The sequence below is a fragment of the Dasypus novemcinctus genome, chromosome 25 (assembly GCF_030445035.2).
Source record: "Dasypus novemcinctus isolate mDasNov1 chromosome 25, mDasNov1.1.hap2, whole genome shotgun sequence".
Lineage (NCBI taxonomy): Eukaryota > Metazoa > Chordata > Mammalia > Cingulata > Dasypodidae > Dasypus > Dasypus novemcinctus.
This window is the reverse complement of record NC_080697.1, coordinates 57,138,124-57,210,212: the sequence shown is the minus strand read 5'-3', so window position 1 is coordinate 57,210,212 and position 72,089 is coordinate 57,138,124.

Below are 72,089 nucleotides of genomic sequence, written 5' to 3'. Positions count from 1 at the left end.
GTGGTTTTGCCATTTTACTGCTTTTTGGCTCCCAGCTCTGAATCCTTCAACTAATGCCCTATGGAACATTTCTAGTCAGTGGAGCCCAGTTGTGTGATTGGGATCCCATTGGGGGTCTTTGGGAACTGGGAGAGGGCATATTGGTCACTGTCCAAGGTTCCTTCAGATGGGTGCTCCTTGAGCCAGGTTAGAGCTCCCTGTGTGACTCACAGTCTTTCTTCAAAGTTTAGTAAAGTCATGATGAGTTGTTTACAATCAACCTAAGTGGGCTTGTGGGTTTGTGATGGCCTGGAAAATGTCCATCATGTCCTGAGGCTTCTGAGAGTATGGTGGGGTATGGCTTTTCCAGTTAAAGAGGTCTGTTGTAGTAAAGGGCTGGTAGACAAACATCCAGTTTCCCCCCTGAATCTGGCCATCTGCATCATAATATATTGGGGCCCAGTCTTCATCGAAAGGTAAGTGTAAGATTTTCCTTCTCTCTGTTTCCCCTGCCTCTAGGGCTCCCCATGATCTGAATTGCCATTTTTCATGTACTCCTTCCTGATGATGGTTGACAGTGCATTGCCAGTGGCAAAAGAGTGTGGAGGTGCCTGGGTTTCATTTCTTAGTGTGGATGGTGACAAAGACAGCTGTGGGATGGTGTAGGTGCATTCTCTGTTGCAGAAGGTGATAAAGGCAGCTGCAGGGATGGTGTGGGCATTGCATGGATGATGACAGATGATTGCTGTTTAGGGAATTTGGTGCATCATCATCTCTCAGCACTGCTACAGTAGGAGGGATCACTTAAGGTGCTGTGAATTCATTTTCATTTGGCCCTTCTAGAATGGGTGGGTAAGCACTGGATTTGGGGCTCACTTTCTCTGGACCCTTCACACGGTGCTTGTTGGGCCTTGTTCCTGGGACAGCATTCCTAGGTTTTTACATTAGGCAAATCCTGGCTTTTTTAGTCGTACACTTCCCTAACCAGAGTGGAATTTGATTCATAGCATCTTGCCAGGTATCAAAGTAGGGGAACTGGTCTGGGTGCCCTGGTTTTCCCATTACTATGTTGTGGAATTTATGGATGATCTGGGGGTCTAAACTGTCCTCCTTGGGCCAGCCCATGCTGAAAGTTGGCCATTCTAATTCAGAAAGAATTCTAAGTTTTTCCTGACTGGAACTTTATGTCATATTTGTCTCCATGGAATACACAGGGAAAGTTTTTCAGTATAAAACCTAATGGGGTCCTACTTTGTGTGTTTCCCATGTTTCCACCCTGTGAAGATGCTGGACAACACTCAGTCTTACACATCATCCATTTCTGGTCACTTCCTTCATGGGAACTTAAGGAGCCTCTTAGCCATAGTGAGTCAGCACAAATATCCAACTTGGAAGAGTGTCCCTTTGCAGAGAGGCCCCCCAGACCACCCTTGACCAGATGAGGTTGCCACAGAACCATAGATTGGGACTGCACATTCATCCCACAGAAATATATTTCTGCATCTCACTCAGTCTCTATAATCACATGCACACAACCACACCCTTTTTCTTTCTAGGTCCTAGAGAAGTTGGCTTCCTCCTCTTTCCTCAGAAGTAAAGGGGTCTTGCTCCTTTTGAGAGTTGATCAGTCTCCCCTCTAAATTTTTTCAGAGTTAAGCTTTTCCTGCACTATGCCCCCAGGGGGTCTTACCTATATGGTGTGCAGCACTCTTTGCTTTGTTCTCAGAGTGTCTTGTACTCTTCCGTGCCTCCACTTTCTCTGGGAGTGCTATGAGAGAGTCCACACCCTCTTTCTTGACTAAAGAGAAGTCCAGGGGCACCCAGGGCTGGGTTTCACTGAGGCCCTTCCAACCTCCTTGGAGACGTCCATGAGGGACAATCAACCATTGCCACCTCTGACCTTCTCAGCATATCTGGGATGAGCCCCTAGAGATGTTGTAGCAGAGAGAAGTTGAGTGTATGCAGTATCGAAGACCAGGACATGAGAATTCATAGAAGGAAAATTTATTTTGACTGGCCAACTCGGTGGGCAATTGCCCTGACCAAAACCAAACCCTGAATAGAATTTTTGGGTCCCCTTTATATAGAAGATGTAAAAGTGGATAGTCAAATGGTGCTTATATGCAAAAGGACTTTTTGTTAGTTTCCTCAAGTGTTTTGTCTGAGCATTAGATAGATTATTTCCCCCAGGTAAGCTTGAATTAACACATATACTCCACATTCCAGGTAAGCTTTTAACATGAACCCCCCACATTCCAGGCAAGCTTCACACATTTGTTTTGCATTCTTCCTGAATATCCAAATCTTATAGATTTTATACTTCTCAATTGGTTTTCTAGGCAATCTTAGATATAGATTGAGTTTGAATTTATGCACAGGCTATAGTATCCCTACATGGAGGGTCTAAAATACAGAGAAAGAAGAATTGGGAAGAGTTAGGGTCTCCAGTATCTGAAGGAAAAACGTGTTAATGCTGAGTTTGCAAAATGGCAAAGCCCAGGTTGGGAAATAGTGGATGCCAAGAACAGTCTCTGGAGAATGGAAGTATTTTATGTCCATGTTTATACTGTTCTGTTAGGAGAATTAGCCAACTTGTGGAGACAGAACACATGTGTAGAGTGTGGTGGGAAGAATGATTTATTTGTTGCCTTCAACGTCACTTTGATGCCTCTCCGGTCTAACAGCTCCATTTATCACACATCTCTATCTGTCTGATATCTGAAATTATTGTTGAGTTAGTGATGATAACAATAAGTGATGATAGCCCTTTGTTTGCTGCAATTATTTAAATTTCTGAGTCCTTGCACTATACCACCTTCCGTAAAGTGATGAAGCTCCAACACTTTGTTAGGGTCATAGAAAAGGGTGATACCCATGTTTTACAAGGTGATGGGGAGGGCATGCCCATCCTTGAGCATAGGACTCAGAACAATATCATTTTTATGCCTCAAATGAAATGAAGCACAGTCCAGAGTTAAAGAGGAATTAAGTGAAGGGAATATCACCCTGCAGTTGAGTAAAGACAAGGGAGTAAATATTTTATTATGATCTATTTAATTGACCTTCCCAAAATCCACTAAGCAAGCTATTTGATAGCTATTCTTCCTAGTTCTGGGAGTCCTCTGGAGCCTTTGATTCTCTGATCAGAGTCTTTTGTCACCATTTACCTCAGAATGCTGTGGCCCTACATCTCTTGGTACATTGCCTGCAATAGAGGCAGCCTTTTCCTAAGGGCAGACTGTTGGTTGGCTGGTTGGTTATATATGAGTTGACAAAACACAAAATATTGTTGGACAGTAGCAATTCTATCACATAGCACTGAGTTGAGTAAAAGAAATCATGTTTCAGGGTCTTTTGCCTCAATAAACCCAGAGAAGATTGTCATTTCTTTTGGAAGAGAAGCCTGAGGATGACAGCAGTAAGTGTTCAGGAAGGGCAGAAGATCAATTAGACCCAATATAGCCGAGAAGTTGAGAAATATGAATGTCGAGGACTAACATTAGAATTCAGTGGTAATGAGGTGTCGATTTGACCAGAGCTCTCTCAGGGCTTGGAGCAGACAGTAGCCTGAAAATAGTACATAGAGGGGAGAAGGAGCAGTGAGGTAGGGCATGGAGACAGGGCAATGTGTTTTTTTGTTTGGGAAGTTGTGCTGTTATTGTGGTTGCATGTAAGAGAGATAGTTGCATGTAAGAAGCCAATTACTAGAGCATATTTTGATGCTGGTAAGAGGGAGTAAGTGGAGAGGAAATTGATGGTGATAAAAAGGAAAGAATGATTGCAGGAACAAACTCCTGGACATATGAGAGTGGGCAAAATCCACAGCATAAATGGAGGGTGTGGCCTTTCAACAGCATCAAACCACTTTTGTGTATAAGTATACTGTAGACAATTTCCTTGGGATAAGCGTCATTGATTGTGTGTTCACAAATCAAAGTTTCACATATCACTACGCTCCCACAGTCCATGTGTATTCTCTCAGATTTCATAAGATTTATGGTTTCTTTACCTATATGCTCCCATTTTTAAAATCCAAACTGGAGGCTTATTTACCATTTTACTTGGGATGTTATTTGGAACTGTAGTATTTATTACTATTTTCATCCTTACTTTAACACTTCATGAAATACATATTTATATTCCAGTTTCTGGACCCTGAGGATATATCACAAAGAGAAGTAACCAAGAAACAAACTAATTCAACACATATATTCAGTATCTTCAAGGTGATTTGAAGATACATGAGAAATAATATCAACCACCCAGTGCCTCAATGCATGTGCAGACTTTCTGAATGCAGTGCTAGTGAAGAAAGTAGACAGGTATCTGAGGTGATCTAATTGGTCTGATATTTAAAAAATAATTGATAAAAGTTATTTCAACACAATTTCCTCTGAACCTGACCAAATCCTCAGCCCACTTGATCTCCTCACTCTGGACCCCCACATTCTCAGAAACCCTGGTGTTGTCTGAGGGCATGTATTTTGGAGACAGAGTGACCTGCCAGGAAGCCCTGGGTTTTCCAATCCTTAGCTGCCAGTTTCCTTATTGTAGATGATCCAGGATTGCAGCCCCAAAGAAACACATGGGTAGGAAATAAAGATCTGCTGTTCACTATCAGACACACAGTAATTATAGGCCAAGGGGCAGATGTCCCGATGTGAGGTCTTTCACCTTTTTCAAGGTTTTGAAATGGCTGTGTCATGGCAAGCATCACATTTTCCCACAACCACAAGCATGTATGTTACTTGGGCTTGTCTGCATTTCTATCATAGATGAAAGTCTTCTCCAAGTCACCCACCAGCAGACTTCTCTGCTCCAGTTGCATAGAAGTGGATCACAGACACATGCTCTTATTGTAAAGAAGGCCAGGAAAGCAGGGGTACAGCCCTGTGAGCCTCTATGTATGGGATGGAACAGCTATTGGCCAGCAAACAAGTGGCTTCCACAGGGACTCTGGTGAGAGCAATTACACAGGAGAGGTTGAGGTAGAAGCCACATTGTAGAGGGTCAGGGAGAAAATGGGAGTTAAAATGAAAAAGTGTATATAGGCAACTCTTCCAAGAAGTTTCCTTTATCTATGAAGAGAAAGAAAGACAGGGAGGTAGCTGCAGATGGTTAGAGATTAAAGAAAACACATATTGAAAAAAAGTTTTATGTATTTAAAAATAGTTATGAGAATAATACAAGGGGTTTGAAAATACCAGAGATAAATGATAATCAGTTGATTCCAGAGAATGCTAGAGTTGCATTAAGGGATGAGGCCTGAAGCCCATATGGGGGAGAGTGGTATCAGCCTTGGAGAACAGGAACATGACTTTCCAGGAAGGAACAAGGTGGCAAATAGGGATACATTTAATTGGTTTCCAGCCTGAATTCTGTGAAGTTCCCTTCTGATGACTTTTATTTTCTTTGTGCCTCATTTGGCAAGATCATCATTTGAAAGAGAGGGGAAGGTGTAGAAGTAGAATACAGAGGAGTAGATGTAGCTTAAGTGGTTGAGCACCTGCTTCCCATGTACAAGGTCCTGGGCTCAATTCCTAGTTCCTCCTAAAAATTTTTAAAAAAGCAATGTGCAAGAAGAAGAGAAATTTTGAAATGGTTTGGAGATCATGGTGGGTAGATCCTGAGACCATTGGCTGTGGAGGTAGATGGACCTAAGGGTGAAAGCCCAGATCTTACCCCATCTCCATCTTCTCATCTTCCAAATCCAGATCACCATTCTTCCTACCACATGGTGTGGTGTGATATGCAGCTATAAGACAGTGCGATGCCTGACATGACGTAGGTGATTAATGGATATTCGCTGTAACAGCGTATGCCCTTGATCCTAAAATGGTATGTTTTATGCAATTATAGAAGTTGAAAAAAATAAAGCAAAACCACTATTGCATTGCATTTGCTTGTAGACAGTAGACACATGTAAAATTTCAGAAACATTAATTTTGGTAAAAGGTGGTAAAGAATGGAAGAACTGGGACATGATGATAGCCTCTCTGAAGAATGTCAAAAAGGTCACTTAGGAACACTGGAACACTTAGAATATTGGAACATAAAGGCCGAGAAGCAATTTCCCAGCTTGGAAGGGAGCTGATCAAGGGGCTTCTGGTGGGAGCAGAAGGACCAGGCTGGAGTTCATTGTAGATTCTTTAACATCTTGGGTTTACGACAGTGCACAGTGAAGAAAACTAACCACTAAATATTGATACAAATTTGATATTTAAATTCTCTTAAGGGACTTACATTAGGTCATAAATTTAGTGTGTCTAAAAACTTAAATGGCGTATAAACATATTCAAGAATAATAACACCGTTATTAATTCCATTATATCAAAACTGAGCAAAAGTGAACTTAACTTTTTTCTCATTTGTCCTGATTTTAATCCTTTCTAGGTTTTGTAATCTTACCAGACCCAAGAGAAGACGAGATGAGTTTGCAGTTTTTGGTGTCAAATAACTGACTCTTTTACTTGGTTGTGTCTCTAAGATGATTCAAACTCCAAGGACAGATTATTATTTTCAATAACAAAAATGTTTTCTTAGTCATGTCATGGACTCTTTAAACAGCTGCCTTTTATTGAAATTTTAATACTGAAAATGTACCTTTCCCAGAAATAAGATGTTCTTTTAAGTTTTCCTTGGCATAGGCTTACAGGTAATTGTCTTGTCATTATGATATGCTTATTTCATTGGCATTATAAAGAGATGTATAATTCTTGCTAAAATTCATTAAAATTAGTATAGGCTATTATAATTAATATAATTAATACCTTTTAATGAGTTGTGTGTTGAGACCAGATCATATATAGTACAAGGACTCACTCATTTCCCTTGTGTCTTAGTGGGGACCCTCTCTTTCACTAGTTATTGGCATCACCACAATGACAGCTTCTATGCTCTCCTCTGCTTATTAATTGAAACCATTAGGCTGGTCAGTCTTTCCTACTTAGAACGCTTCTCATTTTTTCTTTGCCTATGATTCACTTAAGCTTTCATTTACTCTATGCCATTTATACAGGCTGAAAAAATTATATATATTGAACATATTTGTTTAAAATAAGAAAAATATACATATGAATCAATCCTTCCCACTGATTTAAAAAATAATGAAACAAGCAGTCTATTGTATCTACCTTCCCTTTGAATCAATAACCACCTTTTCATGAATTTTATACTGATGTCCCTCTTTTGAATAGCATTATGAACATGGAGAAGTCTTTTGATTCAAACTGACCAATGAACTCATTATTTTATTTTTGCTCTTTTTAAATTGATGTCTGATGCACAAATTGTGGATCATTGGGAAGCAAAGTCAGGTTCCTCTTAACATAAACCATTCAGGACAGAATTCACAATAAAATTTGACAGCACAAATAAGCCATATGCCAACTTACACACAAAAAAAGCAATGTCAAACACACTGAGGTCAATGCTTTAACTTTATTTTGGATAGAGGAAGTAAGAAAAAGCATAAAGAATACAGAGTAAAATTGCTCTTTGAAGATCTTCAGATTGGATTTTGCACTGTTTTTCATCTCAGTTGTCAGGGCTCAGCAGTAGCAAAACCTGAGACAGAAGCCATTGAGAGTACAGGTCCCCACCTGATAATCACCAATCCTGCAGAAACCATGTCTGCAAGAGCAGATGGCTCTCCACTGAAGGCCTGGGAAAAGAGGGGCATGTCAGGCACAGTGGGAAAGGAGGGAAGGGGGAGAGGCAGAGCAGACCAGGGGAGATGCTCTAAGAAGTGATGTGTCTGCCACTAATTAATCAATATACACCAATCATAAAAGGATGGAGAGAATTCACATTTGTCATAAAGCAGAAATAATCTTACTCTGAGTTGCTCATGAAGGACCTTATTCTTCAATCATTCTAGCCTATCATTTACAGGTTTACCACACCCCCTGTATACAGTTCCCAAATTTAGGATTACTCACCTCTCATTCCAATACATCCACACACACCAGCTTTTGAGCACCACCTGTAGGTGCTAAGGAGGTATTCGAAGAGGCTGGTCTAGTCTCTAACCCTGAAGCGGCTGAGTCTCCACTCAAACCTCCTGGAACCCAATCCTCTGGTGTTCCAAGAACCCTAGAAGAGTCTCTATCTTAAAGGACCTCACTTCCTAATGCTCTTGTGACTTGTTGGAGGCACTGCTGGGCTCTCACCTGCAGTCTATTGGGTGGCCCTTTCCTTCCCCGCTAAGGAAATGTCCATATCTGGTCCTGGGCCTCTGGCTGCTCGTGGGCTGGAAGTTCATCAGCAATTTCTCTGAGGAGCTAAGTGGGTCAGGAAGGCCAACAGGAGAACAACAGAGAGGACAGTGAGGGTCCCCATGGCTGAGTCACCTGGGGGTCAGACCAGGACAGGAGAGCAGGAGGCTGAGTGTGGTGGTGAGGGAAGATGTTCAGTCCTGCATTTATACATGTGTCAATACCTAAATGTGTCAATACCTGAGGCAGGGGTGGCCAGCCCAAAGTCCTCCTGTCACTTTAATGTTCCTGATCTGGGTTCCTGATCTGGGTTCTCTCTTCACTTAAAATATGCATCTATTTGCTCCATGTCCAGGTTTGTTTTTCAGAGATGATAATGCTTGTTAGGAATTTGATAAGTCTCCCTTGTTCTTGTCTGTTTGAATATTTATGAGTAAAATTATTTGAAGGTGGATGCCATAAAATGGTCTGGAAAAAGAGATATTGGCTACAAAGGGGCAATGCTTGAAGTGGCATTGGACATTTCCATCGTGACATTGGTGATTAGGTGGCAGTTTTACATTTTGGATGAAAAACAACTTGAATGAAGAATTCTATGCTGAGGCAATATATCATTCATATTTATGGGAGCAAGTGGTCTTTTTTTTTTTGGATGTTCACAATACAGGAAATGTACAGTACATGGATATTTTTGAAAGGAAATGATTTGAGGATATACTACAGTAAAATAAAGAAGAATCCAGGTAAGAGGAAGACATATGAATAGAAACAGAGAGTTGAAAAAAGACTCATTAAAACTGTTTATATTTGATTTAGATTATTTTTCCATTAATGGTTAATAATAAGGTGGACAATTTAATACTCTTTTTAAAAATATTAAACAATGTAGAGTGAAATAAAATGATATATGAATTGCCATGTGGAAATAAAATTCCCCAAAGTTCAACAAAGCATTGGAATTTATCAAGAAAGAAGAGAAAGTGTGGATTATGGATACTGATGAACTCAATATGAAGATGCTCAATTTAATATCTGTTAAAAGTTATAATGTTGATCAATGGAATTTGTATAACTAGGATATGTAATAAACAAACAGATGCAGTGGAAGGTAGAAAAGATAAGAATGAAGGAAAAAGGAAATCAATTCATTCTCCTTAACTAAGAAAGAAAAAATCAGGAATTATAATAGAAAATGCAAACAAAGTGCCAGGAAGTCCATTCACCCCACCAGCTACTTGTGCGATTCCCTTTCTCCTCATTCAATTGAAAGTTCCAGGAGGGCAGGGACCTGGTCTGCTGAGATCTTTGTGCCTGTCTGTGTGAGTTTGGGAAGGTACTGCTCTGCCCTCAGCTTTCTTTTTATTCTTATCTTCATCTTCATTTTGTGGTTACAAGGATAAAATAATAAAAAATGTGTAACATTTTTAGAGAGGTACATGAAAACGCAAAACATATTATTCTTGTACTTACTGTTTTTGTCATCTTCAGCATCACCTGCTGAAATGTAAAAACTAAGGGAGTGGTTGGCACCAAGGAGGAGGTACAGCCAAGCCTGGAATATGCATTTGAACTGGCAAATGGACAGCTATGACTTCGGTCCGGTGCCCGAAATCTCAGCTTTCACTGTCTGGTTTTGAGGTCCTCGCTCTTCCCTGCTGGATGTGGACACCTAGTTGGCACTGTCTCAATCCTCCATGCCTTCCCCTTCCTTTTACACCATTCCTGATCTCTGTGTACACAGCTCCTATTGCTTCCCAAACTGCATCTCTGCCATTTTCTGAGATTTCATGAACTGAGTTGAGCCAGGGTGGGGGAAGAATGTGCATAAAAGGAGTTTATTCCAGGTATGACTGTACCCCATTCTTTCCATCATGTGTGTCATCATCTTCCAGATTCCTCTTTCATAGGTGCAATTTTTCCTCAGCCTTTCTTCATCCTTCCCTGATCCCCAGTCTGATGGGGTGAGTCTAAAATCTGGAGAAAAAAAAAAAAGGAGACTGAAAAATTGTAACATCCAGGTTTGTAACAGGTAGAATCTAGCATTCCCCAAAAACCAGAAGGTGCCTGTGAACCCATGTGCCTGGGATCAGGACTCTCTCAGCTCACCTTTCAGCCTTAAACACAGCCCTGCCTCGGAACCTCCCTCTCCTCAGCTTCTTCCTGGAAGAAGTATCTCTAGATCTCTCTAGTGCATTTTGGAAAAGTGTTTAGTGTTTCAATGTGCTTATGAATAATAATTAAGAATAAAATACCTTTCTTTTTGCAGCAGGACATCCATGGCTGACTGTCCTAGACGTCAAACCTGGGGACTTTTAAAAGAAAGCCTGAGGACTCATGCTTCTATATCCTCCATTTTGACCTACTCTTGCCTCTCCTAATCCAGGGCCAGGACAGAAGCAGCACAGCCACCCTTGTCTGGAAACCTACTTATAGGTGGCATGAATTCCCATGACCTCTGACTTAGGAATTTAAGATGAAAATGAATGTAGTTGTGCAGAGAAGTATTGTAAAAAGGACACAGTATGAAAGGAGAGATTAGACAGCTATTAAAGGTGCTTTTGGAGAAGTTTGTATTCCAGGCTAGTTTAGGAAACAAAAGATACTCAGCTTGTGATGCTCATGGTCAATATCATGGGGAAGGAGAGTTTATGGGCCTTTAGCAAACAGGAACAGCAGGTGTGTACATGGAGCTGCTATTCCTAGACCAGAGGAGCAATGGAGGTTTGAGCCATCCAGCCCCACAGGCTCCTTCACCCTCAGCAATGTGCACATGAAACACCCTAGGGCAGACGCTTATCGCTAGTTTATTCCTCTCTGATCCTGCTCTGCTCTGACCTGTATAAAGGGAGAGCTGGTATCTGCTCAGCTCTTGCTGCCCCATCCAGGACACTGACATCAGGTGGCCCACAGACATGTGGACCCTTGCTCTCTCTGCTGCCATTCTTCCATTGGCCCTGTAAGTTTAAAATCTGCTTAAATGTGTTACTTAAAACCTGATGTGACAAGATTAATGTGCAACTTGAAAAAATTACAAAGGCCTTTTTCAGGGCACACCACATGGACCCTAAGGAATTCCCAGGAGCAACTCATCTCCATTCTCAGGTAGTTGTGCTTAAGCATCTGCATCAAATTCCTCGTGCAATACCTCTAGGTTCTGCAAAACACAGTCATGCCTCTTAATTCACTTAATCATTCAGAGCACTGAATGTGCAGAAGTCACCCCAATTAGCAGAGGCGGAGTCTAAATTTGAGAGCTGATGTGACTGGCTTGAAGCCTCCCAGCAAGTCCAAGACTGGACACTGGGCTGTGGCCATGCATAGAAGGCTCCTGTCCAAGGAGGCTCTCAAAGGCTATTTCATGAGCAGATTTGTACTCCAAAAAAGTCCCAAAGTAACTGATGGATTTCCACAAGGCACTGGTATAGTTTTGTCCCTTTATACCTGGTTGTTTCCTGGAACTGTCTGCTTTGTTTTTTCCATGAGGGTTAGGGAGCAAGAGAAGTATAGTGGTCCCCAAAGTAATATGTGGCACTCATGCCATGTTGCTAAGGATGATCAATGTGAGCAGAGAGGTGACGGTATGGTCAGCAGTGTCTGCACCTGCAAGTAAACAGAAGGGAGCTGGTGTCCTGATAAGAAGGAACTTAAAAAACCCTCCTCAAAGAATTTCAAGTCTGAAGGCCCCTGCTCTGAAAACAGAGACCTAGTTAACTGCTTTAAATAAAGCTTGTGGTATCAGCTTGGGCCTTGGCTTTGCCATTAGCTGGCCCTGGCCCACCTGGTCCCCTCTAATCTTACCTTTGTCTCTGTGTCTTTCTTAAGCTCCTGTCACCTCCCCTCACGTTCTCTGTTCACCTGCACAGGTCACGGCATTCCTGTCCTCTCCTAAGCTAGTTTGGGATGGTACTTCCAGAAGTTAATGATGAGCCTCTCAACTACCAAAATCATCCTGGTTGTCATTGAAAATATGTACGAGATCATTCCACTCCCAATTTAGGATTGAAGACATGAAAGTCCTTTTCCTCAGGTGGCACCAAGAAAAATCTAAATGAACAATTTATATAACATAAAATTACACATATCTACTGAACTACTGAACAGCAGTGGACACTACTGTGCCTTGGTGAATGGATTCCTGAGGATGGTGCCCTTCTCAGTGAGCAACACATTGCAGAAATTTCCAAAGTCCTCTGAGTGCAGATGGACAGAAGAGGAAGGAGACTGAAATGTGAGAAACTTGACCTGGTCAAGGGAAGCCAGCAAGGCTGTCCTTAAGGTGCTGTCATATGGGATTGACCTGAGCATAGAGAACCCCCAGGTGAAATAATTTGTTTAGTGTAACAATTCTTCCCTACCCACCCTTCCGCAGTGATGATGAGACAACCTTTGGAACAAAGAGTGCTGGGTCAACAGGATACCTATCTATATATATAAAAAAAGATAATGAACCTCTACTCCTACCACAACCATACATAAATTTATACCCAATGTGGAGTATAGTCCTAAGTGTAAAAGCTTTAACCAGTGAAATTATCATGGTTTTTATTCAAGATAATGAGATCACTTCAAATAAATTGCCTAGATGATAACACAGGAGAAAAATCTTTACATCCTGGGAAAGGCAAATATTTCTTAGGAGGGAAACAATAAAAAATATTAAAAGAAAAAAATCATGTACTTCACCAAAAGTAAATACCTTTGCTCCTTAAAATAAAAAGTAAGCCATGGAATGAGAGAAAATATTTTTAGTACAGGTATCAGACAAAAGATTTGTTCCTAGAATATATATTACATGATGAACTACTCAAACAAAAAAAAACCTTAGACTTCTAATTAGGATAAAAGGGAAAATGATTTGGAAATTCACAAAAGAGGATATATTAATATAAATATATATTAATATAAAATATATTCTGATATATGATATGATGATAAAGAAGATGCTTTACTCTGTTATCAGGGAACAGCAAATATTGAAACCAAAATGAGATGCCACTACAACAACTAAATTTGAAAGAGTAACAATATTGAATATAGGGAGGAGAGATGCAGAGAACTGGACCTCTCACTCCACTGGTGGAATGGAACAACTACTGCATTAGACGTGAACAGCAAAGGGTTAATTTCATGAGTCAACTTGGCTGGCGTATGTGGCCAGTTGTTTGGTCAAGCAAGCCTTGACTTGTTAGTTTCTGTATGTAACAGATGGACTTCAATCATGGGTCAATTGACTGCATCTGTGGCTGACTGCATCCACTATGGACAAAGGAGGTAGAGACCTTAAAGGACTTCAGCAGTGAGAAAGGAGACACTTTATCTCTACTTCAGATGGACAGCTTCTCCTGGGGAATTCAATGTTATCTTCATCAAGTTTCCCATTTGCAGCCTGTCCTACAGATTCAGATTTATCAATCCCTTTGGACATATGAATGATTCGAATAAATCTAAATGGATACCTACCTTATATCCAGTAATTTGAAACCTGGGTATTTCTCCAAAATAATGACAACCTATATCCTTAGAAAGACACGTGCAAGGATGTTCCTTGCTGCTCCACCAGGGTCAGAGGCACTCTCACAAAGGCTCTGCAGCACAAGTTTTGGAATCACAGGACCTCAGGAAAAATTCCAAGGCTGCCTCTAAGCAGGCAGATGTAAGCAAAATCCTTGCATCCTGTGCTCCATTTCCTTCATTTGTAAATAAGTAAATAACAACAGGTGGTTGTGAGATTAACTGAGTGATGCTCAGGAATCGGTGCTGGAAAGAAGAGGTGCTTAACAAGCATTAGTCATATGATGATGGTGGTGGTGATGGTGAGGGAGACCAGCTCAGGGTGATGTAAGTGTGTGGGAAGTAGGCTGGGCAGTGGAAAAGTCTTACCCATCATTGTGCTCAAGTGTCCCCAATGTCACCAACACTGCTGTCCCTCAATTCATGCTGACATCTCCTACCATCACAGAGGCACATGACGGGGCATTTCCTACTACCTTTTACACAGACAAGACATCAAGCTCCCACAGGGAGTCTTCACACTGCTCCTTCTCTCTTGTAGCTACACCCAGAATAAGTGAGCACACTGGCCCCCTGGACAAACACTGGGCCATAGGTGAACATCATCGGGGGTCAAGCAATATCGTGGATGATACTGCATTGACCTTGCTCTATCAATGGCTGGAAGAATATAATCTCACCATGTCATGTAAAAAATAATTTTAAAAAGATCCACACACACTGGGCTTATGGGTAAAACTTGATTTGGGAAGAGAAAGACATGAAGTAAAACTGCTATTTCCACACCTTCAGGTGGAATCTTGCTCTGCTTTGGTTCTCAGCTGGCAGTGCTCAGGGCAGCAGAGCCTGCAGGGGCTGTTCCCTGAGTCAGGGGCTCAGGCCATTGCACCTTCAGGGTCTGCAGTGGCAGGAGGGTCTCTCCTAAAGGCCTTGGGAAGAAGGGGTGTGTTCAGCCCACTGCGGGCTCTGGGGACATGGATGAGTGGGAGGGTCATTGGCATGGAGCAGCACAGGGAAGGAATAGCTGTCTCCAGGTCACATGGGCCACAGGTTGTATTAGAGCAGGAAAAGGACACTTTACTGGCCATGGGCCGGTCACTCAGGATGTGCGTCTTTCCCTCATTTGGGCTGTCATTGGTTTCCTGTAACACCTACACACACTCACTCAGAGACACACATACTTGCACACATGACAGCCCAAGGTTTCCACCTTACCAACATCTGCCCTTCTATACACACTTATAAAAACACACAGATGAGTGTGCACACACCACCCAGCACACACTCAGACATGGATGCCTTAAATGCCAACTGCAGTGCCCACAAGCTCCTCTCCTAGACCTGCCTCAGCCTCTGCACTGCAGCTGCTGAGACTCACATGCACAGCCCTGGAGCCAGTGCCTTTAGCACCCCAAGGGCTGCTGGAAGCCTCTGCTCCAAGGGTCTCAGCTTACAGGAAAGAGCAGAGGCTGGAGGGGCTGGTCACTTGCTCATGACACCATGGCTTGTTAAGGGCACACCTGGGCCTGGAACCCTCCACACATGGTCTGGTCCCTCCACAGAAGCCTCCAGTGAGGAGCTGCCACACTCTGTCCTCTGTCCTGGGCCCTTCCTGGTGGGAACCTCAGCTTTCTTCCTGGTGGCTCAGCTGGCCTCAGGGCCATGGGAGAATGGGGGAGAGAGTGAGGGTCCTTGTGGCTGTGAGCCACCTGAATGTCAGCTTCCTGGATGTACAGTAAGAGCCAAACTGATACCAGTTCTGCCATTATACAGATCTGAGCAGAGCAGGATCAGAGAGGAATAAACTCCTGAGAAGGGTCTGCCCTAGGATGTTTGATGTGTGCATTGCTGAGAGTGAAGGAGCCTGTGGGTTTGGATGGCTCAAACCTCCAGTGTTCCTCTGGTCAAGGAATAGCAGCTCTGTGTACACACCTGCTGTTCCTGTTTGCTAAAGGACCAAAAACTCTCCTTCCCCAAGAGCTTGACCATTACCATCACAGGGGGCACAGCTGAGCATCTTTTATTTCCTGGGCTAGCCTGGAATACAAACTTCCCAAAAGCACCTTCCGTAGCTGTCTAATCTCTCCTTTCACACCATGTCCCTTCCACGGTAGTTCTCAGCACAGCCACGTTCATTTTCTTCCTGAATTCTTAAGTCAAGGACATGGAATTCATGCCATCTGTAAGAAGGTTTCCAGACAAGGGTGGCTATGCTGCTATTGTCCTGGTCCTGGATTAGCAGAGGCAAGACTCAGTCAAAGTGGAGGAGGAGAAGTGTGAGTCTTCAGGCTTTAGTTCAAATGACTGTAGGTTTGAGGTTGATGATGGTAGATCATGGATGCCTTGCTACAAAAAGAGAGGTAATTTATTCTTAATTATTAATCATAAACATATTTAAATGCTAAATTCTTTTCCAAAATGTTACTAGAGAGCCCTAGAAATACTCCCAGAAAGAAGCCAAGGAGAGGTAGATTCTGAGGCAGGGCTGTGTTTAAGGCTGAAAGGTGAGCTGAGAGTGACCTGATCCAAAATACATGGGTTCACAGGCACCTTCTGGTTTGTGGGAAATGCTAAATTCTACCTGCTAAAAACCTGGAAGTTAATATTTTTAAGACATTTTAGATTGGGATCAGGGAAGGATGAAGAAAGGCTGAGGTAAAATTTCACCTATGAAAGAGGAATCTGGGAGATGATTACACACATGGCAGAAACTATGGGGTATGATCATAACTGGAATAAACTCCCCTTATGCATGTCCTTTCCCCACCCAGCCTCAGCTCAGCTCGTGAAGACTCAGATAATGTCACAAAGATGCAGCTCATGAAGCAGTAGGAGTTGTGCATGCAGAGCTCAGGAACACTATAAAAGGAAGGGGAAGGCATGGTGGATTGAGACAGTGCCAAGTAGGTGTCCAGGGCCAGCAGTGTACAGTGAGGACCACACAACCGGACAGCGAATGCTGAACTTGTGGGCATTGGAGACCCATCATTGCTGTCCATTCATCACTTCACATTCATATTAAAGTCACGGTGTACCTCTTCCTTGGTGCCAACCACTACCTCAGTGGAATTTTCAATCCAATGAGGAGAATGGGAATCGCCCAAGCAGGAGGTGGGGTGAATGGCCTTCCTGGCATTTTGTTTACCTTTTCCATTATAAATCCTGACTTTTTCTTTCTTAGTTAAGTAGAATGAATTGATTACTTTTTCCTTTCTTCTTATCTTTCCTTCCTTCCATTGCAGTTATTTACTACATATCCTAGTTATGCAGACTTCATGGGTCAACATTACACCTTTTAACATGTATTTCATTGAGTATCTTCATATCAAGCTCATCATTATCCATAATCCCCACTTTCCCTTTTTTCTTTTTCTTTCTTTTTCAAAGAACAGTTTATTGAGATATAATTTACAAACCATAAATTTACCTAAGTGTATACATCAATGAATTTTAACATATTTATAAAGTTATACAACCATCACCACAATTTCATTTTAGAACATTTCCATGAGACTAAAAGGAAACTCCATGAGCATTCAGAGTGCTCTCTATTCCCACCCCAGTTCCAGGATACCACTCCTATACTTTGTGTCTCTCCCTATTCTCCTTTTTTGGACATTATATGAGAATGGGATCATACAATATATGTTCCTTTGTGTCTAACTTCTTGTGCATAACATAATGTTTTTGAGGTTCCTCCATGTTATAGCATGTTATCAGAATTTTATTTCTGAATAGTATTCTATATACCACATTTTTTTTACCTATTCAGCCACTGAATGACTGTTGGGTTGTTACTACATTTTGGCTATTGTGAATAATGCTGCAATGAACATTCATGTACAAGTTTTATACACAAGTCACCTTTAACTTGAGAGTTAAAGTATCAAGGCTTGCAGATGAGTTGACTTTTTTTTTCTGTCATAAAACACATTTAAGGGAAATCAACATATAGCCATGTAACATCACCTTTGCTTACTTGAGTCCTCATATGCAAGAGTGAAAAGAGCAGATTTCCAGAAATCCACGAGTGGCTTTGGAAACAGTCATGGGAGTTTGCTAGGCATGTGAACATCACTTGTCAAGTATGTTGTAGAAGAAAAAGGATAAGGGTAGCTCTGTTTGGTCATTAATGTGGCTGAACTTATTTCTGAAGGGTTTGTCTCTGAATGGACAAGAGAAACTTTTGGCGAACCTACAAAGGGAGTGCATTGGGATAAGTCTCTAGGGCTGCTTCTTTGTGTCATTCAAATCTAGCTCCTCAGTAGCTCAATTTTCTCTTTCTACATCATTGAGGGAGTTAGCTTTCTACTGCCTTCTTTTCACAGATCTTACCATGAGATTTCTCCTTCAACTCTCCCCCACCCTAGTCCGTAAACTGTAGTGGAGAAGAACATTCCTCACCAGTTCCCTTCCTCTAACAGTGATTGAAGGGTTTTATTATTAACCTCATTGGGGAAACAAAATGAAAAACTAAGCAGCTTGGAACAGTGGCAAAGGCTCCTCAGCTTTTATAAAGCCATCATAATAGTCACCTAAGCTCTCATAACTTTCCTTCCTTTTTCTTTCTTTTTCCTTTTTCCCATCTCCTCCCATTGTTCTTCAGGTCCTTCATTTTTTTGTGTGTTTGTTTTTTGTTTATTTGTATTTGTCTTTATTTTTTTAATAGTACATTAAAAAAATGAGGTCCCCATGTACCCCCCAACCCCCTCACCCCACTCCTCCACCCATAACAACAACCTCCTCCATCATCATGAGACATTCATTGCATTTGGTGAATACATCTCTGAGCACCGCTGCTCCTCATGGTCAATGGTCCACATCATAGCTCTCTTAATCCTCAAACAAATCCTGTGAGGTAGATACTGTTAGTACATAACAACTATTAGCATGATCCTTATTTTGTGAAGTTGGAAATGCAGGCAAAGGGATATTAGGTGTTTGAAAGAGATCGAGATCACATGCAGGTAGTGTTGATTTTGTTTTTTTAAATATACTTTTTATTTTATTTTCTTAAAAAGCAACTTAGATTATATCAAGGTTACTCCAAACTATGGGGAATATGCCTCACTCCTCCCTCCCACAATAAAGTAAAATAGATATTTCCAAAAGAATGTGCTATAGGACCAGGTAAAATTGTGACCATCTACTTCAAGGGATCAATCTTTTTTAATAATCAAAATTGAATGACTCCTCCCTCCATATTCGATGGGAGAAGCACTAGTTGCCCTGATACCTCCATAGAGCCCTCTGCAGAGCACATTTCTCCTATTTAATCTTTCTGTAATTTTCTGTTTCTGCTGAGTCACTCTTCACCTTGCCCTCCACCACAGCTGCTTTTTTCCAGCTTTCTTTGACTCACTCAGCACATTGCAGTAGTGATTCTCTCCCTACCCCATCTGAAGCAACCAAGTAACTCAGAGCAGTTATGTGTAACAGATTTTTTAAGCTGGATCTTTTATATAATAGGTGCAAATTACAGAGCACCACATAATAGACAACAAAATAAATGCCTGATGGATCATAGCATTTGATAAAACTCCATTAGCATTTCCAGCCTGGGATATTGCTCTCTGGCCATGACCACTCTAGGCCCAAAATTAAAACCATTTCCTCTGCTCTAGTGGTCATCTTAATACCCTCAAATTTTTCCTCATTTCTTCTTCATGGGTACTTATGTCCCTGGCCTTTCCTAAGCTACTTTGGGATGGTACATCCAGTAGTTAATGAGGAACCTCTGAACAAGGAAAATTGACCTGGTTTTCATTCAAAATATATACGAGATCATTCCACTTCCAATTTAGGATATGAGGACATGGAAGAACTCTCTTCAGGTAGCATCATGAAAAATCTAAATGAGCAATTCAGATAAGATAAAATCACACATTTCTATGAAACTGCTGAACTATAGTGGACACTACAGGGACTTGGTAAAGTGGTTTCCTGAGAACGATGTGGTTCCCAGTGAACAGCACATTGCAGTGAATTCCAGGGTCTTCTGAGTGCAGATGGACAGAAGAGGAGGTGGCTGAAATGTGAGAAACTTGACCTGTCAAGGGAAGCTATAAAGGCTGTCTTAGGGTGCTGTTATATGGGATTGAACTGAGTGCAAAGAACCCCCAGGTGAAATAATTTGTTTAGCCTAACAATTCTCCCTACCCACACTTCCCCAGTGAGAATGAGAAAACTTTACAACAAACACTGCTGGGTCAACAGGATATCTGTCTAAAAAAAAAAAAATACAGATAATGGAACTCCTACCACACACCATACATAAAAATTATACCCAAGGTGGTGTATAGTCCTAAATTTAAAAGCTTTTAACCAGCAAAATTGTCATGGTTCTTATTCAAGGTACAGAGATGGTTTCAAATGAAGTGCCTAGATGTTAACACAGGAAAAAAATCTTCACAACCTGGGAAAGGCAAATATTTCTTAGGAGGAACACACAAAAAATATTATTAAAAGTAAAACAGTCATGAATTTTATCAAAAGTAAAAATCTCTACATTTCTTACTTTAAACAAATATGTTCTATATATACAATTTTTTCAGTCTCTATAGATGGCATAGAGTAAACTTAAGCTTAAGTAAATCACAGGGAAAGAAAAATGAGAAGTATTCTAAGTAGGAATGGCTGACCAGCCTAATGGATTCAATTAATAACCAGAGAGGAGAGCCCAGAAGCTGCTCAATGTGGTGATACCAATAACCAGTGAACCACAGGGACCCCAGGACACAAAAAGATAAACAAGGGAGCCAATGGCTAGAAAGGATCTGGTCGCAACCCTCCACCCCTTCAAAGATTTAAATTCTATTAATTATAATAACCCCTACTAAGTTGAATAAAATGCAGGCAGGAAATATATATGTGTTTATAAGGCCAAGGAACTAAGTCAGCATATCATAATGACAAGACACTTACTTATAAACAGACTGCCAATCAAAACATAAAGAACACCTTATGTGTGGAAAGTCACATTTTCAATATTAAAATTTAAATAAAAAGCAGTGTTTTAAGAGTGCCATGACATATCAAAATAAAACATTTTTGTTATTGAAAATAACGATCTGTCCTTAGGGACACGACCAAGTCTAAGAGTCAGCTCTTTGACACCAAACACTTTCAAAATCTTCTAGCTTCCTCTGGGGTCTGGTAAGACTACAAAATCCTAGAAAGGAGGAAATTAAGGACAAATGAGAAAAAGTTAAATTCACTTTCATGCTGTTTTAATATAATGATGTTAATAAGTTTGTTATTCTTCTTGACTATATTTATCTGCCCTTTAATGTGTTACAGATTTTCAAAACAAATCAGGCACACAAAATTTATTATCTAATATGTTTCTTAAGAGAATTTAAATATCAAATTTGTATCAATATTTAATTCCCAAAATAAATGCTTTTGGTCTTCAAAAGTATTAATTCAGCATTAAGCAGTGCAAAGAGTGGCTGGTGTTCTTCAGTGTGCACTGACGTCCTTCCAAGATGTGAAACAAACTACAGTGATCTCCAGCCTGGTCCTTCTGCTCTCACCAGAAGCCCCTTGAGCAGAGCTCCCTTCCACACCAGGAGCCTGGTTCTCTGTCTTTATGTTCCAATATTCTAAGTGTCCAGTGTCCCAGAGTGACCTTTTTCCCATTCTTCAGAGAAGCTATAATCATGTCCCAGTTCCTCCACTTTATACCACCTTTCATCACATTTAATGTTTCTAAAATTCTATATGCATCTTCTATCTACATGCAAATGCAATGCAATAGTGTTTATGCTTCATTTTATTTAATTCAACTTCTCTAATTGCTCAATACATACAACTTTAGGATCAAGGGAATTTGATGATTCAGTGAATATCCATTAAACACCTACATTTTTTTAGTCATCACACTGTCTTATAGCTGCCTAGCAGTCCACACCATGAGGTAGGAAGAATGGGGTCTTGGTTTGGGAGGTGAGGACCTGGAGATAGTGTAAGGATCTGGGCTTTCATCCTTATGTCCATCTGCCTCCACAGCCAGTGGTCTCAGGATCTACCCACCACCACCTCCAAACCATGTCAAAACTTCCCTATTCTTGAACATTAGTTTTTAGAAGGTACTGAGATCTGAACCCAGGACCTTGTACAGGGAAGCAGGTGCTCAACCACTTGAGCTACTTCTACTCCCACACATTCTACTTCTTCACTTGCACCTCACTTTCAATTGATGATCTTGTGATCCAAGGCATAAAGAAAATAAAGGTCATCAGATGGGAATTTCCCAGACTTCAGGTTGCAAAATCAACAAAATGCATCTCTATTTGCCTCCTTGTTCCTTTCTGGAAGGACATATTCCTGTTCTCCAAGGCTGATACCACCCTCCCCCATCTGGGCTTCAGGCCTCTTCCCTTACCACAGTGCCAGGAACCTGTAGAATCAACTGATTATCATTTTATCCCCTGCATTTTCATCTCCTTCATCTCCTTCTCATAACTTTTTAAAAATGTATAAATATTTTTTTCCATATATGTTTTTAGTCTCTCCCTACCTGTAACTATCATCCTGTCTTGCCTCCTCTTTATAGGTAAAGGAAACTTCTTGGAAGAGTTCCCTATATCCACTCTTTCACTTTAACTCCCATTTACTCCCTGACCCTCTGCAATGTGAGTTCTGTCTCAACCTCTCCCCTGAAACATCTTTTGCCAAAGTCCCTGTTGCAGACACTAGTTTTCTGCCCATTAGCTGCTCCATTCCTTAGGTAGAAGTTCAGAGGGCCATATCCCTACTTTCTTGGCCTACTTTATAATGAGGGCATGTGTCTGTGATCCACTTCTAGGTAAGTGGAGCAGAGAAATCTGCTGGTGGGTGACTTGAAGAAGATTTTCATCTATGATAGAAATGCAGACAAGCCCATGTAAAATACATGCTTGTGGTTGTGGGACAATATGATGCTTGGTGTGACATGGCCATCTCAAAAACCTGAAAAAGGTCAAAGGTCTCTCATCAGAGTATCTGCTCCTGGGTTTAAATTACCATGTGTCATATCCTGAACAGCAGATCTCTATTTCCTACCCATGTGTTTTTTGGAGTTCCAATCCTGGATTATCTGCAATAGGAAGCTGGCAGCTAAGGATTGGCAAACGCAGGGCTTCCTGCCAGGTCTCTCTGTCTCTAAAATACATGCTCTCAGACAATGCCAGTTTCTCTCAGCATGTGGGGGTCCAGAGTGAGGAGATCAAGTGGGCTGAGCCTTTTCACAGTCTCAGAAGAAAGTGCATTTTAATACCTTTGATCTCATTTATATTTGAATATCAGTCCAATTAGACCACCCTAGAAATCCGGCTACTTTCTTCACAAGCACTGCGTTCAGAAAGTCTGCACATACATTGAGACACTGTGTGACTCACATTATTTCCAATGTATTCTCAAATATTGAATATATTTGTAGAATTAGTTTGTTTCTTGGTTACTTCTCCTTTGTGATAGGTCCTCCAGTGACCAAAAAATAGAATATGAATGCATAAGTATTTCATAAAGCATTAAAGTTGTGATGGAAATACTAACAAATACTACAGTTCCAAATAACATCATACGTAAAATGTTAAATTAACCTCCAGTTTAGGTTTTAAAAATGAGAGCACATAGGTACATGAACCATGAATCCTACCAAATCTGAAAGAACACACATGGCCTGAAGTAGCATAGTGATAGGTGAAAGTTAGATTTGTGAACACACAATCAATGACCCTTATCCCAAGGAAAGTGTCCACTGTATAGTTGTGCCCAAAAGTGGCTTGAAATCATTGAAAGGCCACCCCCTCTGTGGATTTCTCCCACTCTCGTCTGCCTGGGATTTATTCTTGCAGGCATTTTCTCTCTTTCATTCCATCAATTTCTTCTCCACTTACTTGGTCTTGCCAGCATCAAAATATGCTTTATTAAATGCCTTTTAACATGCAACTTCCTCTCTTACATGCAACCAGAATGACAGCACAACTTCCCAAACAAAAAAAAGCACATTGTCCTGTCTTCACCCCCTTCCTCACTGCTCCTTCTCTCCTCTGCTTAATGCTTTCAGGCTTCTGTCTGCTCCAAGCCCTGAGAGAGCTCTGGTCACTTCAACACCTCCATACCACTGAATTCTAATAACAATCCTCAACACTCATGTTTCTCAGTTTCTCAGCTATATTAGGTCTAATTGATTATTCTGTCATTCCTGCTCTTACTGCTGGTGTCCTCTGGCTTCTGCCTACAAAAATGAAATCGTCTTTGGGTTTATTGAGGCAAGCTCCCCCCAAAATGATGCCTTCTATTCAACTCAGTGCCACCTGATATAATGGCTACTGTTGGGCAAAATTTTGTGTTTTTTTCAGCTCATATTTAACCAACCAGCCAACCAACAGTCTGCCCTTAGGAAAAGGCTGCCCATATTGCAGACAATTTACCAAGGGAGGTAGGGCCACAGCACTCTGAACAGGTAAACTGAGCTATGACTGCTCAGTGAAGCAAAGGCTCCAGAGGATTCCCAAAACTAGGAAGAAGAACTATCAAATAGCTTGCTTAGTGGGTCTTAGGAAGTTCAAGTAAATAGATAATATTACAATATTTTCTCCTTGATCTTTGCACAACCTCAGGCTGATTTCCCTTCACTTAATTCCTCTTTAACTCCAGACTATGCCTCATTTCACTTGAGGCATGAAAATGCTGTTGGTCTGACCCACACAGAGAAGCATGAGCATGCCCTCCCCATCTCTCTGTAAAACATGGGGATCAGCCTTTTCTATGACCCTAATAATATGCTGGAGTTTCATCACTTTAGGGAAGGGGTTTACCCCAAGGATATTCAAATAATTGGGGAGAAAGAAGGGCTATCATCACTTGTTGTTATCATCACTAACTCAACAAGAAATGCAGATACCAGGCAGATAGAGATGTGTGATAATGGAGCTGTTAGACTAGAGAGCCATCAATATGACACTGAAGGCAACAAATGAATCAGTCTTCCCACTATACTCTACACCTGTGCTCTGTCTCCACAGGTTGGCTAATTCTCCTAACAGACCAATATAAACATCCACATAAGATACTTCCATTCTCCAAAGACAGAGCTATGTGTCCCTTACTTCCTAAACTGGGCTTTGCCATTTTGCAAACTCATTATTTCCATATTTTTCCTTCTATTACTCTAGATCTTAAATGTGCTCAACACTTCTTTCTCTGTATTTTAGTTTCTCCCTTAGTGGCTTCTCTGCTTTCTTTCTGCCTTCTGATCCCTGCCCTTGAAAAAACTGATGATTCTTCCCGTCCTGTTCAAATGAAAAGTACCTGCATAATTGGATTTCATATGTTCATCCAATCAACATATGCTCTTTTGTGCCCTATTGGATAAAAATTGTGTATCATGTCCCCTCCTATATACCTGGTAGACCAATGACACAGATGGCTATTTGGACAAAAGACCTATCCCTGATGCAGACAATGTGACCAAGGAGTTAAGGGAAAAATAATTTGAACAGGTAAACTGAGCTGGAGCTCTCCACATAGGAGCTGTGCTCAAGGAAGGCATGCTGAGCTCACCTGCAAGTGGGAATTAGACCTATCAAATATGTTATGGGATGGTTCCAGTGCAACTCATATGAATTGTGATATGATGAAATGATTCTATCTTTGATCTTTGTTAAGTCTTAGCCTGATTCTTTTCTAATCCCAAATCTGGATTCATTTTAAAGATGTGTGTTATTGTTCTCACATCTTTAGATGAGGCAAGAACCTTCTAACCTGTCACCTGGAGTGTCACTTCCAAGGGGGTGACACCTCCACTTAATCAAGGTTTCTTGCTCTGGGGGAAGATTTGGATCAGGGAATAATTTCAGAGAGGAACAGTCACATCCTAAATAAGCAGATATTTTAGTGTTCCTGATAGTTCTGTATGAAACCAATGGTGTCTTGTTGGTGTGATGGGAGAAGGAGAGTGCAACAGAGTTTCAGGCAGGTTAAAATAAAAGGGTTCTAGTTTCCACTAGTGAAGACACCAGACAAATAGTCCCATGTAATCAGTAGACTCACTAGATCTGACAGCTATCAAAGCTACTGCCCGGGAAGGCCCCAGGAAGATTTCACCTGGCTTAGCTCACCCACCCCACCCTGCCTCCATTTCAGGTAATTACAGACTGTACAATGACAGATTATCAAATGATTGATATTTTTTAAATAAAAATAAATCTTAAAAAAAAAGAGAAATGTATGTGGCTAATCTTTTTTTTAAATAAATTCCTAGAAATGTCTAGGTTATAACTGTCATGGTTATGGATATTTCAAATTTAATAGATACTGCCAAATTTCCTGCTCCAAAAACTGTTGCACCATCAATATTTTTCCAAAACAATACTGGTTATTATCTATTGTTATAATCTTTGCAAATCATACAGGTAAATAATAGTATTTCCAGGTTGCTTTCATATATCCTTTAAAAATTATTTCTGAGATTGATCATTTTTACGTTTGTTATTTTTGTTTCCTATTACCTGTTCATACACATTACACATTTTACTATTGGGTTACTTGTAATTTATTACTAATTTCCAAGAACTCCTTGAGTATTTAATCCTTTTTCATAAGTATTGCAAATATTTTTTCTGATTTGTCCCTTTACCTTGTACTCACTCATCACTAGACTAAATTCATGGCTACTCTCAATGATTATTTTTTATCTTGATTTTGTTTTCCCTTAAAATTATTTGTTCTATTGGCATGTACTTATTTACCTATGTATTCATAGTAAATTTTGTGCTCAATTCTTTCAGCTATAATCTCCCAGGGATGGAGGCTGTTCTGAAAAACAATGGCATGGAAGGTGTGTCTGCCCCACCCAGAATGTGTATTTCATGAGCCCACAGAAATTTCATCACTCTCTAATCATATAGCATTTCATGTGTAAGACATGTCTGGGTTCATAGCTCTGTTCACTAGAAGATTGAATCTATACACAGAAAAGAAACAAAATCATATAGGACTCTAAGGACCTGAACATGGCCAGGTCTACCTTGATGAACTGAGTATATCAGGACATCCTGTAGAGAACAGAAGTGGCATTTTTCATGCTCTTTAACATTTCAGGCACTTAAATGCCCATCCTGTCAGGTATCAAATGTCTAGATATCCCTAGGTAATAGAGTGAATTCTCCTCTCTTTCACTTCTGCTGGTCTCATCTTGTGCCAGTACTATGTGATGTTAACTAATATAGTTCCTAACATTCAAGATACATAAGTCTTTCTCATCAGTTTTTATAAAAATTCATAACCATGCCAATGATTTACTCCTAAAAATAAATTTTAAATCATTGTATCAAATTAAAAATCATATATAGCTGTATTAGTTGATATTTGCATTGAATTTGAAGGATTTATTTAAGAAAAAATGGCATGTAAACTCGAGTCTATCTAAAAACAAAGTTTTACTTTAAAAGGTTTTGTCTTGTTTTAATATATTCTTTGGTTATCCTTCAATAAGGGTCTTCATTTAAATCTTGAACATTTTATAACTTTATTCCTATGTATTCTATAATGTCTTTAATTGCATTTTCCTTTCATTATATTGTATAATTTGCTATTGTTTACATAGAGAAAACTCTAGAGCTTCAATTTTGTCACCAGCTCATGGTTGAATTCTTGCAGATTTTAACTTTTTGTGGACAAATTCTTAAGAGTTTTTCAATCATAAAATATAAATAATAAATAATTATAATGTGCCCCTTTGATTCCAATGCATATGAATGCTATTTTATTCTCTCATCTAATTGCATTGATTGAAATTACTGGAGACTTCAGAGATCATATAGCCCAATCTACTCATTTTACAGATGAAGAAACTATGACCAACCAGAAGTGTTGAAAAACCTTCACAGAGCAAACCCGTGGTATATGTCTCTTAATTTCACAGAATACTTCTCAGTTACCACAATGCAAAAATTTTCTTAGTTCTCCCCCAAACATTTGTACTTTTTCTAGTTTCTTCTTTCTTAAGTGTTTCTCTTATCTGCCCTTCTCATGCAGAGTACCAATTCCCTTAGTATTTAAAAAACACAAAAAAGCACATACATGAGATAATCAGGTTTTAAAACACAGATGCAGCAGTAGTTTTTTGTTACATGGTATTTCTTCCATGGAAGTCTTTGATTTTTCTTCCAGGACATGATTTAGAATCTCAACTTGTGTATTAAGCACAGATTGTAGTTTTTACCCACATACCCTGGGAAACAGAAATAAGGCTATTTCTGGTAAAGAAATTAAGAGAAATTTAAGATGACACAAAAACTTAATGTCTTTGTGACACTTGCGTTTAGCCTACTGCCCTTTTAGGGTCTGAAATTGAGTTGATGTAGTTCAAGTCTACAGTTCATTATGATAGGTTAGAGCCAGAAAAACATCGACTTTGGGTCTGGTAATTTTGAAGGCTTTTTGTTTATAAATCCTGAGACTAATCAATGGAGGATGTAGAGAGTGAGAAACATTAAGTCAAATATTATGTGGGTAATATTTTTTTAAGAAAATAAAAGTAGAAATGAGGACAATAACAGAAGGAAGGAGAGAGATGGAGACAAGAAACAAGAGAGAGACAAAGAGAGAGGAAGAAAGCATGGAAGGAAGGAAGAAAGAAAGGTAGGAAGGAAGGGAGAGAGGAAGGGAGGGAGGGAGGAAGGGAGGAAGGAAGGGAGGAAGGAAGGGAGAGATAGGAGGATGGATGGAGGGAGAGAGAGAGAACCTTTCCTTCTTCTTAATGAGCTCAGTCAGGAAGGCTCAGGGCTCCTCCCTGTTAGTGGGCTCTAAGATGATTTGTCACTTGCTGAGGACCCTCCAACTGCTCCTGTCTCTCCAGTGAGAAAACAAAATGCTGGCTGTTCTCTATTATCTACTTTACCCCCACCCACGTGCCCAAGCTCTTGGACCCAGGGAGGCCTGAGCTTATGAACACCACCTCTGGCAAGACAGGTCTCACTGAATCACTACAAAAAACAGAATTTTCTCCTTAACAATCATAAATTAAGTTGACCCTTTATTATTTGTTAACCCATATTTCACCTATCAGTCTGTGAGTTTAGACTGAGTTTGTTTATCCTTTGTCTCCTCAACATTGACCTCCTCAGTGTGAACCAGACAGTGAATGACTTTAACCTAGAAATATGAAGCACTGTTCACAAAATAGAAATTGGAAATTCATCTCTCTTCTGTATGACACCCCTTGAACTATCGGAAGACATCTATCATATTCTCCCTGAGCCTTCCCTGCTTTGCACTGAAGACCTTCAGATCTTTGAACTGCTCCTCAGACATGGGCTTTAATACCTTCATTAGCCTGGTTGCCCACTTCTGGGTACACTCCAGTTTACCCACATCCTTCTTAAAATAAGAATATAAGACGCTGCCTTTTCAAACTATCAGTCCATTTAAATGAACTATATGGTCTTAACTATGTAGATATGGAGTGTTCAGTCTTTTGGAAACCAGTAAATAGACATCAAATATGCTGAATATAATCCTCACCATGTGCAAAGCCTTGTGCTAAGTGCTGTACATAACCATTTCTCTACATTCTCACAGCAACCCTTGGAGATAGGTTCTATTAAAAATGCTCTTTACAGATGAGGCAATTAGGTCACACAGGGAAGAAAGAGGAATTCAACTCAAGCTTCATTCAAACTTCTTCTTGTAATCTCCATACATATTGCTTCATGTATCCCAGACCCTTCCTTAGCAATAGCTTCAGGTACCTAGAATATATTATGCAGAAAAAATAAATAATACCTTAAAATTTTGGACACTTAGTTTCCTGTTCTGGCTGTGCCATGGATTTGCAGGTAAATTCCTTATCTGGGCCTTGGATTCAAAATAGACAAAGAGATGGGATTAGGTCACATGATCTGCTGAAGCCTCCTCTTCAGTTCTGAGATGTGTGGTTCTATAAGCTCTAGCAGTTTTGGGTGTGCCAATGGAAAGGGTGAGTGAAATCTGAGTGAGGATGAAATGGTCACCTCAGTTTAATGAATCTTCTTTCTAGGAAGAAAAAATAAAAACTCTTTGTCTAGAACATACAAGCCTGTCCCAAGTTCTCCACAATTCTGCAAACTCTTGAGTGCTCATGAATCTGAGGTTCTGTAGGCATCAGGGAAGCTTGCTCAGTCTCTTTTTCATTCTTGAGGAGTCTTGTCTGGATGTGCCACTAATGATCTGACCATGTTCAAATCATGCTGGTACAAGTGAGCCAGAGAAACCCCTGAGCTGGCAATTTCCAGGCAAGGAGCACTATGCTAGTTGCCCAAGCATTCATGTCAGGCTCCTATATTAGCATGGGTTAATATGTTTCCCTGGGCCAGGCTAGCCAAATAATGGAAGGTTTTAGGGTACCAGAGGCTACTAAAATACCTGACTACTTAGCTCAGTCCCTGCTTTTCCAGAAGAAATGTGAAAACTACTCTTCCACCACAAGAGCTAAGTTGGCATACAGATAGATAAGGGCAGTGAAGGATACCAGAGAATCAAAGTTTGTTACCTCAAGTTTTTGGCTTCCAAAAAACAATGGAGAGACATGACTAGGATAAATACTCCCATTCCAGAAGGGAGAGATTGTAGGGAAAACAGGAGTTACAGGTCCCAAACCTAGCAGGGCAAACTCCATTCAATCTCAAATCTGAGACTCCCCTGTGGAGAGATGTTTTGTCCTCCAGGCCTGCAGGAGAAGCAGCCCCACCCTTTCCAAGTCCTGCAAGACAGCCATGCTCTCCTCAAACACTGGGGTGTACACTGCACCATATCCAAGCATTGGGTAGCTCCCCTCTCCTTGAACATCATGTGCAAGGCCACCTGCTGTGAGCACCAGGGCAGATGGGCCTGCTTCCTGCAAGCACAGGGGTGGGCCTGCCTTGTCCACACACTGGGGTGAGCCCACTCTCTTGGCCCAAGATCTCTTCAGTCTAGATCTCACTCTCCATTGGTCTGCCCTTGAAGCTATTCTTTCTTCTACTCATCCCTTCTCTGTCCCTTTCTGGAATTATTTCCATTCATACAAATTTTGTTAAAATCTATTCATTTTGCTTGTAGTTCCAGGGGTTCCTAATTATAAACATCAGAACTTCCCACAGATCCTTCCTGGTTAACTGCATTTCCAATCCTGACTTCCCCTGAAATGGCTGACTGGATCCACGTTCAGTGACACCTTCTTTACAAAGGGTTGTTGAGTTCAGACCTCACATAGAAACCTGCTCTCTGGGGAGTCACACCCCAAAAGCTCAGGGCGGTCCCCTAATAGAGCTGCTTCTAGGCCTACTCTCAGGGTAAGCTATCTGGATACACTGAGAATTTTCAAATTCCTTACTTCCTCATTCCTTTATGTTTAAAAATTAATCCTCAGCTTACCCCTTTCCTCTCACATTTTATTAACAGCTGCAAGGATAATTCAGGCTGCACCTTCCACACTTAGCTTGAAACTGTCCTCTGTTAAATATCCAAGTTCATTGCTTACAAGTTCCACTTTGATTCCAACATCAGAACTCAATTTCCCCGAGTTCTCTGCTACTTCATAACAAGGACCTCCTTTCCTCAATTTTCCAATAACATATTCATCACTTCCTTCTAAGTCCTCATGGGAAATGTCTTTAAAATCCTTATTTCTACCCATAGTCTCTTCAAAGCAATCTAGGTTTTTTTCTATTCAAACCTGACAATTATTCCACCCTCCACTCATTAGCCAGTTCTAAAGGTGTTTCCCCCTTTTAGGTATTGGTCATTGCAGCACCCACATTCTGGTAACAAATTATTTTCATTCCTACCTACTCTCAACCAAGAAATTACAAATTGAGCTACAAGGCAACAAAATCATTCATTTATTAGGGAGTCTTAGAATTGCAATTCAGGAAGCACAGATTCAAGTAGTAACCTAAATTGTATCTCATTTTAGGGCTTTCAAGTAAGGATTTTTAAAGAAAAAGACTACATAATTTGTAAAGATGGATGGTGACTCTTTGGAGCTTTCCAGATGTCCTTCAAGTTAGACAGTTTACTGATTTCTTGATCTTTTGGTTGGGTCATAGGGTCCAGATGTCCTCAGAAACAGTGATTTTGGTTTTGCATACTTTGGAAGTTTGTGATATCTAAGACATGCATAAGATATCTTCCTAAATCTCCCAACTCCATTTTAAATCTCTAGACACAGTAATTCTGTTTTGTTTTATTTTATTTTTTTCATACTGCTAAAACAAATACAATCCAACAGGCTGGCTTAATGATGACAATTTATTGGCTCACAATTTGGGAGGTCAGAGACATCCAAAAACAAGGCAACAGCAAGCCTGGGCTTTCTTCTCAAAATTTGTGGCACTCTGGGGCTGGCTGCTGATTACCCTTGGTCCTTGCCTTTTCTGTCACATGGCAGTGCACATCATTGCATCTTCTCCTTTTTTTCCTTCTTTTGTTGACTCCCAACTACTGGTTACTCCCTTCAACTTCTCTCTGTATCCAATATTCTCAAAGGACTTCAGCCGCATTCAATTAAGGGCCACCCTCATTCAGTTTGGGCACCTCTTCACTGACAACATATTCAAAGCTGCTATTTACAAATGGGCTCACACCCACAGACCAGGGTTTGGGACCTACATGGTTCTTTGAGGAGGACATGGTTAATTCCCACCAAATGGGAAAGGAAATGTCTGTGAAAGTGTAAAACTTAGGACTAATATTTAAACAAGTGAAAAAAATTAAGATCTCTAAACAGAGGTTGTAAATAAACAGGAAAGAATCTAATATTTTAGAAACAAAAATAAATTAGGCACTTGTTTCCTTAAGAAAGACATTGAGTGAAAGTAGTAAAATTTACCTGGATCTATGCCATGATCTATTGAAGGGGCAGTTTAGTAGGAGAGCAGTGAAGAGGGATGTAATTGATTCTGCTGAAAAGAGGAGAAGAGCTTTGTTTTCTTTTGGGCCTAGGAGAGTGCACGCTATCTATGGGTCTCCATAAAAATGCATTTGAAATATATGGATAAAAATATTTTGGGTTGGAAACCACAAATATCACTTGATATTACTATCTAAAAGTGTTCATATATGTGGTGTTCTCTCCTTCAAGACTTCAATCCTGTGGAATGCTGTGTGAGTGGAAATGGATCCTCATCTTCTGTTTTCCTGTGCTGCTCTAGCCTGGTGCTGGGTGGCCTCTCTCCCAGGCTTTCCTGGGTGCCCTTGCTGCACACCTTTACAGGAACTGGGAGGGACTCCCATCTCCACTTCCTCTGAGGCAAGGTCTGTGAGGAGAGGGTTGCTTCCCAGTCATGATATGATAGAGGGCATTTCTCGCTCCGCCAGGTCTCCATAAGTAAGAGTGGACTCAATGGTTACTTCTTGAAGAAGGCCAAACTTTCTGAGAACACGGATCTATTCTTTAAAAAACAAAAGGAAACTATCATTGAAAAACCAACATCAGCAGGGTGGGCTGTGAGCTGAAGGCAATATTGGAGAAATGGATGAGAGGTAGGATAATGGAGACTTGCCCTTGGTCTCTAAGACAGGCCCCCATTGCTGTAGACTGGAGGGTGATTTTGATTTTTGAAGTTGGAGGATCTTCCCTCGAAATGGAACCACCTATTTATTTTACATATATATTTTCTATATATTAAAAAACAAAAAGAAACACTGTGACCAAACTCAATTTGGCCTAAGCAACAAATTGGTCAATAATTCATAACCCTCAGCCAGTAGGATTTCCAGACTTGGTAATTTTGTCTTAACACTGACTAATTTCACAATTGTATATGGGCCTTTAATCATGTCTGTTATTTTTTCAAAATTTTGATGCATTTTTCTGTTTTTGTTCTCTTTTATATTTCTAGTTCATCAGATTGGCAGACAGTTTTTCTTGTGCTAGCTGTATTAACAGCCAGAAAATTGAAACAAAAACAGAAAAGCAGGAAAGAAACCAAGTATCCAATAATAGAAAATATAATGAGTAAATTTTCATTGGTAATAAAAGAGCACACATAGTGCAGCACCAATTTTACTTAAATTTAATGACAGAACAGAACTGAAAATAATATACATGAAACACTTGTTTTCATGGGAATACTGGGTTTAATTTGGGTAATACGCTTCTCTTTCAATCTATAGTTTGTTTTTTTTCTATATTAAGCATGAAATACTATTGTAAAAAGAAAAAAAGAAGCAATAAAGTGTAGAAAAATGAAAAGTTAAAAGATGGATCTGGGACATATTAGGATATGTAAATATTTTTCAAACCACATATATGGTCAGGTATGCCTACTCTAACAATATTTTTACAAATATTTCTGTTTTGGAAACTGGTTAAAAATGGAAGCATCAAATAATTCATATGACTTTAGTAAGCTGCACATATAATTTATAAATTTATGTATTTCATAAGTCTCATGTTGCTCGACATTAAGGTTGTTTTCAAATAAACAGAGCAGAAATAATTTGACTGAAAATGAAGTTAAATTGGAAGCAAAAGAGTAGAGAAATAGTACATATGATGGCATTTGGAGTAAAATGTCTATTCAGGCTGGTTGTGCCACATACTAGCTAGGTGACCCTTGACAAATTGTTTAGGCCCTTTAAGTCCCCACAAAATGGGGATAATATAATTCCTAATGCATAAGTTGATGAGGATCACTTGAGATAATTCATCTAAAGTCTTTGGCATATTGCCTGGCACATACTAGTTTTAAACAAAACCTGTTTTTGTTAGAAAAATATCAGAAAAAAAATTGTTCTCTAGGAATATTCATTATGATCTAAATGTTCTTTGAACCAAATTGGCATTTCCTGCACTTTGCTTTAGGACACATTATCATCTTTTTTATGTTTTCATTATATTTTACAGTGACAAAGCTTAATTCAGTGTGTGGAAGAAGGGCTTTTAAAATGATTCATGGTTATTTTTTTAATAATAATTTCAGGTGCTGAGGAAACACCACAGTTCCTCTGGTTATATAATATTGTCCTTCAAGTTGACTCACATTTTTCACTTTAATTATTTTTGAAGGCAATCTTCAAAGTACCATAAATGGAAAATCACTATCATTTGATAAGCAGAATGCATACAATGAAAACAAAGCAGTGTAATTCAATTTTTTTAAAAATTAGGAGAGCATGTAAAAATGAGTATAAATGACCTGAAATCCCAATACTTAGCAAGGATAACAATACTTAATATCTTTTCAGATACTGAATGTACTTGTGAATGCATTGGCTCTACAATAGAGTAATTTAAAAGTGGGATCATACCATAATAACTGTTCAGTAATCTGCTTTATTCACTCAAAAAATCTGTTAAGGACACCTCTCCATATCAATATGTAAATAAATGTGCATGTATTACATACATCATTATTTTTATAGCTGCATGGAATTCCATTCTAAGAGTATACCTTGATTGATTTAACAAATCTCCAGCTGATGTCCAATCTACATTGTTTCCAAATTTTCACTACTAGGAACATTAACATAATGAATATCTTCATACATATTATTTGAAATTTGTTCCATTAACTTCTTAGAGTAAATTCTTAGAATAGGAATTACTCACTCAAAAGGCATGTGTATATATATAATACTATGCATATATATGTAGTCAAATTGCTCAGCAAGAAAATTTGCACTTGTAGTCACATCAAGAGGACATTTAGGTTTGTATTTCTGCACAGTCTCATCAAATTTAGGTCTCATGAACCTTTTAAAACTCAACCAATCAAAGCCTAACAATGTTGAAATTTTCTTTCATAGATTGAATATTGAAATTTCATGTGTGTATGTGTACATAATCTCTTCCCAAACACAATAAAAGATCAAAACCACAATAGTGACTAAAACACAAATCAGACAAACTCCCACATCACATCTAACCATAGCAAAAACCATAAAATACCTAGAAAAATAATAAAATACTTTTGCATTATTTAGATGGAAGGATAAAAATATCCTAATAACAATAAAAAATACTTATATGTCTAGACCAGTTGCACAATTTGCTCTATTGTGGGAGGACATATTATTATCAACTACCTGGTCTACATACAGATATATAAATTGAATCCAATTAAATCAAAAGCCAAATAAGCTTTTTAAAATTTTTTTTTTAGTTCTTTGGGAAGTATAAACTGTGAAACTAGCAAGGAAAATAATAAAAAAGAAAGGTAATGAGGAGAATTTACTCTAAAGATATTAAAAGAATAGTTACAGTACATAACTTAAGTAGAGAGAAACTGGCACAGAAGTAGATATATTAATTAAAATGAAAAGAAATAGAATGAAGTATGTGAGAATGTAGCATTTTAAGATAATGAGGAAATTTTCAAGTTTTAAATAAGTGAACTGGAGAAACACTTGTTAGGAGAGGAAAAAAGTGTATACCTCACTGACTTCATTATCACAATATATTCTTTTTTTCAATTTTATTTGATACATTTAATAGTTGAAAATATAAACAATTATTAAAAAAGCAAAAAATGCTGTTGAATAAGAGCACACATTTATTTATTAAATGTATACTGGATACATACAAATTTTTTTTAAATTGTACAATATGTTACACAATATATTTGTGTGTACAGTATTTGTCCTTTTGTATCTGGCTTGTTTCACTTGACTAATGTCCTCCAGATTCATCCATGTTGTCACATGCTCTTTGACTTCATTTCTTCTTACAGCTGCATAATATTCCATTGTGTGAACACACCAGTTTGTTTATCCATTCCTCATTTGATGGACACCTGGGTTGTTTACAACTTTGGATAATTGTGAATAATGCCTCTATAAACATTGGTGTGCAGATGTCTGTTTATGTCACTGCTCTCAGTTCTTCTGTGTATATACCCAGTAGTGGTATTGCAGGGTCATGTGGCAAGTCTATATTTAACTTCTTTAGGAACTGCCAAACAGTCTTCCACAGTGGCTAAACCATTCTGCATTCCCACCAACAGTGAATAAGTGTTCCTATCTATCCACATTCTCTCCAAAACTTGTAGTTCTCTGTCTTTTTAATAGTGTTCATTCTGTTAGGCATGAAGTGATATCTCTGTAGTTTTGATTTGTATTTTCCTTATCATTGGTGATGTAGAGCCTTTTTTCTTTCTTTTTTTTCCATTTGAATTTTTCTTTGGGCAAATGTCTATATAAATCTTTTCCCCTTTTTTAAATAGGGTCATTTGTCTCTTTATTGTTGAGTTATAGCATCTCATTATACATCCTGAATATTAAACCCTTATGGGACATGTGATTTCCAAATATTTTATCCCATTGAGTCAGTTGCCTTCTCACCCTTTTGACAAAGTCCTGGGAGGTTCAAAAGTGTTTAATTTTTAGGGAGTCCCATTTATCTATTTTTTCTTTGGTTGCACGTGCTTTGGGTGTAAGGTCCAATATGCACAAACACACAGACAAATTAAGATTGAAAATGAAACAGAAGAAAGAAATCTGCTGTTTATGTATCAGAAAGTAGTCAACACCAACTTTCTTCATAAAAGTTTGAAACTGCAAATGAAAAAAAGGCAGAGATCCCCCAAACAGACAAAGATAGGACCAGGTAATGCACACAAGACTGTTCTGAGAATCATAAGCTTCAGCTTTATCTCACTCCATTTGCTCTCTAACCCTCACAGAGAAGACAAAACAGACAGTTCCAGGAAACAACCAGGTATGAAGGGACAAAACTACAGCTGTGCCTCGTGGAAATCCCTCAGTTACTTTGGGACTTTTTCACAGTTCAGAACGTGCTTATGAAATAGTCTTTGAGAGCCTCCTTGGACAGGTGCCTTCTACTATGGCCACAGCCCAGTGTCCAGGCTTCAACTTGCTATGAGGCCTCAAAAGAGTTGTTCACCTCCACCTTTGCACTATGGGGTGAAATCTGCCTTGGTGCTCTGAATGATTAAGTGAAGTAGAGATGTGGCCATGCTTTGCAGAACACCCAGTTATTGCATGGGGAATTTGGTGCAGATGGCTTGGAGTGGCAAAATTGCATGAGCATGGAGCTGAGGAGCTCCTGGGAATTCCTTAGGGCCCACCTGGACTGTCCAGGCCTGAGAAAGGCCTGTGTATTTTAGGCCAAGGTGCATGTTAATCTTCTCACATCAGATTTTAAGTAACTGATTTAAGCAGATTTTAAGACATTCTACCTGATACAAGTGAAGTCTAGAAGCCTGGACCTGAAGAAGGAGATAGAAACAAATGCAAAACAGACATAAGAACTGAGGAAGGCCAATATTGTGAGACTATTTTTATAGAAACAAATGGTCTATGTATCAGCAGAAAAATAATATATAATTAAAATGAATTATTTAATTGTGTAAGAGAAAGTTGAGTTAAGATGCCTCTTCTGTCACTTTTAATGAACCTGTGGTTGGTGCTGGGGTTGGAATATACTCAGGAGACTTGAATCTCTGGATTGTCCATGTGTCAGCTGGTCCTCAAATTTCAGCAAAGTTGGTACTCCTACACTCTGGTTCATTGAATTTATGCAGGTCAGCTAACAGGGAGATGAAGATGGTCAATCACCACACCAGGGAACCGAGAGTGCCTACAACTGAAAGCAGGAGAATTGCATCCAGCATCCATGTGGAATCTAAGCCCACTGTTCATATAGATGTGGCGTGGACACCACCATTCCAAGGTCCACAGGATGGAGGAATAGAGTATGGATTAGAGTGGACTTATTTATATTCTATTCATGAACTATTGTGATTAGTAATCGAAGAAAATGTGGCATTAGTGTGGAGAAAGTGGCCATGGTGGCTGCTGGGGTTAGAGAATGGGAGGAAGAGATGAGACGTGTGGGTATTTTTGGGACCTGGAGTTGTCCTGAGTGGTGCTGCAGGGACAGTTACTGGACATTGTATGTCCTCCCATGGCTCACTGATGGAATGTGGTAGAGTGTGGGCTATGAGGTGGACCATTGACCATGAGGTGCAGTGGTGCTCAGAGATGTATTCACCAAATGCAATGAATATTTCATGATGATGGAGGAGATTGTTGTTATGGGGGGAGGAGTAGGGTGAGGAGGGTGGGAGGTATAGGGGGACCTCATATTTTTTGAATATAATATTAAAAAGTAAAGACAAAAAAATATAAAAATTAGATACTGAGATGGTTTCAAATAATGATAATATTCAAAGATGACAATACAGGAGAAAAATCTTCACAACCTGGGAAAGGCAAATATTGCTTAGCAGGAACACACAAAAAATAATATTAAAAGAAAAACATCACCAACTTCATCAAAATTTAAAACCTCTGCTGCTGAAAATTAAAGGCAAGCCACAGAATGAGAAAACATATTCTTAATAGAGGTATCGGATGATACCTCTATTTTTTTTTTGTACCTAGAGTATATATTATATAATGAACTAATAAATACAAAAATGTCTTAGACTTCTAATCTGGGGGAAAAAATACAAAAGATTTGGTCAGACATGCACAAAAGAGGATATATTAATATGAAATATATCCTGATATATTATAATATAGAGATAAATAAGATACTTTACAGTGTTGTTAGGGAACAGCAAATATTAAAACCAAAGTGAGATGCCACTACAACACCTAAACTTTGAAGACTAACAATATTGAGTATGGGGGAGGAGAGATGCAGAGAACTGGACCTCTTGCTCCACTGGTGGAATGGTGCAATTATTGCATCAGACATGAACAGCAGAGGGTTAACTTCATGAGTCAACTTGACTGGGTTATTGTGGCCAGTTGTTTGGTCATGCAAGCCTTGACTTGTTACTGTAAGTATGTAACAGATGGATCAATCATTGGTCAGTTGACTGCACTTGTGGCTGATTACATCTACTACTGACAAAGGAGGTAGAGACCCTAAAGGACTTCAGCAGTCAGGAAGGAGACTATCTCAACTTCAGACAGACAGCTTCTCCTGGGGAATCCAACATCATCTTCATCAACTTTCCAAATTGCAGACTGCCCTACAGATTCAGATTTATCAATCCCCTTGGATGTATGAATAAATTCAATTAAATAAAAATGGATACCTACCTTATATTCAGTGTTTCCAAACCTGGGCATTTCTCCAAATTAATGACAAATATATCCACAGAAAGACATGTGCTAGGCTGCTCCTTGCAGCTCCACGAGGGGTGGAGGCACTCTCACAATGGCTCTACTGTACAGATTTTGGAATCACAGGGTCAGAGATGACACCCCAAGGCTGCCTCTAAGGCAGAGTGTAAGCAAAATCCTTAATGTATTATCAGCCAAAGGGGTGCTGATGCAAAATACTAGAAATTGGTTGGTTATCATAAAGGGTTTTTTTTTCATCTTTAATTTATTTTTATTTTTATTTTATTTTATTATTTTTTATAAATATTACATTCAAAAAATATGAGGTCCCATTCAACCCCACTACACCCCCCACTCCCCCCACAGCAACACTCTCTCCCATCATTATGACACATCCATTGCACCTGGTAAGTACATCTCTGAGCATCACTGCACCCCATAGTCAGTGGTCCACGTCATAGCCCACACTCTCCCATGTTCCATCCAGTGGGCCCTGGGGGGATCTACAATGTCCACTAATTGACCAAGAAGCACCACCCAGGACAATTCCAAGTCCTGAAAACTCCTCCCCATCTCATCTCTTCCTCCCATTCCCCGCACCCAGCAGCCACCATGGCCACCCTTCCCACACCCATGTCACATTTTCTCTGTAGACATGGGATTGGTTGTGTCCATTGCACATCTATGTCAAGTGGGGGCTTAGATTCCACATGGATACTGGATGCACTCATCCTGCTTTCAGTTGTAGACACTCTAGGCTCCATGGTGTGGTGGTTGACCTTCTTCAACTCCATGTTAGCTGAGTGGGGTAAGTCCAATAAATCAGAGTGTAGGAGCTGAAGTCTGTTGAGGCTCTGGGCCTGGGTATCATATTGTCAGTCCAGAGATTCAAATCCCCTAAATATATCTTAAACCCCAGTACCAACTACAATTCCAGTATAGTAGCATGCAAGTCTTGTGAAAAGAGATCCCCTCTGAGTCCAGTTCCATCACGCAGAAACACCAGCTCCAAAGAAGGGCCATCTGACATGGCAGTGAACCCCATCTGCCATGACCATAGAACCCGTGGGTCTCTTTATCCCTCAAAAGAACCAATACCTGGGGTTGTATCTACTTTATCTGTCTCTTAGACTTTGCTCAGTTGTGCATAAGGGCATTCCTTCTGACAACCTCCAGACTCTTTTTTTAGAGACTCATAGCCTTATAAACTCATTTCTCCTTTCCATTTCCCCCTTACATTAGGTCAAACAGCATTTTGAAGTCATGTTTTTATATGTAGACAGGGATATTCTGCTGATCTGCATTGAACCTTTAATTCAAGGTCATTTTCTAGTTGCATCTTCATCTGGTATGTGGTAGTGATCCCTCAATGCCAGGGAGGCTCATCCCTGGGTGTCATGTCCCACGCTGGGGGGAATGCACTGCATTTACATGCTGAGTTTGGCTTTGAGAGTGGCCACATTTGAGTAACATGAAGGCTGTCAGGAGGAAACTCCCAGGCACAATGCTATTCTAGGCCTTGTTCTTATTGCAGGTGTATAGGCTCACAAGCATAGCCATTAGTATCAGGAGCCCACTGTTGGGCCCTCATTCTTTCCTGGTTCTTACCGTTGCACCTGGGGGACAGCCACTGCTCCCCCAGGGACCACAACAGAGACTCCCCGGCCAGGAACCCAGTACCCCCCCAGCTGTTGTTTTTAATTGTTTCCACTATGAGTATATCTAAACATTACCATGTACATTACCATGTACATATGCCCTGTATAACTCCCTGTCAACCATATATAGCCTGTCAATAACATCCCATATCAGTATTCCTCTGCCGCCATTTTTGAACCACTCTGTGATCCAAAACTTCCTGTAAAGTGAATCCCAACATAATGTCAGTTTCATAAAGGGTATTTATTTGGGGTAGGAGCTTACAGGTACCAGGCCATAAATCATATTTTACTTCCCTCACCAAGGTGTATTTGGAGCAAGATGGCTGCCAACATCTGTGAGGGTTCAGGCTTCTTGGGTTCCTACATTCCTGGGGCTGGCTTTATTTTCCTCTGTGTGCTGACTTCCTGTGTCTTCAGCATCAAACTCTAACATCAGAAATCCTCAACTCTGTTGTTTGCCATTCCTTTTATCTGTGCCCTTATCATAACTCAGTCATGCCCAGAGACAGAGCAGATTACAAGCATAATCCAATATTTCTTTTTGGAATTCAACAGTTATATCAAACTGCTACACACTTGAACATTCTGATCTCCATTTCCTTCATTTGTAAAAGAATAACAGAACCTATTTCAATAGGTGGTTGTGAGATTAACCGAGTGATGCTCAGGAACAGGTGCTGGAAAGAGGAGGTGCTTAAAAACCATTAGTCATGTGATGATGGTGGTGGTGATGGTGAGGGAGACCAGCTCGGGGTGATGTATGTGTCTGGGAAGGAGGCTGGGTAGTGGAAAAGTCTTACCCATCACTGAGTTCAAGTGTTCCCAGTGTTACCACCACTGCTGTCCATGAATTCATCCTGGGTCTGGGCATTTCCTACTTTTGCTCAGACAAAACATCAAGCTCCCACATGGAGTCTTCACCCTCCTCCTCTTTCTTGTAGCTACACCCAGAATGAGTGAGGACACTGCTGCCCATGGACCAACACTGGGCTGTAGGTGAGCATCATCAGGGGTCAAGGAATATCACGGATGTTACAGCATTGACCTCGCTCTATCAATGGCTGAAGGAATATAAAATTACCATGCCATATAAAAATTAATTTAAAAAACATCAACACACACTGCACTCATGACTAAACCTTGATTTGGAGAGAGAAAGACACAAAGTACAAATGTTATTTCCACACCTTTAGGAGGAACCTTGCACTGCTCTGGTTCTCAGCTGGCAGAGATCAGAGCAGCAGAGCATGCAGGGGCTGCTCCTTGAGTCAGGGGCTCAGGCCATTGCATTTTCAGGGTCTGCAGTGGCAGGAGGGTCTCTCCTAAAGGCATGGGAAAGAAGGGGCATGTCAGGCCCTCCACAGGCCCTGGGTGCAGGGGCGAGCAGGAGGGTCATTGGCATTGAGGAGCCCAGGGAAGGAATCACTGCCTCCAGGACCCCTGGGCCATGGGTCCTATTAGGGCAGGTAAAGGACACTTAACTGGCCATGGACTGTTCACTCAGGATGTGGGTCTTTCCCTCATTTGGTCTCTCATTTATTTCCTGTAACACCCATGCACATTCACTCAGAGGCACACATACTTGCACCCACAACAGCCCAAGGTTTCCACCTTACCAACCCCTGCCCCTCCTTACACTGATGAGTGTGCACACACCACCCAGCATACACTCATACATGGATGCCCTGAAATGCCCAACCCAGTGCCCATGAGCTCCTCCACTAGACCTGCCTCAGTCTCTGCACTGCAGCTACTGAGCCTCATGTGCACAGCCCAGAGCAAGCACATTAATCACCCCAAGGGGTGCTGGGAACCTCTGCTCCAAGGGCCTCAGCTTATAGGAACAAGCAGAGGCTGGAGCGGCCAGTCACTTACTGATGCCATGGCTTGTTAATGGAAACTCCACATGTGTTATCGTCCCTCCCTGGAATCCTCCTAGCTGAGGAGCTGCCACACACTTCCCTCTGTCCTGGGTCCCTCCTGATGGGAACCTGATGGGAACCTCAGCTTTCTTCCTGGTGGCTCAGCTGGCCTCAGGGCAACGGGAGAATATGGGAGAGAGTGAGGGTCTTCGTGGTTGTATCCTGGATGAGGATAAGGAGATGAGCAGATACCAGCTCTGCCTTTATACAGGTCAGAGGTGCAGGATCAGAGAGGAATAAACTCCTGAGAAGGGTCTGCCCTCAGGATGTTTGATGTGCACATTAATGAGGGTAAAGGAGCCTGTAAGTTTGGATGACTCAAACCTCCAGTGCTCCTCTGGTCTGGGAATAACAGCTCCATGTACACATCTGCTGTTCCTGTTTGCTAAAGGACCATAAACTCTCCTTCCCCATGACCTTGACCATTAGCATCACAGGGACACAGCTGAGCAACTTTTATATCCTGAACTAGCCTGGAATACAAATTTCTCGAAAGCACCTTCTGTACCTGTCTAATCTCTCCTTTCACACCATGTCCCTTTCACCATACTTCTCAGCATAGCCATGTTCATTTTCTTCCTGAATTCCTAAGTCAAGGTCATGGGAATTCATGCCATCTGAAAGTAGGTTTCCAGTTGGGGGTGGCTCTGCTGCTACCATTCTGTCCTTGGATTAGGAGAGGCAAGAGTAGGTCAAAGTACAGGATGAGAAGTGTGAGACCTCAGGCTTTCTTTTAAATGACCACAGGTTTGATGTTGAGGACAGTAGGCCATGGATGCCCTGCTGCAAAAGGAAAGGTATTTAATTCTTAATTATTACTCATAAGCACATTAAAACACTAAATACCTTTCCAAAATGTCACCAGAGAGCCCTAGAAATACTTCTTCCAGAAAATAGCCAAGGAGAGGGAGGTTCAAAGGCATGGCTGTTTTTAAGGGTGAAAGGTGAGCTGAGAGCTTTCTGATTCAAAACACACAGGTTCACAGGCACCTTCTGGTTTGTGGGGAATGCTAGATTATACCTATTAAACACCTGGATGTTACAATTTTTAGCCATTCATTTTTCTTTCCAGAATTTATACCCACCCAAATAAATTATGGACCAGGGAAGGATGAAGAAAAACTGAGATAAAATTTTTCCTATAAAAAAGGAATCTGGATGATGAAGACACACATGAAGGAAACCATGGAGTGTTGTCATACTGGAATAATCTTCCCTTATGCACTTCTTTCTCCCACCCAGCCTCAGCTCAGCTCCTGAAGCAATAGGAGCTGTGTATGTAGAGTTCCAGAACAGTGTAAAAGGAAGATGAATGCATGGTGGATTGAGACAGTGCCAAATAGGTGTCCACAGCCAACAGGGTAGAGTGAGAACCACACAACAAGACAGCAAAAGCTGAGATTTTCAACACTGGACCACAATTGTTGTGTCAGTTCACCAGTTCAACTGTGTATTCCCTATGACAGGCAGGACTCTACCTCTTCTTGGTGCCAACCACTACCTTAGTGCTTACATTTCAGCAGGTGATATTGATGACAACATAAACAATAAGCACAACAGGAATATATTTTGAGTTGTCAGGTACTTCTGTAAACACTTTGCACATTTATTTTTTATTTTATCCTTGCAAGAACAAAATGAAGATGAAGTTAAGAATAAGAAGAAAGCTGAGGGCAGAGCGGTACCTTCCCAAACTCACACAGACAAGCACAAAGATCTCAGCCAACAAGGTCCCTGCCCTCATGGCACTTTCAATCAAATGAGGAGAAAGGGAATCACACAAGCAGGTGGTAGGGTGAATGGCCTTCCTGGCATTTTGTTTACATATTGTAGTATAATTCTGAATTTTCTCTCTTAATTAAGGAGAATGAATTGATTTCCTTTGCCTTCCTTCTTATCTTTTCTTCCTTCCACTGCATCTTTTTATTTATTATATATCCTAGTTCTACAGATTTCCATTAGTCAACATTGCACCTTTTAAACATATACTTAAATGAGTATGTTCATATTGAGTTCATCATTATCCATAATCCCACTTTCTCTTCTTGTTAAATTTCCATGTTTTGTTGAACATTTGGGGAATTTTAAATCCAAATGGCAATTTATAAACTGTTTTAATTCACTCTACTTTGTTTAATAATATTTCCTAACAACAGTATTAACATGTCTAAATTTATTATCAACCATTACTGGAATAATAATCTAAACAAAATATAGACAGTTTCAATGAGTCTTTTTTCAACTTTTTCTCTATGTCTATGTCTTCTTACTTGGACTCTTTTCTATTTTATTAGAATATATCCTTGAGCAATTTTTTTCAAAAATATTCATTTACTATTCATTTCCTTTTTATGTAAATATGCAAAAAAAAGACCACTTGCCCCTATAAATCTGAATCATATATTGTCTCAAAATAGAATTCCACATTCAAGTTGATTTTCCTCATAAAATTAAAAAATGACCTGTAGCGACCAATGTTGCTAGGGAAAAATCCAATGCCAGTTTGATAATTGTTCCATTGTAGTCATTTTCTTTTTTTCTAGATAGTTTTAGAGGCATACACACCTAAATATTTTTACTCATAAATATTTGAACAGAGGAGTAGCAGGAGGACTTACCAAGTTCCTAACTTGTTGAAACTTGTTGAAAAACAAACATGGACAACAAGCAAATAGATGCATATTGTAAGTAGAGGGAGAAGCCAGATCAGAGGAACATCAAAGAGACTCAGGTAACAGGAGGAACTTGGTCTGGACACCCTCCCTCAGGTATTGACACATTTAGGTCCTGACACATCTATAAATGCAGGACTGAACTTCCTCCCTCTCCACCACACTCAGCCCCCTGTTCTCCTGTCCTGGTCTGACCCCCAGGTGACCCTAAGCCATGAGAACCTCACTGTCCTCTCTTCTGTTCTCCTGTTGTTCTTCCTGACCCACGCTGTGCCACTCAGAGAAAGAGCTAAGAAGCAGCCTGAGAACCAGCCATCTACTTTGCAGGAGATGAAAGGGTCACTCACGAGGCTGCAGGTGAGAGCCAAGAGGTGCCACAATGAAGCCACAATAACATTAGGAATTGAGGGCCTTCAAGCTAGAGTTCTTGGAATACCAGAGGATTGGTTTCCAGGAGGTGTGAGTGGGAGACTCAGCAGCTTCAGGGTCAGAGGATAGACCAGCCTCTTTGTATTGCTCCTTAGCACCTGCAGGCAAGGCTCAAAAGCTGGTGTGTGTGGATGGATTAGAATGAGAGGTGAGTAATCCTGAATATGGAAGCTGTATCACAGGGGATGTGATAAACCTGTAAATGATTGATGACGCTTCATGAGCAACTCAGAGTAAGATTTCTTTTGTTTTATGACAAACATGAATTCTCTTCATCCTTTTATCACTAGTGTATATTGGTTGATTATTGACAGACATGTCACTTAGAGCATCTCTCCTGGTCTGGCTCTGCCTCTTCCCCTTCCCTCTTTTTCCACTGTGACTAACACGCCACTTCTCTTCCCAGGCCCTCAGTGGAGAATGGCCTGCTCCTGTAGAATTGGGCTCTGCTTCCTTGGGGAGCGTCTAGCTGGGCAATGTTTTCCCAACGGCTTTCGTGTCAAGTGTTGCCGCTGAGCTGTGTCAACTGAGGTGCAAAGCAGTGCAAATTCCAGTCTGAAGATCTTGAAAAGACCGATTTTACTCTGTATACTTTGTGCTTTTCCTTACTTCTCTATCCAAATAAAGTTAAAGCATTACCTTCAGTGTGTTTGGCCTGTGCTTATTTGTTTGTTTGAGTTGGCATATGACTTATCTGTGCTGTCCAATTTTATTGTGAATTCTGTCCTGAATGGTTTACATTATTAAGAGGAACTTGCCTTTGCTTCCCAATGATCCACAATTTGAGCATCAGACATCAATTGTAAAAACAACACAGCAAAAATAAATTAATGGGTTAATTGGTTAGTTTGAATCTAAAGAATCCTATATGTTCATAATGCTTTTAAAAAGAGGGACGTCATTATAAAATTTATGAAAAGGTGGTTGTTGATTCAAAGGAAAGGTAGATACAATAGACTGCTACTTTTATTAATTTAATTAGTGGGAAATCATTGATATATATGGATATTTTTCTTATTGAAAGCAAATTTGTTCAATATATACAATTTTTTTCAATATGTATAAGTGGGAAAGAGCAAAGTAAAGCCTAAGTGAATCACAGGCCAAAAAAACTTAGAAGCGTTCTAAGCAGGAATGGCTGAGCAGCCTAATGGCCTCAATTAATAAACAGAGAGGAGAGCGCAGAAGCAGGTCAATGTAGTAATACCAATAACTAGTGAAATAGAGGGTCCCACTAGAAACAAAAAGATAAATGAGTGAGTCCAATGTCCTAGAAAGGATCTGGTCTCAACCCTCCACCCTGTTGAAGATATTAATTCTATTAATTATAATAACCCCTACTTATTTTAATAAAATGGTAATGGGAAATATGTATGTGTTTATAATACCAATTAACTAAGTCAGCATATTATAATGACAAGACAGTTACTTATAAACTGACTGCCAAGCAAAATTTAAAGAGCATCCTATTTGTGGGAAAGGCACATTTTCAATTTTAAAAGTTAAATAAAAGGGAAGTGGCTGTGGCTCAATCGCTGGGCTCCCATCTATCATTTAGGAGGTCCTGGGTTCTCATCCTGAGACCTCCTTGTGAAAGCAGGCTTGCCTGCACTCTGCGGAGATCCACCTGGCCCACAAACACCACGGAGAGCCTACTCAGCATGGTGACGCTACAAAAAAAAGGGAGACAAGCAAGAACACAGAGGGTGTACAATGAATGGACACAGAGAGCAGACAGCAAGCAAGCTGCAAAGGGGGAGGGGAATAAATAAATAAACATAGACACAGTAGAACAAATAATGAATGGACACAGAGTGCAGGTGGCATTCAAAAAGTCACAATTTGGGGGAAATAAAAAAGTTAAATTATTTAAGAGTGCCATGACATGACAAAAGAAAACATTTTTGTTAATGAAATTAATAATCTGTCCTTGTGGTTTGAATCCCCTTAGAGACACAATCAAGCACTGATGTCAGCTATTTGACACCAAAAACTGCAACCTCATCTCACCTCCTCTTGGGTCTGGTAAGATTACAAAACCTTTGAAAGGAGGAAATTAAGGACCAGTGAGAAAAAAAATAAGTTCACTTTTGTACAGATTTGATATAATGGTATTAATAAATTTGTTATTGTTCTTGTGTGTTTATCTGCCATTTAAGGTGTTAGAAGTTTTCAAACAAGTCAGGCATACTAAACTTATTCTAATATAAGTTTCTTAAGAGAATTTAAATATCAAATTTGTATCAACATTTAGTACCCAAAATAAATACTTTTGGTCTTCAAAAGTGTTGATTCATCTTTAAACAGTGCAAATAGTGGCTGGTGTTCTTCACTGTGCACTGACGTCCTTCCAAGATGTGAAACAATCTACAATGAACTCCAGCCTGGTCCTTCTGCTCTCACCAGAAGCGCCTTGAGCAGAGCTCCCTTCCACACCAGGAGCCTGGTTCTCTGCCTTTACATTCCAATATTCTAAGTGTCTCAGTGTCCCTAAATGATCCCTTTCCCACTATTCAGAGGCTATAATCATGTCCCAGTTCCTCCATTCTATACCAGATTTTACTACATTTAATGTTTCTGAAGTTCTACATATGTCTTCTGTCTACATGCAAGTGTAATGAGATAGTGGTTTTGCTTTATTTTGTTCAACTTCTATAATTACATAATGCATACCATTTTAGTATGAAGGGCATATGTTGATACAGTGAATATCCATTAATCACCTACGTCATGTCAGTCATGGTGCTGTCTTATAGCTGCCTATCAAACTATTCCATGTGGTAGGAAGAATGGTGATCTGGATTTGGGGGATCAGGAAATGGAGATTGGCTAAGATCTGGGCTTTCACTCTTAGGTCCATCTGCATCTACAGCCAACAGTCTCAGGATCTACCCACCACCACCTCCAAAATGTGAGAACTTCCCTATTCTTCTTGCATGTTTTTTTTAGGAGGTATTGGGGAATTGAACCCAGGACCTTGTACATGGGGAACAGGCACTCAACCACTTGAGCTACATATACTCCTTCACTTTCTACTTCTTCACCTTCTCCTCACTTTTGACTGATGATCTTGCCATCTAAGGCTCAAGAGAAAATAAAAGTCATCAGATGGGAACTTCACAGATATCAGGCTGAGAAACCAACTAAATGTATCACTATTTGCCAACTTGTTCCTTCCTGGAAAGTCATATTCATCTTCTCCAAGGCTGATACCACCCTCCCCTTCCTGGGCTTTGGGCCTCATCCCTTACCACAGCTCCAGGAACCTCTGGAATCAACTGATTTTGCTTTATCTCCTGTATTTTCAAAGTGTTCCATCTCCTTCTCATAACTATTTTCAAATGCATAAATCTTTTTTTCAATTTATGTTTTCTTTGATCTCCCACAAACAGCAGCTATCACCCTGTCTTTCTTCCTCTTCATAGGTAAAGGAAATTTCTTGGAAGAATTGCCTATATCCACTATTTCATTTTAATTCCCATTTACATGCTGATCCATCTGCAGTGTCGCTTCTACCTCAAGCATTGCATTAAAACAGCTCTTGCCAGAGTTCCTATACACTTGTTTGCTGAAAAATAGCTGTTTCATCCCTTACCTAGTGTTTCACAGGGCCACACTCCTTTCCTGGCCTTCTTTACAATGAGGGCATATGTCTGTGATCCACTTCTAGGTAAGTGGAGCAGAGAAGTCCATTGGTGGATGACTTGGATACTTTAATCTATGATAGAAATGCAGACAACCCCAAGTAACAGACATGCTTGCGATTCTAGGACAATGTGATGCTTGGCATGACATGGCCATCTTTAAACTCTGATGGAAATCAAAGCCTCACATCAGAGCATCTGCCCCTGGGGGTACAATTACTCTGTCTGATCCTGAACAGCAGATCTCTATTTCCTACCCATGTGTTTCTTTTGAGCTCCAATCCTGGATCAATCTGCAATAAGGAAGCTGACATCTAAGGATTGGCAAATCCAGGGCTTCCTGCCAGGTCTCTCTGTCTCCAAAATACATGGCCTCAGACCACTCCAGGGTTTCTCAGCATGTGGTGGGTCCAGAGTCTGGAGATCAAGTGGAATGAGCATTTTGACAGGTTCTGAAGAAAGTGTATTGAAATGACTTTGATCTCAATTATATTTGAAATACCGGACCATTAGATATCTATAGACTGGCTACTTTCTTCATAAGCACTGCATTCAGAAAGGCTGCACATACACTAAAGCACTGTGTGGTTGACATTATTTCTAATGTCTCAAATAAACTTGATGGTATTGAATATATTTGTTGAATTAGTTTCTTGGTTACATCTCTGTAGTGATATATCCTCAATGTCCAAAAAATAGAATATGGATACATAAGTATTTCATAAAGTATTAAAATTGTGATGAAAATATAATAAATACTATAGTTCCAAATAACATCATAGGTAAAATAGTAAATAAGACTCCAGTTTGGAACATAAAAATGGGAGGCTATAGGTACAGGGACCACATATCTTGCCAAATCTGGGAGAATAAATTTGGCCTGAAGTAGCATAATGAAATATCTGAAAGTTAGATTTGTGAACACAAAGCAATGACCATTATCCCAAACAAATTGTCCACAGTATAGCTGTACCCCAAAGTGACATGAAGCCGTTGAAAAGCTGTGGATTTTTCCCACTCATCTGCCCAGGAGTTTGTTCTGCAATCATTCTTTCTCCTTCATGCACCACCAATTTCCTCTCCACTTGCTTGCCCTTGCCAGCATCAAAATATGCTCTAGTAAATAGTATCTTACATGCAACTACCCCTCTTGCATGCAACTTCAACTACAACACAACTTCCCAGCCAGCAGAGTGTCTGTCCTATCTTACCCCCTCCCTCACTGCTCCTTCTCTCCCCAACCTACTGCTTTCAGGCTGCTGTCTGCTCCAGGTCCTGAAAGACTTGTCAGTCATCCCATCCACACTGCTGAAGTCTACTGTCAGTCCTCGATGTTCACGTTTCTCCACTTCTCAGCTATATCGGGTCTAATGTATCATTCCATCTTTCCTGGCTCCTCAAAAACATGACAGCTTTCTTTGGGTTTAGTTTGACAAATCTGCCCAAAAAGTGACTTCTTTCACTCACATCAGTGCTACCTGATATACTAGCTACTGTTGGGCAAAATATTGTGTTTTGTCAGCTCATATAAAACCAACCAGCCAACCAATAGACTGCCCTTAGGAAAAGGCTGCCCCTATTGCAGACAATGTACCAAGGGAGGTAGGGCCACAGCACTTTGAGTAGGTAAACTGAGCTAAAGACTCTGCTCAGAGAAGCAAAGCCTCCAGAGGATTCCCAGAACTAGGAAGAACAGCTATCAAATAGCTTGCTTAGTGGGGCTTGGGAAGTTCAAGTAAATAGATCATAATAAAATATTTTCTCCCTGATCTTTGCCATACCTCAGTATGATTTGCCCTTCAATTAATTCCTCTTTAACTCCAGACTATGCCTCATTTCACTTGAGGCATGAAAATGCTGTTGTACTGACCCCTGTGCTCAACCATGAGCAAGCCCTCCCCATCACCTTGTAAAACATGGGGATCACCATTTTCTATCACCCTAACACAGTGTTGGAGTTTCACTACTTTAGGGGAATACTGTAGTCCAAGATTCAGATATTCAAATAATTGAGAAGGAATAAGGGCTATCATCACTTATTGTTATCATGAATAACTCAACAATGAATGCAGATATCAGGTGATAAAGATATGTGATAAATGGAGCTCTTAGACGAGAGAGCCATCAACCTGACACTGAAGGCAACAAATGACTCGGTCTTCCCAGTTTGCTCTACACCTGTGCTCAGTCTCCAAAGGTTGGCTAATTCTCCTGACAGAGCAGTATAAACATGGGCTTAAGATACTTCCATTCTCCAGAGACAGTGCTAGACATCCACTACATCCCAACCTGGGCTTGGCCATCTTGCATACTCAGCATTTCCACTTTTTTCCTTTGGTTACTGGAGACCCTAACTGTTTTCAATACTTCTTTCTCCACATTTTATTTCTACCTGTAGAGACTTCTTTGCCTTCTTTCGGCCTGTTGATCCCTGCCCTTCCCAACACCTGATGATTCTTCCTGTGCTGTTCAAGTGAAAAGTACCCACAAAAGTGGATTTCAAAAGTTTATCCAATCAGCATGCACTCTTTTCTGCACTATTGGATAAAAATTGTGCATCATGTCATCTCCTGTGCAACTGTTAGACCAATGACACAGATGGCAACCTGAACAAAAAGGCCAATCCCTGCTGCAGACAATGTGACCAAGGAGATAACAGAAAATAGTTCAAAACAGGTAAACTGAGCTGGAGCTCTCTGCAGAGGAGCTGTGCTCAAGGAAGGCATTCTGAACTCACCTGCCAGTGGGAATTAGACCTATCAAATACCTTATGGGATGGTTCCAGGGCAACTCATATAAACTGTGATATGACTAAATAGTTTTGCCTTAGATATTTATTCAGTCTTAGCCTGATTCTCTCCTAACCCCAAATCTGGATTCATTTTAAAAATGCGTGTCATTGTTCTCACTTCCTTAGATGAAGCAAGAACCTCCTATTCCCAACACTTGGAATGTCAATTCCAATCGGTTGACACGTCCACCAAATCAAGGTTTCATGGTCTTGGGAAAACTTTGTACCAGAGAAAAATTTCAGAGATAATGGTTGCATCCAAAGCAAGCAGAGGTTTTAGTGTTCTTGACAATTCTGTATGGACCAATGCTTTCTTGCTGGGATGGAGGAAGGAGAGTGCAACAGATATTCAGGCAGGTGGGAATAAGAAAGGTTCATTTTCTATCAGAGGAGACACCAGGCAAATAGGTCCATGTAATCAGTAGACTCACTGTATCAGACAGCTATCAAAGCTGCAGAAAGATTTCACAATTAGCTCACCCACACCACCCTGCCTTTGTTGCAGGTAATTACAGAATATACAATGACAGTTTATCAAATGATTATATTTCATTGGTCTACCTGCAAATAGACAGATTAAAAATAGGGATCCCTTCATTCCTAAGAGATCCATGGGTTGCTATGAACCCTTCAGGGACCCTTATCTCCAGAGGACTCACAGCCATGCACATCCTCATCATCTTTAATGTAAATGGATTTAACTTCCCAGTTAAGAGTCAGAGATTGCCAGAATGGATAAAGAAACATGACCCAACTTTATACAGTTTATAAGGGACTAGCCACAAAATGAAAAAAAACGAGTAGGTTGAAAGTGAATGGATGCAAAAAATCCTGCAAATAATAGCTAAAAGAGTGCTGTTTAGTTATACTATAATGAAATAAAATAGACTTTAAGTAAAAAAAAAAATTTATAAGAGTCAAAGACCAGTACATACTGATGAAAGTGACATGACATCACAATTATAAATATATATGCACTTAATGGCTGAACCCAAAATATATGAAGTAAATTTGACAGATTTCTAGGGAGAAATAGATTGTTCTGCATTAATAGTAGTAGACTTCAATATACCACTTGCAGTAATGGATAGAACATCTAGGCAGACGATCAATAAAGAAAAAGAAGATTTGAACAATATGATGAATCAACTAGAACAAAAAGAAATATATAGAACAATTCATTCAAAAGCAGTAGAAGAGACCCTCTTCTTTAGAAAATCTATTTCCTGTTTAGAACAAATGTTTGGACACAATTGTGATTAGCAATCGAAGAAAATGTGGGATTGGTGTGGAGAAAGTGGCCATGGTGGCTGCTGGGTGTGGGGAAAGGGAGGAAGAGATGAGATATGGAGGCATTTTGGGGACTTGGAGTTGTCCTGGGTGGTGCAGCAGGGACAATTACCAGACATTGTAGGTCCTCCCATGGCCCACTGGATGGAACATGGGAGAATGTGGGCTATGATGTGGGCCATTGACCATGAAGTGCAGTGATGCTTAGAAATGTATTCACCAAATGCAATGAATATGTCATGATGATGGAGGAGAATGTTGCTATGGGCGGAGTAGTGGGATGGGGGGGTGGGGGGTATATGGGGACCTCATATTTTTTAATGTAATATTAAAAAATGAATAAAGACAAAAAAATAACATGTTTCAATAAATTAAATATACATAATCATACCATACACCAGAGATCTTCTCTGACTACAATGGAATGAAGCAAAAAATCAATACAAGAGGGAGAAGTAAAAAATTCACAAATATGAGGAATTTAAAAAAACATTTTAAACAGCCAGTCGGTCAAAGATGTCACAAGGAAATGAGGAAATACCTTGCTTTGTTTCCCTCAGATCCTTGTCTATCTTTAGCAACACTCATCTTACTTTCTCCCACCCCACTACAATACACACATTCACATATTGTGAATTAACATTCTAAACATTTTATATTTTGTTCTATATCAAAATATCTCCTGAATAAAACAAAGGACTTGACTAGGGTTCATAAAATTACAGCGTGTAGCCAAGTCTGGCAGAATGGTTGCTATTGGGATGCAGTCACACTCATTCAAGGATATATTGTCCACAGGTCCTTTCAAGCTACAGGGAGTATTCCATATGTTATGAAATCAGAAGCCTATGAAAAAAGATCTCAGTGACATTCATGGCAATTTGTTCCATTTTCAAATGAACAGTGGTGAAAAAAGAAAGTGTTCCCTCTTAGATCAGAAACAAGGCAAGATGCCCACTATCACCACTGTTATTTAACATTGTACTGGAATTTCTACCCATAACAATTAGGCAAGAAAAAGTAATAAATGGAATTCAAATTTTAAAGGAAAAAGTAAATCACTCCTTCTTTGCAGGTGACATGATCCCATGAATAGAAAATTTTGAGATACCCACGACAAAGCTACTAGAAAAATCAACTAATTCAGCAAAGTGGTGAGGTACAAAATCAACATACGAAAATCAGTTATGTGTCTAAACATTAGTAATGAACAATCTGAGGAGGAAATCAGGAAAACAAATTCCAAAAGATGGCAGCAACTCAACTGTCCATGAACAGATGAATTCCTAAAAAAAGTCATATATACATATAATGAATATTATACAGCTGTACAAAGAATGAAGTTCTGATGGTTCCTGAAGATATCATGTTGAGTGAGATAAGCCAAACACAAAATGACAAATATTGGATGCTCTTATTGTTATGAAATAATGAGAATTTTCAAATTATAAAATCAGAAACTAGAAAACAGGTTATCAGGGGCCAGGGTGGGGTAGGGAATGGGGAGTTAATGCTTAATTGGTACAGAGTTTCTGTTTGGGGTGATGGGAGAGTTTTGTTAATGGATGGTGCTGAAAGCAGTACAACAATGTGCGTGTAATTAACCACTGAAAGTACATTTGAAAGTGATTAGAATGGGAAATCTCAGTGTATATTTGTTATGAGCATTAAAAAATTAAAGAACTGTACAACTCAAACAGTGAACCCTACTGTAAACTATGAGCTACTCTGAATAGTATAATTATAGTTGTATTGTTTCAATAATCACCACAAAATTACCACAGTATCCAGACTCTAATAACAGGGAATATTGTGTCCGGAGGGTGTTTTTTGTACTTTTTGCATGATTTTCTTGTAAACCTATTACTTCTTTAATGTTTGCTGATTCATACTTCCAAACTTTACCACACTGTGATTTTAAGGTACAGCTAGAACTCAAATTCCCTGTAGAGCAAGGGGCTATGGAGGAAAGAACATAAACTTTGGGTTTGGTTCAGAAACCCTGAGTTCATGTAATAGTTTGGATTTCTACTTTTTTTCCCTTTCTTAGATCCTCATCTTTGAAATGAGTAGGTTTGCCCACAAAATCTTTAAGAAGATTCCCACCTCTATTATACAGTCCAACTTCATTTGCCATTCCAACAAACCTTCTCCTTCTGTCAGCGCAATCTACACATTGACATTTTGAATCTTCTGTATATTTTGCTTTGTCACACCATTTTCATAGTTGCCCTTTTGTCTCTTTTCTTGTCCAAATCCTATTCTTCCCTCAAGCTCTTGCTCTGTACATGAGTTGAAGCCTTCACTATACCAAAGGTGTCATTTTATTTAAGACATGACTACCTTGGAACATTTGTTAATTGCAACATTTTATCAATACTGAACTTATCAATGTTATGAACTGCTTAAAGCTGAAAACAGAAAACTGGTGTTCCCGAAATGCTCTAAAAATTATTGCCTTTTTGCATTGTATACACATATAATTCTGTTGGCACTGATATTTTTATATGTAAAATGTAATATGGGATAAAAATAGCATGTGTAACTTCATAAAAGTGCTAATGACTGAGACACTACTATATACCAGGTAGTGTTCCCAGGATATTTGAAAACATTTACTTTACTATTTATGGCTAATATTTATTGATTACCTTTAGCCCTTTATCCATTTATAATTAATTCTCACAATAACCCTAGTAAGCAAGTATTATCATTAACCATTTCTTTGCAGATGTGAAAAAACTAGCAGATTATCATGTTACTCAAAGTCCCTAAAGATTAAGAAACAGCTGATGCCAAATCCCTTATATTCAACCACTGACCTACACTTGCTCTTAATTTTCTGAATTTGAGAATGTTACACCAATGTGAGGGGCCAGAATTCACAGTCAGAAATATCTTGGGTCCACAGCTTTTACTTTTCTCAGGTAATGGTAGCTGGGTGCACTGGAAGCCTGTCCACAGATAGGCTACTTAGCAACATGGTGGCCAGAGGGACTGGCCATTGGAGTTTCCAGGAGCCTGAGGTCTTGAGAAGGAAGAAGCCGCAGAGCTATGACCAGCTGGTGGGGCTGCAGGAGCCTGGCACACCCCAGGAGAGAAGAGGGCTGGTGCTGTGGGCACACAGGTGGGTGGGTGCAGGATCAGAGACAATGGAAATGGCCCTATTCCTGGCTTGGGAGCTGACAGAGTGGGGAATCGAGGCACCAGCAGCATGGGGGAGGAGGAGGGACACACTGGTCTCTCATTGCCCAGAGTTGCTCTGAGGCTCTTCGCCTCCTGCGGGTAGTCCAGGCCATGCTCCTGTCTCATGTGCATAGTGGATGCTCTGTCCCCAGGTCACAGCAATAGGGGTGCTGCTGCTCTCACCTGCTCCACACCTGCCTGAATATTTATCATCCATGGGGCAGGTGTTTTTGAGGCATCTGCTGTTTCCTTCAAAACAGGACATTTTTCCAAAGTTAGACAATTATACCTGGGAGTTTCCCCTTAAGATAAAATGCCCATCCTTAAATACTACCAGTGTATAATCACACCTTTGTGACCAGGTAATCTCTACTGGAAAGGCTTTTTGTGGGAAAGTACAGACTCCTCTGAGAGGGGGCATCAGGTGGGATGGACAGTTCTGACTCAGCAGACAAACTGGCTGGGAGTCCTTTTCATGCCACAAAATCTCTCACACATGGGTGACTCATTTTTACTAATTTAAGTGTGACAGACACAAAACTCAGAAATCCTGAGAGAAATTTAAAAATATTATATATAATATATATACAAATATAAAAGCCAAAGTTTCTACATGGCAAAAATAAAAAAGCCAAGAAAGAGACAATGGGCTGAAAAATATTTGCAATACATAAGACAGAGAGCTCTTTCCAAGAAATTCACAGCTCCTACAAATCAGTTTAAAAAATGCCCAACAGGAAACCATCATGGTTTAACTGATAGAGGGTCCGTCCACCACATGGGAGGTCCAGGGTTCAAACCCAGGGCTTCCTGGCCCTTGTGGTGACCCACGTGCATTGCTGATGAGCACAAGTAGTGCCCTGCCATGCAGGGGTGTCCCCAGTGTAGGGGAACACCACGTGCAGGAGTGCACCCCACAAGGAGAGCTACCCTGAGCAAAGAAAGCACAACCCTGCCAGAAGTGGTGCCACACACATGGAGACCTGATGCAGCAAGATGATACAACAAAAAGGGACACAGATTCCTGGTGCCACTGAGAATGCAAGGGGACACAGAAGAACACACAGCAAATGGACACAGGAGAGCAGAATATGGTGGGGGGGAGGGGAAAGAAATGAATAAAATTAATCTTTTTTAAAAAAAGACCAACAATTCTATTGGAAAAAGAGATCAATAGAAATGAAAGTTTTTTTCAGAGAGGATAAGTGCAAATACATCTCACTCACAACAGAGATGCAAATCATTTGGGGATATCATTGAGATACCAATTTTTACTACAGATTGGAAAAGATGAAAAAACTTCATGACATAGGCTTTCCCCAACAAACATTGACTTAAAAAACAAGGAGCTGATTTTTCCTTGTCAAACAAATCCCGATCTAGGGAATCCAGATGCTGAGTGAAGAGGCTCAATAGTAGCTCAAGGAGCCACAATTTTGTATCTTCTTGCTGCAACATCCATCCTGAGGAGCTGTCCTCCCCATGGACAAGAGACAGCTGCTGCAGATCCCACTGCTCCCAGGATCCACCAGAAATAAGGAAGAAACTATGAAGCAATACATAACAAAAAGCAAGGCACCAGAACAATAAAAATGTATGTTATTAACATTATTTAAAAAGGCTACTGTCCCTAGTGATCGCATTTTCCTGCTTAGAGCGCTGTTTAGGGTCACACTAAGCTCCAGGTAGGAGGTTCAGAGCAAGTATCTGAATGGCTAATGTTGCTGCTGACCAGAGAAAGGAGGGTGGGAGCTGGGTAAAGGGAAGGCTTTCTGGACATCTTCACTGGGGAGCAGAGACCGTGGGGGAGGGCTGGGGGCTTCTATAATTTTTAGAGTGCCATTGGGGCACCTCTATGGATGATAAGGCAGTAGGAGCTATGAAATGTGCAAGGCATGCTCTTCAGCCCAGGAATTCTACTTCTAGGAATGTATGCCAAGGATATAGTCTCTTAAATGGAAAGGTATTCATGTTAGTTTTGCTTATAACTGCAAAAGTTTAAAAGTAAACACATTATATCAATTTAAGAATATTTTATCAAGAAAATACATAAATAAAGTCTATATAAGATAGTTAATTGATGACATACACAAACACTGGAATACTATGAGTCTCTGAAAAAGAATGAGACAGCTCCATGTGCATTGATATATGGAGGAGCACAGACTCTGTGGGTAGGTGAATGAGACAATGTGCAAATATGTCATGACTGCTGATGGCAGACGTTTGCTGGAGGAGAGTGAAGGGCCAGGGGCAGGGAGAGAGGGAATGTTGAAATTTACTCCTTAATCTTTCTACCTTGGAATTTTGTTCCCTGTCCACAAATTCATTTATTTTTAATATAAAAACTCACAGATCTTAGCAGGGGTATGCCAGTTGTTCTGATAATTCTCCAAGTTGAAAGATGATCCTGGTCAGCCTTTCAAAAGACGTGCCCAGTCTATATTGGCTTCTTGAAGTAAGTTTGGTCTTTTGGCCTTAGTCTGACCAGTGCTTTGCTAACATCCCACTGGCCCTAAGCTGAGTCCATTTCACTCGATGCCTGCTCAGGCCACTGTCCTCTCCACATTGACCCTGGAAGGAGCCTAACCTCCCCTTGCCTCCAAAGCCTCCTTCATGAGGTGGGAATAACTCCTGAATCCTGTGAGGAATTGGCACCATGCCATTGGGTCCAAGGCTGCACAGATGTCTAGACTCTCAGAGATTAGCTGAGTTTTTTCGAGAAAATAAGAGGCATTTGTTCCCTGAACTTATTGAGTGAAAACTCTGTTAATTTCTTCTTTTCAATATAAAATGCAAATATTCAAGCATATGGGGAACAGGAAACTATCAGGGTCCTTAATACCATTATCAACTTCAAACAGTTACAGAAACTCACCCTGTAGATCCTACTCATGTGCCTGAAGCTGCTCGCCCAGAGGAACATCAAAAGGCTTTGGGGGCTGCAGCATCCTCAAGCTCTAGCCCAGGTGACTACAAGCCTTCTCTCACAGCACTGCTGACCTCAGCCACCTCCTAATATGATATAAATAGCACACTGGACCCCTCCTCTCCCTAGGACACTCACGTCTCTCTCCCAATGGGATGCTGCTGTTCTCCTGGTGGCCCTCCAGACCCAGGTCGATGCCCTTGGAGTATAAGCTGGAAAGGTTCCAGCCCAGGAGCAGCTGGGAGCAGATAGTCAGAGCTGGGCCATCTTCCCTGCAGAGGATGACATTCCTGCTCAGGAGGCCAAAGTTTAGAGATGTCCACCATAGAGAGAGAAATCTAAAAAGGAATGACCGAAGGTGGGCTCCAGAATCAGTCTGGAGCAGACTGTGTCACTTTAGGTGACTTTACTTAGCCTCCCTATGCCTTGATGTTCTCATCTACACATTGAGCAGGGAGAGTCAGATATAGTAAGGGATCTTCTTTCTCCAAAGGCTCTGGGTTCCAAGACAAGTCTCTGAAAATCACTGTGTTTAAGACACGGTGAAGCATATTGAGAAGTCCTTCTGGATCAAAGCAGGTAGACTGAGTTCTAGGAAGACAGCTTTGCTCTGTCCATCAGAGGGCCCTTCAGAACTTGGAGACAGATCTGAGGGGTGTGTTAATATGTATGGGGGATGGGGGTAGGAGCATAAAAATGCAGAAAACCCAGAATGGTTGTTCAAACCTGGATGGCAATCACTTGCTCTTTGTAGTCATTCCAGTTCTTGGAAACAGTCATTGCTGCAGGCTCTAATTCACTGGCATGGCACAGCATTCAAACTGGCCTGTGACTTCTCCAGGGTTTCTGTTTACCCCAAATGACCCAGGGCTCAATGCCTGATGTTTCTTCTGTTTCTTCAGGTATGAGGAAGGGACTCGTCTGCCATTGCAGACATCTATCCTGTCATTTGGGAGAATGTCGCAGTGGGGCCTGCAAAATTGGTCCTTTGAGCTATAGACTTTGCTGCCACTGAGCAATAAGAGTTCAAATTGCCCTTGACAAGATATAGGCCAATTTTTAATATTTGCACCTTGTCTTGTTTCCTTTCCCTATTCAAAATAAAGTAGCTTGCAACAAATTTTCTGAGTTTGTGAGTTTTGTTTTGTGTGTGTGTGTGTGTGGTTTTTTGTTGTTGTTGTTGTTTGTACATGTATTAGTTTGGACTTGTTAGAATGCAAGTACCAGAAACCTAAGTTATACTCTCTGAAATAAAACATTGGCTTCAAATCATCAGAATTTCAAAGAAGAATAAGAATAGGAATTTCCTATTCTTAGTTAATTCCTATGAATTCCTTTCATAGGAATTTCCTATGAAAGCTCATATGACATTACTGTTCTATCATTTGACTGTGGATTGAAGCAGCATAAGAAATAAAGTCCTCTGCTGAAGGTGATCATATGAATGTTTATAAATGCCAGTATAATTTTTTACATGTTTTGTATATAACTCCATTTTTCACTTGTTATACATTTGAATCAAATGATATTGTTATAAATAGAGGATGCTATATTTAAGCCTGCTTATAACCATAAAGAAAATATTTGAAATACAGACACAGAAGGAAATGAAAAGGGACCTAACATGACTCACTACAAAAGATAAAACAGATACAAAATTGGTTATAATAGAAGAATTGAGGGCCAAACATGGTATCACTTATGAAAACCCCACAGCAAAAAGTCAGAAGAAAGTTATTTATTATTGTTAGTCATTTTAAACGTACATGGTTTAAATACTTGGGTAAAAAAGCAGCGATTGGGAAGTGGACTTGGCCCAGTGGTTAGGGTGTCCACCTACCACATGGGAGGTCCATGGTTTAGGCCCTGGGCCTCCTTGACCCATGTGGAGCTGGCCCATGTGCAGTGCTGATGCACACAAGGAGTACCCTGCCATGCAGGGTTGTCCCCACATAGGGGAGTCCCATGTGCAATGAGTGCAGCCCATAAGAAGAGCCACCCAGCATGAAAGAAAGTGCAGCCTGCCCAAGAAGGGCACAGCACACACAGAGAGCTGACACAACAAGATGATGCAATAAAAAGAAACACAGATTCCTGTGCCGCTGGCGACAAGAGAAGCAGACAAAGAAAAACACGCAGCAAATGGACACAGAGAACAGACAACTGGGGTGGGGGGAAGGAGAGAGAAATAAATAAATAAATAAAATCTTAATAAAAAAAGGAGTGATTGGTAAACTGGATAAAAAGGCATGAACCAACTATAAGTTGCTTATTAGTGATTCACCATAAATTCAAAGACACAAGTATGTTGAGAATGAAAGGATGGAAAGAAATATTCCATGCACATAGTAATCATAGGAGAGATGGGGTGGCTATACTAACACCATATAAAATAGACTTTCAGTAGAGAACTGTGACAAGAAACCAAGGAAGACATTATATACTGATAAAGTGGTTATTTCAACAAGAGATACCTCTCTCTCTCTCTCATACACACTTTCTCTCTCTCTACATATATAAATATACATATATTTATACACACATAATTGCAAACACCCTAATATATGAAGGGAATATTTATAGGTTAGAAAGGAGAAATAGATGGCTCTATTGGAGAAAAAGGAATTAGAAATCAAAATAATAAAGAAACCACAAAAAATATTGGTCCTCAGAAAACATCAATAAAATTGACCAACATTTACGTGCTGAAAAAGTAGAAAAAAGAGAGGTCACAAATTTTAAAAATTAAAAAATGAATAGAACACTACTGCCAGCCCCATAGAAAAAAAAGGTTTATAAGAGGACACTCTGATCTCCTAGATGCCAACAAATTAGAAAATTTAGTTGAAATGAACAAATTCTTAGAAATACCAAACTACCTGCATTGACACAAAAGAAACAGATCTCAACAGACAAATAACAAGTGAAGACATTGAACCAGTGATGAAAAATGGGTAAGAGCAAAAAGCCTGGGGAGCAGATGTGGCTCAAGTGGTTGAGCACCTGCCTGTCACATGGGAGACCCCACATTCATTTCCCAGAACCTCCTAAACACACAAATGAAAAAACCAACCCAGGGAGGCCAATGTGGCTCAGTGGTTGAACACTGGCTTCACACATACAAGGTATCAGATTTATTTCCTGGTCCCTGTTACATCGAAGAAAAAGAGAGAGAACAAATGAAGGTGTTGAACTCACCCAGCATCTCCCCTCCAAAAAGAAAGAAAAGCCCAATTTCAGTGGTTTCACTGGTGAATTTTCCCAAACATTCCAAGAAGAATTAGCTCTGCCATAAATCCTGGCCCCTAGGCGACCTGGGATTAGGAGGACTTGACCTCTGCTAGCTGCCTTCACCCTCCACATCTGAGCCCCTGTCCCAGCCAAGCATCTCAGGAAACAATCTGTCTAGGCCAAGGGCTGGCTCTCTTCTTTTTAGAAGTTGTCATAGAATGTTTCCAAGTTGCAATGTCCACAGTCATGAGACAGTGACCTAGTGGCCACATATATTCCCAGTAAGTGGACCCTTCCCCAAGAAAAAATGGGAGGACAGCCTCCCAGTACCCCCTTTGGGACAGCAGGGGGCAGCCTTGCCCTTAGGAAAGTTGACTCAAGAGGGACAGCCCTGGGCTTCCCTGAGAAGTGGTGATTCCTGATTAAATTCTTGTCCTTGTGTCCTGAGCCTCAGCAGACCTGCAATTCCTACCTTCTGGTTTCATGAACTTACCCTGGCCAGCTAACAGGGAGGTGAAGAAGGTCAACCACCACACCAGGGAGCCAAGAGTGCCCACAACAACAAGCAGGAGAATTGAATCCATCATCCACATGGAATCAAAGATTCCTCTCAATATAGAGGTGGAGTGGACATAACCATCCCAGGGTCCACAGGATGGAGGAATAGAGTATGGATTAGAGTGGGCTCACTGATATTCTATTCATGAACTATTGTGATTAGTAATGGAAGAAAATGTAGCACTGATGTGGAGATAGTGGCCATGGTGGCTGCTGAGGGTAGGGAGAGGGAAGAAGAGATATGATGTGGGGGCATTTTCAGGATTTAGATTTGTCCTGGATGGTACTGCAGGGAAAGTTGCTGGACATTGTAGGTCCTGCGATGGCCCACTGAGTGGACTAGGTGAGAGTATAAACTACAATGTAAACCTCTAGCCATGTGGTGCAGCAGTGCCCCAAAACATATTCCCAAATGCAATAAATGTGTCATGATGATGAAAGAGGCTGTTGATGTGCGAGGACTGGGGTGAATGGGGTGGTGGCTGTATGGGGATCTCATATTTTTTAATGTAACATTCAAAAAAATAAATAAAACATAAAGTAGGTCAGATAAAAAAAAAATTCTTGTCCTTGCACCCCCAGGGTCGACACTATAGCATTAGTCCCAAATCAGGTGCTACTAAGGAAAAACCAAGGAGCTTCCATAACCGATACTTGAGGTGAGCAGTTCACAAAAGCACTGAACACCAGGAAGGCCAGAGTTGAGTTATCAGAGCCCTTCAGCCCTTAGGTGACCTAGGAGGCCTCTGCTGACTCCAGATGCCGGACTTTGGAAAGTGCACATCTGCTCTCAGGTTCAATATGCTTCTTCATGAAATGTGAGTAATAATATTCCAAGGATTACTATGTGCCTCAGTCAGGATAATAAGAGTAATGTTCTTAACACATGGTAAGAAACCAATATATAATTAATGGGATTTATATGTCAAGATCAGTGAGTTTGTACTTTTCAACACCACACAAAATATAGAAACAGTGCTCAAGTACACTTACTTTACATGTGAGAAAGTATATTTCCCAAGGGCACATGTCTATTGTGTGTTGGAAATAGCCCTGAAATTCATGTCTCCTGATTCCAAACCCTCTGAAGGGCTTATAACATTAGGAAATTTAGTCTAAACTGCAGATAACAAATAGGTGTCCCAAGGAGGTTTATAATGATTTTATACATTGAGCAAATTTTGGGATCACAAACAACTTAAGTGTTCAGGAAATCTTAAGATATGAAGCAAGGAAAGAATGTGGCCTTCACCTTTGGAATTAAAAGGATGAGGAAAGAGGAGAGGAGAGGCTCTCCCAGCCCTGTTTGTAGAGGGCAGGCTGCTCTGGCCTGCACAAGAACCTCAGTGAACCAAAGGTGACAAAAAAACAAATCAAGTGAAATTCCTGAGGAAATGCAATCCCTTCCCTCCCCCAACAAGGTGAGGGCTGCTGGGCTCAAAGATTTCCCTATATGCCTACTTTGCCCTTGTAATGGAGAGGGCAGCCAGGCAGTAAGTATGACTTTTCCCATGTTTTGATGTTAGCAAGAGCTGGGACCAAAGGAAGGCCATTGGCTCTTCAGCACAGGCATGAGGACCCTGTGTTTATAAAGAGAGCCCAGAGCCTTGAGGAATAAGGAGCTGTTCTTTTATCCATGATTTTGTCTGAATTATCTCCAAGAAAAATTTGTATTTGTTTGTGGGAAGTGTAGCTGTTTCTACTTTAATTGGCAGTAGAAAAAGGAATGAACTGGCCTATAGATCTCCCTGGTGGAAATCTAGAAAAGGAAAGTCTACTTGAAAGGTGCAAATTCAGCTTTCTACATGCACCTGCGCCAGAGCCAGTGCATGGCTCAGGTTATGAGTCTACATTTGGGGAAGGGAAGGTTCCAGGGAGGACAGAGCTCTAAGCTGAGAATCTTGAAGAAGGGAGCTGGTGGGGAGAGCCTAGATAAGAGGGACCCAGGTTTGGAGAGTGCACGTGCTTGAGCGTGTTCTCACTGGAAAGCCTTCCCTGTGCAGGCCCAGGACTTGTCTTATACGCCTTCCCTCCTGAAATCAAGTGAAAAGTCCATTTTGTTAGACATTTATCCTTTTCCTTCTTAAGTTGTAATTCTATTTTGTGATTTTCCCAACCATACAGTATAAGAACCCAAATCAGAGCCTCTTCAAATTGAAATCTGGGCGGTGGATTTGGCCCAGTGGTTAGGGCATCCGTCTACCACATGGGAGGTCCGCGGTTCAAATCCTGGGCCTCTTTGATCCATGTGGAGCTGGCCAATGCGCAGTGCTGATGTGCACAAGGAGTGCCCTGCCATGTAGGGGTGTTCCCGCGTAGGGAAGCCCCACGCGCAAGGTGTGCACCCTGTAAGGAGAGCCACCCAGTGCGAAAAAGAAAGTGCAGCCTGCCTAAGAATGGCACTGCCCACACAGAGAGCTGACACAACAAGATGACGCAACAAAAAGAAACACAGATTACCATGCCACTGACAACAACAGAAGCTGACAAAGAAGATGCAGCAAATAGACACAGAGAACAGACAACCGGGGTGGGAGGGGAAGGGGAGAGAAATAAATAAATAAATAAATAAATCTTAAAAAAAAAAAAAAGAAATCTGAGAACCAGCTCCGGGGGAGGTCAGGGCTGCTGAAGCAATGTCCACAATTTGAAGAGCATGTACAGGGAGGACGGAAACTGCCTCTTTTCTCTCCTCTCTCACCATCATAAATGCACACTCATCCACAGCTTCCTCCAGGGTGTTCTTCTTGTCAAGACTTATTTTTCAATGGCTGCTGGGGGTGGGGAGTGGGAAGAAGAGAAGTGATGTGGGGGCACTTTCAGGACTTGGAGTTGTCCTGGATGGTGCTGCAGGGACAGTTACTGTACATTGTGTGTCCTCCCATGGCCCACTGGGTGGACTGGGGGAGAGTGTAAACTGTAGTGTAGACCATTCACCATGTGGTGCAGCAGTGCTCAGAGATGTGTTCACTGAGTGCAGTGAGTGTCCCATGATGTTGGAGGAGGTTGTTGATGTGGGAGGAGTGGGGTGAGGGGGGTGGGGGTATATGGGGACCTCATATTTTTTGAATGTAACATTAAAAAAGAAAGAAAGAAAAATAATAATAAAATAAAAATTCAAAAAAAAATATAAAGTAGCCACCTAGGAGTGCATAAAAAAAAAAAAAAGACATTTTTTTACTGAGGTACTGGTACCAGGAATTTAACCTGGGACCTCATGTGTGAGAGGCTGGTGTTCAATCAGTGAGCCACGTCATCTGTTTGTTTGCTGTTGACTCATTGTTTGCTCATTTATTTTAGCTTGTTGTCTGCTAATATTTAGGTTTGTTTATGCTTATTTTTTGCTTGTTGTTTGATCAGGCCGAGGGCTCTATGATGTCATGACTCTAGTGCATGCTAAATGAGCTGCAGTGTTCATTCCCCAGGGTCATCACACCAGGGCTCATCTAGGGTCCCTGAGAGCATGACAAAACTAGGTTGTCAGATGATGAGTAGATCATCACCCCAGTTAGCAGTGGTAATGCCGTTGGTAAGCTTACAGAGGGGGCATTCTACCACATAGTAAGAACCCTGAAAGGGAATATTTACACAGCCTGCTAAAACTGCACATGGGCTGGGGACACAGGCCTTCAATCCATATCAAAACTGGAGACCATGGTCTGTGGTCCCAGAGCCTGTGAAATTGACATGATGGGTCACAGCAACCAACTGCCACAGCTTATCCTGCAAAGCAAACTTTGGAGAAGTGATGACATTAGCAACCAAACCTCCTGCAGACATATAATGAAAATTCAGATGCTGGGGGTCTGCACGGTGGGCCCAAGTCTATAAAGTACCCAAGCCTCCTGAGATGTTATGAGCACAGGCTGGGACATAAGCCCACAAGACCCAAGGAACAAAGCCCTTAAACTCTAAAGTAGTGCTTTTAGTGGAGAGTGGCAATGGGGATATTGGTGTGTGGCCACTGGGATGTCATTAGCAGATCTCCATTTGCTTATGGTTTGGATGTATTTATAGACACCCCATGGGCCAGTGTCATTGGCTACACGTCTGCCTCCATAGGCTTCTGATTTTCCTACTGGGTACGTAGACAACCCAGTTTCCTGGGGGAAAAACAAAGAGGTATTTTAGCAGTGAGGCCACTGTAGGTAAATGAGTTGACCACATGAGGTTTGATATGATTCCTCAACGAGCCTCCTATCATGGCCATGTCATTGACAAACACAGCACAAGCAGGTCATACCAAGTGACCGGGTGCAATAGGAGAGGCCTGGAAAAAACATTCAATAGGAATAAGATGCCTGGTCCCAGGTTAGTTGCAGCAACCACAACCACCAACCTCCTTACCCAGCATCCTCCTGGCCCCTTTCCTGGTTTTCTGAAGCTTCTCCTTCAGCTGGGGGCAGGGTCGCTGGTATTGTGACTGGACTGCACAATCAGGAACCCACAGTGGCTGATATGCTGTTTCAAGAAACACACAAGAACCTTGGCCCCATAATAATACAGGTCAGGACCATGTCACAGGCCCGTAAGAAGATCCTTCCACAAGACGAGCCCTTTTGCCTCCCACAGAGTCCTAGCGAAATGCTGTTCAGCTGCAGAGGTCCCTGAAGCATCACAATTTAAAACATTAAGGGTATGAAGAGCAGCAGCAATGGATGCTGTGGACTCCTTGCTGCCTCCTCATTTCCCCCCTTTTTGTTTTAAGAGCTGCATTTTTAGGGTGCAATTAGTCCTCTCAACAATTGCTTGTCCAGTTGAATTGTATGGAATGCCCATTGAGTGGCAGATACCACAAGCGGAAAAAAATTGTTGCAGTGAATGTGTGCAATAAGTGGGAGTATTATCAGTTTTTACATGATGGGGCAAATCTGTAACTGCAAATGCTGGCAAACAATGGTTGGTAACACGCCACACACTTTCTGCCATTTGGCAGGTAGCATGGAGAAAATGGGAGTGAGTATCTACAGTTACATGAACCAACCAAACCTGCCCAGAAGGGGCAAAATAGATGACATCCATTTGCCAGAGGTGATTGGGGCACAGGCCGCGGTGATTAATGACAACAGTGACGACAGAACTGAAAGGAGGACAGTTAGTACATTGCTTTACAATCTGCCAGGCTTGTTCACGGGTTAGCTGAAATTCCTTCTGCAAACTATTTGCATTTTGATGGAACATCACGTGTGAGCATTGGGCTTGTGAAACCTTGTCAGAGGTGGGGGCTACTAAACGATCGGCTTGGGCATGACCTTCCACTAGGGGTCCAGGTAAAGACCTGTGTGCATGTAGATGACCAAAATAACGGAAGAGACCACTGGTGGGAAAGAGTTTGCAAATGAGAGAACGAAACAAAAAGTTCTCCAAACGAGATCATTTTTAAACAAGCAGTTTCAAATTGCAGGACCACGCTGATCTCATAGCGGCTGTCAGAATAAACGTTAAGGGGCTCATGTGGAAAATATTGCAGAGCATCACAAAGCACACAGAGCTCACTCACTGGGCAGAAAGGTAAGGCGTTTGCTGGATGTGAGAGAAAGAAGATGAAACAAGGGCGCCCCGACCCAACTGGAACCATCTGTAAAGACAGTACGTGCACGCGTATGGGACAGGCTGAAGTACGACTGGGAAACAGAAGGGGTTAACAAGAGACACTGTAATAGAGGGTGTTTTGGATAATGATTGTTAATTTGTCCTGGGAATTGTGCCAGTGCTCATTGCCAAGGGGTAGAGAACATTACCAATTGATCAAGCTGGTTTTTTTTGTTGTTGTTTGTTTGTTTTTTTGAGTACAGAACAACAATCCGCTGGGGTTCTGTGTCAAGTAATTGAACTTCATGAGCAGGGCCCCTAGCGACAAAGGTAGCGACCTCTTCTATATAGGAAAGCACATTTTTTTGGGACTATGAGACAGATGAATCTACTCCAAGATGCCTATTGATTGCCACAAAACACCTGTAGGGGAAAAAGTAGTGGTGCAAATCAGTAATTCAACAGGAGAGGTAGGATCAACTTGTGCTAGTTGGGCGTCTGCTCTTTTTTGCTCGATGGGACGTGGAGCAGACTCAGCTTCAAGTGACAGTGTCTGCGGGGACGTGGAATCAGAGTCTCCTCCAGGAATGTCAAATAAAGGGGTTAAATCACCTGTGATTAGTCCCAAAGAGGGTCAAAACCAATTAATGTCCCCTAACAATTTTTGGAAATCATTTAAAATAGCTAAATGTGACACACGAATAGTCAGCCTTGGTGGTACTCCTAGCTGCTTTTCCACTAGATGGCCTAAGTAAGTGAAAGGAGAGTCTTTTTGAACTTTTTCTGGAGCAATTTGCAGTCCTACTGTGTAAGCAGCTGTTGGGTGTCTGCAAAATGGAAGTAACTGTTCTGTTGCACAAGCCAATAAGATGTCATCCATATAGTGAATAACATAGGCAGAAAGGTATTTTTCTCGCACTGGGGTCAGTGCCTTAGCTACGTAAGCTTGGCAGAGAGCAGGACTGTTGGCCATGCCTTGAGGCAGTACGGTCCAACAGAACAGCATAAAGGTGGTTGAAAATTAGGGCTCGGCAAGGAAAAGGCAAAATGGTGCACTATTGTGAAAAAGGCCTCCTTTAAAGTCTAGTACCAAAAGGTGATATTGTGAAGGGATAGCGGTTGGAGATGGGAGTCCAGGTTGTAATGGACCCAAGATCTGCATGGATTTACTTACTGCATGAAGATCTTGTAACAACTGCCAATTTCCAGATTTCTTTTTAATAACAAACATGGGAGTATTCCATGGACTAAAATTTCACAGAGATGGCCAGCAGTTCTCTGTTCATTCACAGCATTTCTGCTGCAACTAACTCCTCCTGTGTCAGGGGCCACTGATCCACCCAAACAGCTTCATTGGATATTCAAACTATGGGTGCTGCAATGGGTTGGGTTGAAGTATCAGTGACCCCAGCTAAAAATGTGGGTACCTTAATCCTCATTGAAAAGGATGAGTCTGAGTTTGCACAGGTTCCAGCAAAACCTGCTGTTGTTTTCCAGTCCTTTTTTGGGGGTCATAGCCCTGTTTGAACATCATTTGCATAAAAAGAGATGATGGGCAGCTGACAAGCAAAAGGCCAAGATTAGAAAGAATGTCTCATTGTCATAAATTAATAGGCAATGCTGGCAGGACAAAAGACTGAAACCAGCTTTATGTCCTTCTTCATCTTCCCATTGAATGAGTTGGGCGCTCCTGAAAGGGTGATGTGTGGGTCCCAACCCTTGTAAGGTACCTGGTGCTGTTTCCACTGGCCAAGTTGCAGGCTGATGCTCCTGGGCAATGACAGATACATCAGCCCCACAAGTCATTTCTGGGCGGCTGTACAGGTTGTCCAAATGCAGTGGTCTTAGACTGGCATTCACTTCCCAATGCTTGCCTCACTGCAGCGAGGGCAAGTACTAGGTGCTTGCACTTGTGAACACAATGGCAATAGGGGAGGACACAAAGCCATGGAAGGGAAGTTGTGACAAAAATGTCCTGGTTGTTGGCACTGAAAACAAACCAGCTGAGAATTTTAGGTGGTGGTTTTAAGACAGGTGCTAAAAAGGAAGAAGGACCGATATCTGCACAAAGCCCGATGTAGGCTGTGATGGTGGCAGTTTTTTTTTAATAAGGTCTGATAGCATTCTTGCAAGCTGCATTAGCATTTTCAAATCAAGTGGTTTCACCACGATGCCCCAGCTTCTGGATCAGGGGTCACTCACCCTACCACCTTAAAAAGGCGGGTTACAAAGTCAGCATAAGGCCCTTCCATTCCCTGCACAATTTTGGATAATTCCAAGGATTTCTCTCCCTGTGAGGGCAAGTGTCTCCAGGTGCATAATGCACAGAGACTGATTTGTTGGTAGGCCTGAAGCCCAAACAGCAACTGCTGTTGGAGAGGGTCATGGCGACCTGTGCCAGTAGGCATTTCCATGGAGATAGGCACACCATGCACTCAACTGCGATCAGCCAGTGCTCTAGATTCCTCAAACCAATGACTTTTCCCCAT